This window comes from Cajanus cajan, chromosome 7 (assembly GCF_000230855.2).
Source record: "Cajanus cajan strain Asha chromosome 7, NIPB_CcT2T_4, whole genome shotgun sequence".
NCBI lineage: Eukaryota > Viridiplantae > Streptophyta > Magnoliopsida > Fabales > Fabaceae > Cajanus > Cajanus cajan.
Genome location: NC_138523.1, coordinates 31,847,469 through 31,919,557, shown reverse-complemented (window position 1 = coordinate 31,919,557; position 72,089 = coordinate 31,847,469). Strand labels below are relative to the sequence as shown.

Here is a 72,089-nt window from a genome sequence, read left to right as displayed (position 1 = left end):
ACATAGTTTGAACCCTCTCCTTGAGTATTCTGGGGTTTTTGAGCAGTGTTCTGCCCTAGAAATCACTCGGAGAGTTGATCCGACGAAGTTCTTGAGCCCCGAGCCATTTTGCTTGAGGATCGAACCTAGTCGAGGGGAAATCTCTTTGATTCCCTTAGTTAAAATTTTGTTCTAGGAGAGCGAGGAGCGGGCTTGTAGAGCGAGGGAACGCCAAAACGCTTCCCAGTTCATTTTTTATAAAAAGCACGCTTCAAGAGGTTTCCCTTCAATCCTTCCTTTTACTGCTTTCTGTGTGCATATTTAAACTGTCATCATGTAGATAGTCAATTCATAATTGTTTAGAATAAATAGGGGTAATTTAGTAATTTTACGCTGTTATTTTAGAAAATAATCTGTCATAGGGAACCCGAAAGGGGCGCTGTGGGGTGCTAACACCTTCCCCACGCGTAACCGACTCCCTTACCCAACTCTGGTTGTAGTGGCCAAAGTTGATTTTTAAATCAATTGCCTTATCCCTTTTTCCAATGTTTTGAGTAAAACATTGGTGGCGACTCCACGAACCCTCCTTTTATGAAAACCTCTAATCCATGGAGGGTCCCGCTTGGGATTAATATGGATTAGTGAGCCTTTTAATAAAATTGCTCGTTTGACGAGGTCTCAGTTTGAGAATAAGTCATTCTAGCAATCCACTATTTTTAAACAAATAAACGAGTCCAACCATCCTTCGCGAATGCCGAAAGCCCGTTTCGGGCCGGTGGCGACAGCCTCTGAGTAGGCGAATTATCTTGATGTTTGGTGTTCGGCTGAGTGCTGGATTCCGCTTGGGGAATGGTTATTTGTCTTTTGTGATTTTTCTTGAAGGGGTGCCTCTGAGTAGGCGAGTGGGGATTTAAAGTTTATATATCCCAGAGTATTATTTAGAAAGCCTCTTCAGGCTTAGCTTCACTCATCGCTTGAGTTGGAAAGCTATCCTCCACTGAGGAGGTCATAGTCCTTTCGACTCGGATATTCTGTTTAGACGATCAAACCCTCCTTGGGGAATCTTGCTGATCTTGGTTTGATAGCTTTCACTGGGGAATTTGGCCCGTGAGTGGAAGCTGAGATATCTCTGGGGAGTATTATTTCGGCAAGCCTCTCCAGGCTCAATTATTCTGAGAGAGTATTATTTCGGCGAGCCTCTCCAGGCTCAGTTATTCTGAGAGAGTATTATTTCAGCAAGCCTCTCCAGGCTCAGTTATTCTGTGGGAGTATTATTTCGGCAAGCCTCTCCAGGCTCAGTTATTCTGAGAGAGTATTATTTCGGCAAGCCTCTCCAGGCTCAGTTATTCTGAGAGAGTATTATTTCGGCAAGCCTCTCCAGGCTCAATTATTCTGTACAATTTGTTGGGTTTTCTGTATTTTGCCTTTTTTTGTTGATTTTTGGCTTTTTCTGTATTTTTGCCTTTTTTGTCGATTTTTCGGCTTTTTCTATTGGAGGGATCTCAAACACACTCACAGATGAAGTATGCAGAGGAATGAAGATGTTGTGATGAATGAGAATGGACCAATACGGGCCGTATTGAATTCAATACGCCCGTATTGGCGTGGATGTTATGGTTAATGCTGCCGTATTCATTTCGGTACGCCCGTATTGAGTTGAAAATTTGTTCATAACCCTGATTTTAGTACGGGTGTACTGAACATGATACGGGCGCATTTGTTTTTTCTGAAGTTTATATTTTTTGTTTTTTTGTTTTTTGTTTTTTTGTTTTTTTTTTTAAATAAACAGAGAATAAGTGATCTTCCATTACACCTATCATCTGTATGCATGTATGCGGTATGATGCACCTAATTCTATTTGATTTATTTTTCAAAAGAATTAACCGATGCGTTTTTGTTTGGATTCTGCCATTCCTCAAGACGGACTGTGCGCTGCCGTCTTCTATAACCGAGGAATGATGCGTATTATATTGAGATTTGGTGTTATCAACCAAGTGATTCTTCCCTTCCTTTAGAAGATATGTCAACCCTCCTATTGACCACTATATCTCCATGTTTCCACTAGATTATCCTAAAATCGTTTGGGACAAGAGAGAAAAGAAAGGAAAGGTATATTTTTCGAAAGTTTGTGTTTTAGAGGGGTTTTATTTTTATTTTGAAAAATGGTTTTTGTAAGAATGGCTGGCCAAGGTAGGCTTATGTGTTTAGGCTTGTTTGATTAAACACTTATGAAGTTAATAAAATCTTGTTTATTGACGTTGTGATTTTGACAACTTAGATAGCTCCCCTTGAACCTTTCTTTTTTGAATTCGGCTCATGGTACCATCATGGATTTCTTTTGTTTTTTGATTGTCCTTATTTTTGCCTAAAACACCCTTTTGTGGCGTTTTAGCGGACTTTTGTTTTTGTTCATTTTTGCAACCCTAACTTTTGCCTAGGTCACCCTTTCGTGGGATTCCTAGCGGGTCTTTTGCTCTTATTTTTGCGCAGCCCCCTTTTTGGGTTTCCTGCCGAGCTTCTTTTATTTTAAAGGATTTCTTTTTATCCATGATGGCACTTGTCGAGGCCAAGGGAACGTGCTCCAAGTTGTCACACATACTTCCACATAAAAATGATGCGGGTTTATTGTTAAGATGATTTTAACCTCATTCATGCTTATTCAAACAGGGTTAAAAATAATGTGGTTTAGAGATTTATTGTAAGCAAGAAGAGAAGCAGTAAGAAATAATAAAGAATGATTTTATTATAATCATAAAGGAAACATGTGCCCTATCGAGGCTCGGGGGTCGGGCTGTCCCCGAGGAGTAATCTCTAATAGTCATCGGGTCTATACATCCCTATCGGAAGGTGAAGAACATTTGATGACGACGACCGGCCTTGACGTTTGTGAACCGGCCTTCCTAAAGATCTGGCTTAAAGAACGTCGAGAAGGATCTTGGTTCCTCTTCGTCCTTTGATCTTTATTAGGGTTGTATCCTAACCCTTGTTTCCCCGGATTATCCTTGATAGTAGGTAGCTCGGGAATTCCTTGGGAATCCTTGCCAAGTCCTTGTCCTGGCAAGTATCCGTTCTTGGTGAGCATGGAGGCTACCTTCTTCATTTCTCGGGGAAACGTTTCAACATTGGCAATCTCCAATGCTTGGAAGGCGGTTTCTAAAGCTTCCTCCGCTGCATCCACATAAGGTATGGCGGATGGCTTGCTGATGAGTATGTCATCTTCAGCTTGTACGGTCACCAGTTTGTCACCCACTATGAATTTGACTTTCTGGTGGAGCGTAGAGGGAACAGCTTTCGCATCATGAATCCAAGGTCGGCCGAGGAGACAGCTGTATGCAGGAGTAATGTCCATCACTTGGAATTCGACATTAAAGATAGTGGGTCCAATTTGGATTGGAAGATTGATCTCTCCCACCACTTCTCTTTTAGAACCGTCGAAGGCTCGAACGATCATGTTGCTCGGGCGCATTTGGACTCCCTTGATTGCCACTTGATCAAGTGTTCTTTTTGGCATCACGTTCAAGGAAGATCCATTATCCACCAAGACTTTAGCGATGTGATACTCCTTGCACTTTACAGAGATGTGCAAGGGCTTGTTGTGATTCGGTCCCTCAGCGGGGATCTCTTCATCGGTGAAAGAGAGGTGATCACTAGCCGTGATGTGACTAACAATCCCCTCAAACTTGTCTTGGGAGATAGTGTGCGACACATATGCCTCGTTCAAGACTTTCAACAGAGCTTGCCGATGCGGTTCGGAGCATAGGATCAACGACAACAGAGTAATCTTTGCTGGCGTCTTATGAAGTTGATCCATGATGGAGTACTCGCTTTGTCGGATGTACTTTAACAGCTCGTCAGTCTCCTCCTCGGATTCTTTGTTTTCCTCGGTTTTCTCTTCTTTTTCTTTCCCTTTATTCTTGGGAGCTTTGTCATGAATATGCATGCATTGTGTTTATTGAACTAAGCATTATCATGTTTTCGGGATGTCCCTAAAATGATGCATGATATTGCTTGGTTTTGGGTAAATATCATTTTTCTTTATTTTTTCTTTGGGTATTTTGTTTTTTATATATATATTTTTTTTGGGTGAAAAGGGAAACTACCTATATGAATGTGATGAAGGTAGATGTTAACACCATGTAATGGAAGATTTTTATTCCCATTTATTCTTATTTTTTTAAAAAGGGAATGTTGTATGTTTAAAGAATGCAATGTATGCTCATACAATGTCACATAAACAATGCACACACAATTCACTCATCCACGAACAGTCACGAGCGAATCACGAGGTAGGGGTATCCTGCAGAAAAGTGCATATTCAAGGTGGTTCTAACTGTTCTCACCGGTCTGAGGCCCCCAAGGTGCCCCCATTATAGGGACCCAATTCCTCTCGTCGTAAGTCGATGGAAAGTTCCAACGCACTGTCGGACTCGAGTTCATGGTTATCACCTTGAGTGATGTTTTCCGACAACGGTCTACGGGCACCTATAGACCCATTCGACAACCGGCCGTACTAACATCCACTCCCTATGGCTTTCCACTCATGCCCCCGGGTATAGAGGGAACTGTTGTGTGCAAAGGTTCGTGTACAGTTTGTATTTCAAACAATTGCGGAAATTTAAACATACAGCAGTTATTAAAGCCAAATAGATAAAGCATGTTATCATACAAGTAAGGGGTAATAAAGTAATTTTAAACTATTATTTTGAAAATAATCCATCACTAAATGGGACTGACTCTCGAGGCTTCCCCAGCAGAGTCGCCATCTGTCGCCACCCGCCGAAACGGACCTTGGCAATCGCGACAATGGTTGGACTCTTTTTAATGTTTTGAAAGTGATGGATTGATAGAACGACTTATTCTCAAACTGAGACCTTGTCGAGCTACCAATTTTATTAAATGACTCACCAATCCATATTAATCCCAAGCGGGACCCTCTATGGATTAGTGGTTTTCGTAAAAAGAAGGGTTCTTGGAGTCGCCACCAATGTTTTACTCAAAACATTGGAAAAAGGGATAAGGCAATTGATTTTCGCAAATCAACCTTGGCCATTACAACCAGAGTTGGGTAAGGGAGTCGGTTACGTGTGGGGAAGGTGTTAGCACCCCACAACGCCCCTTTCGGGTTCCCTATGACGGATTATTTATTAAATAATAGCGTAAAATTACTAAATTACCCCTATTTATTATAAGCGATTATATATTAAATATCTACATGATGACGAATTTAAATATGCAACAATCAGAAAGCGGTAAAAGAAGGGATTTTTAGAGAAGAAACCTCTTGAAGCGTGCTTTTTATATATCAATGAAGTTTAGGAGGCTTTTTGGCGCTCTCTCCCTCTACAAGCTCGCTCGCTCCTTCCTAAAAATAATTTTTACTATGGAAATCAAAAAAGATTTCCCTTCGACTAGTTCGAATTCTCAAGCTAAATGCTTAGAACTCAAGAACTTCGTCGGATCGGCTCTCGGAGAGATTCCTAGGGCAGAACACTGCTCAAAAACCCCAGAATACTCAAGGAGAAAGTCCAAGAAGTGTGGAAAAGTGTGGAATGACGTCCAAATGACGTCCTATTTATAGGGATGAGGCGCAGTACGACCCCTGGGTTCAATACGGCCCGTATTGAGTTTTTGTACTTCAATACGGCCGTATTGAATTCAGTACGGCCGTATTGAAATACAGAAACTTCAATACGGCCGTATTGGTTTCAGTACGGCCGTATTGTAGTACAAAATGTGCAGTACGGCCGTACTGAACTCCAAGGAGGCCGTATTGAGCTCCAAACCTCCCACTTTCTTATTTTTGGCTACTCTAAGACCTCTAAACCTACAGATAGTCATCCTATGGTCTTCTAGGAGTCTTTCTGGCTGACTTTCCTTTGATCTTTGAGAGTCTTCGAGTCTTATTTCCGACCCGGACAATTTTAGGGGTCTACAGTCCCAAGTGCTTTGGAGAAGGATATCATATCTCAAAGAGTGCAAACACCAAAGGAGAGGACTAACTTTGTTTGTTCCTTGTGAAGGGGAGCCAAATTGGAGGAGTTGAAGACCTTTAATTTCTTTTCTTTCTTACTTGCTCATTTTGCTCAATTTTTGGCCACTTGTAATTGGGCCTTAGTTTCATTCTTTTGGTTTGTAATTTGGCCATTTCTAAACCTCTTCACTTTGGTTTTAGTTCGTGTAGTTGAAGGTGATTTGAAAACCTTCACCTAGGACTTCGACTAGAGTATGCTTTAAATGCTTTCCTTGTTGCATGTTTTAAAGCTTTTAGTAGAATAATTGCTTAGGTCCTTACTTTGCTTCCAATTACGTTTAGAAGGCTTGCTTTTGCCTACTAGGGGTAACGTGCACACACACACTTCATTGTTGTGCCAAATTGTTTTGTAAAAAAAGTTGAAAAGGCTTAGTGATTTTTACTTGATAAGGCTTGGTTATTAAGTGATTCTTTGTAGTCCACCTCCCTTTGAAAGTTCACTTTGTACACTTAGGCCTTTCCTACCTATCTTGCACTTTGAAATCCTTTTGTGAAAACCCTTTTATCACTCACTCTTTGTGAAAAACTTTTTCAACCTTTTTGAAAACAAATTTGTGAAAACCTTTTCTTGATCAAAGATGAGTGATCATTCTAGTGTTCATGGTCATAATTCTTGTAGTACTAGGTCTAGTGTTAGGGATGAACTTAGGCAACTAAAAGAGTACCTAAGAAAAAAAGAAGAGGAAAATATAAAAAGAGAGGAAGAGTTGAGAAGAAAAGAAAAAGAGTTTGAAAAAAATAATGAGAAAATAAAAAGATTGCTTGCTAGGCTAGTTATGGGAGGAGAGGCTAGTGGTTCAAAACCAAGAGTCACTTCTCCTCAACCCTCAAGAGGAAAGGGGCATATGCATTCAAGTGTTCATGAGGAGGAAGGGCATCATACCCAACCTCCAAGTGATACCTTCTATAGTAGTCATCACAATGATGATTACTATCAAAGACCCCCAAGGCATCATAGACATAGGGAGTCTTCCAATAGGGAACCCAACATCACTCTTCCCCCATTTCATGGCAAAGATAATGTTGAAAATTATCTAGATTGGGAAATGAAAGTGGAACAACTTTTCTCTTGCCATGGAGTGAGTGAAGATAGGAAGGTTTCTTTAGCAACCCTTAGCTTCCAGGGGCATGCTATGTATTAGTGGACCTCCTTAGAAAAAGAAAGGAGAATAAACCATGAGCCTCCAATTCAATATTGGAATGAGCTCCGTAGTGCCTTGAGAAGGAGGCATATTCCTCCATACTATGACCGAGAGCTTATGGATAAGCTTCAAAGATTGAAACAAGGGTCATCTAGTGTGGAAGAATATAGGCAATCTATGGAGTTGCTCATGATGAGGGCTGGGATTAGGGAGGAAGAGAGGACCACAATCTCTAGATTTCAAAGTGGTCTTAATCTTGAGATAAGAGACAAAGTTGAATTTCTACCTTATAGGGATTTGAATGAACTAGTTCAACTTTGTTTAAGAGTGGAGCATCAACTTACAAGAAAAACTTTTCGAAAAGACTCCCTCTTATTCCAAGAATTTTAAGAAGGAGGGCCACTTTTCCCTACCTTATCCCAAAGAAGAAAAAGAAAAAGAAAAATCATCTTTTAAAGCACCTTCCAAAGAGTCTAAGTCAAGTGAAATCAAGTGGTTCAAGTGTCTTGGAAGAGGACATATTGCTTCCCAATGTCCTACAAAGAAAACTATGGTTTTAAAAGCCCAAGACCACTATAGTAGCCTTGATGAAGCTACTTCTTATTCCTCTAGTAGTGAAGAAGAAGCCATAGATTCCGAGGAAGAAATTTTACCTTGTGAAGGAGATCTATTGTTGGTTAGAAGGCTCCTTAACAACCAACCTTGTAAAATTGACCAATCACAAAGAGAGAACTTGTTTCAAACAAAATGCAAGGTCTTAAAAAGCACTTGTTCTCTCATTGTCGATAGTGGGTCTACCTCTAATTGTTGTAGTACTAGATTGGTTGATAAGCTAGTCTTAACTACAAAACCTCATCCTAAACCTTACAAAATGCAATGGATCAATGAGGAAAGAGGTGTTGTAGTTAACCAACAAGCAAACATACCAATCTCTATTGGCAATTATAAAGAAGAAGTTTTGTATGACATAGTGCCATTAGAGGTTAGCCATGTCTTGCTTGGGAGGCCATGGCAATTTGACAAGCAAACAATCCATGATGGCCTCACAAATAAAATAAGTTTCCAACACTTAGGTAAGAAGTTTGTGTGGTGTCCTCTATCACCCTCTCAAGTGAATGAGGACCAACTCAAACTAAAGGCTAAGAAAGATGATGAAGAGAAAAGTAAAAACAAAAAGAAAAAGAAAAGAAAAGAAAAAAAGAATTTTTCCTTTGAAGAAAAAGGGCTAGGTTCAAGAGAACCTTAACCCTTGTGCCATCCTCATTCTTTTGGTCCCAAAGAAAGATGGCAATAGAGGATGTGCACCAATTTAGAAAGCCATCATTGCATAAAAGGCACCCAATCCCTAAGATAGATGATTTGGTGAATGAATTGCATAGGGCCAATAATTTTTTTTTAAAATGGTGATGCCTTTTTGGCTCTCTCCTTTCCCTAGCACTTTCATTTCAACAAATTGTGTACTTAAGGATTGCATAGCTAAGTTTTAGTATTTTTACTTCCCTAATTATGGTTTCACATCTTTTGAAGGATCAATGGAATGGAAGAGCTTAAAGATTTGAGGTCAAATCTTTCTCAAGAAGGAGGGGATGATGGAAGACCATCCTTGGTACTTCACTTCATGTGAGACTCATCACATGGTTCATGGCTAGGAGTATGGAGAGATACCATGTATGGATCCATCTCCTAGACCCAATTTGAGTAGTATAGAATTTATTGCTTTATTCCAATTTTACCCTTGTACTTTGGGGTATTTTAGTCATAGGATTTATTTTACTTGTATTTCCAATTTTACCCTTGTATTTTGGGGTGTTTAGGACTTAAAATTTATTTTTCCATGTATTTCCTATTTTACCCTTGTATTATGGGGTGATCTAGATGATTAGGGTTTTAATTTTGGGTTAGGGTGTTAATTAGAGGGTGACGCATGTTTTTGGTGTTTTTGGGTCTATTTTTGGTGTTAGAAAGGCTTAGGCCCAAGTGGAGGGCAAAGGTTGCATGGTCTTATCATGCACCTAGACATAGCCAATCTAAACCCAAAGATTCCATCCTTGGCCACCAAGTTGCATCTAGGGTTCATTTGCATTTCATTTGAAATGCATTTGCCTACTCCAAATGCAACCCTAGATGCCTCCCCTCCTATAAATACCCAACACCCCACACCTTGTAAATACTTTGGAATATATGAATTTGAGTGAGCCTTTTGTGCCTCAAATCCTCTCCTTAGTCACTAGGTCTACACGGCCTACCCCTCCTATCTCCTCCCTTGAGTGAGTTTAGGGTTCCTTGAGTGGCCTTCACCTCCACTTAGTGAAGAGAGCCAACATAGAAGCACCCAAAACACCATCCTCCCTCCATCTCTCATATTCGCCTAAATCAACCCATTTACGCCCACCTTCCTTTTACCTCACCCTTGAAGGAACATCCACCCTTAAGGTCATCATTTTGGCCTTAGCAAGGAGATTCTTCCCGCCTTGGACGTCCATGATCAACCCCTTGGTGGAAGGAGTCCATCACCTATTCCATAAACTAAATCCATGATAGGATTATAACAATGTTTAGCATGTGTTTATGGTTTTTAATCATGGAAGTTTTGTCTAGAGTCATGTTTAGTCCTTTACATGTCATTAATTCCTAGACTAGCTTGTTTAATCTTTGTTGTTTTCTTGTTTTGGTCAATTCAGTTTGTGCAATTTATATACTTTTTGTGCCTGACCTATATGTGCTTTTGTTTTAAATATTTCAGTTCTTGATTTGCTATTAGTTCTAGCAAATTTCTTAGAGTTAGGTTTCCTTAATGTTTTGCTAAAAAGTTATGTCAAAAAAAGATTGTAAACACTACTTGATTCCTTAGGTTTCCTTGAATCTCTTGTGTGGTTGAAACTTGTGCTTATTTTTGAAGCTTTCTGATGTGATTCCACTTGGAAATCACAAGAATTCTTCAAGCCTTCACAAAAATCCTTGGAAGAGCTTCAAGGATGGAGACTCCACAAGGCTCAATGTGACCTAAGCTTGCATGAAGCTAAGTCCGGAGAAAACTAAAGTTCCTAGCTCTACAAAGAGAAGCACTCAAGGAGGGTAGAGTTTAGGAATCAAGATGACTTTGGAGGAGATGAATTCAAAGAGAGTAAACTCATCAATATGTTCCAAAGTGTTCATACAAGTCTCGACCATAGTGATTTATAGGAGAAAATTAGGTTAAGGTGACCTTGGGTTAGCCTAAGGTTAAGTGGAACCAAGGTAAGGTTCACTTAACCTTAGTCGCCCAAAATTTGAATTCAAAATTCAAATTTTGGTGCCTAAATCCGGATCACCCATGTGCAAGCTCATTTGGAATGTCATTAGAATTCCATTTGAGTTGCATTTCGGATCACACCATGTGCATGTGTTGCACATGGCCGAAATGCACACCAAATGTGATTCTAATTACATTCTAATGCAACTACACATGTAACCTAAATAACCCTAAATTCAAATGACCTCTAAATGAAAACCTAAGCTACATGGCAGGAAATACAAGGCCCAAAAGAAATACAAGGCACTAAGGCCCAATCCTACACTAACCCTAATCTACTTGGGCTTGAGTCAAAGCCCAACAAAATAAAGTGATGGGCTTCCCTTGGGCTTGGGCCCACTCCTCATGCATCCTTCTTGCCATAGCCCTAGTAGTTGGGCCCTTGGCCCATGGGCTTCCTCCATTACTTTCAAAACAGAGAAAATAGAGGTATTAATAGTGTGAGAAAAGTAAAGAAAAGCGTGCCTGAAAAATTACTCAAAATTTGTGCAAAGTTGTGAGCACTTCTAACACACACACTATTGAATACCTCTTGATGTTAAAAGGTTTGGCATCAATTTTCTTATTAAATCTGAGACCCTCTCATTGTATAAAAGGCATTAACTCCTGTTTGTGTGAAAGAAAAAGAAAAGGAAAAACATACAAAAGAAAGAATACAAGAAAAAGCCAAAGGAGTAGAAATTCTTGCTATATATTGCTCTCGGTTTTTGCTTATTGTTGCATATTTCTAAAACTATCCAGCCCTATACACTTGAGATTAGTGTCTTGTTTTATTTTCTTAATCTTAGATTTTAATTTTGTAATCCATTCTAGAGCCATTGATAGGAGTTCCTTTGAGTGCTTGCTTCATTTTTGTGCCTTATTTTTAGCTTGTATCTTTTGGAATTCTTTCTTGTTTATCTCATCCAATTCTACCATTTGGTGTAGCCTTTTTTGTTAATTGAGTTGTTTCAGTTTTGAGCAAATTAATCTAGCCACTACTTGCTATGTTGAGTGCTTCTTTGAAGGTTTGGAAGGCCAAGCTACAAGGGTAGCATCTTGAAAGGTTTGTGGAGGCCTAAGAGTTTGATTTTCTCCTTGGAGGAAATTTCTTGGAAGTGACCGACACCTTGGTGATGAAGTATTTCTTGGAGAAAACTTCATGGATGCTTCATAGAACTTCTTCTCGGATCCTTGGAAGAGTTGTAAGGACTTGAAGCAATGAGAAGAAGCAAGTGTAACCAAGGTTCACCTCACTATTTCGGATAAAAGGTAAGGAATCCTAACTCTACAAAGAGAGGAGCTCAAGTAGGGTAGAAGAAAAGATTCTAGGGAGAGACTTTCGGAGGGAGAATTGAGCACAAAGGTGAATTCTTATATATGATCGAAAAGTAGCTACAATGGCTGGCCAAAGTGAATTTATAGGGAGTGTAGTGTGATGAGCACGTCTAGCTTGACCTAAGGTTAAGTTAAACCATGGTATGGTTTAACTTAACCTTAGGCGCCAAAATTTGAATGTTCAAATTCAAATTTTGGTGTCAACTGGTCACCACCCATGTGCACTCTCATTTGGATGTAATTTGGTATCCATTTGAGTAGCATTTCGGACACACCATGTGCATATGTGCACATGGCCGAAATGCATACTAAATGCCACAATAATTACATGCAAATGAACATTCACATGCTAACCTAAATTAACCCTAAATTCACATTGCCATGAAATGGAAATCCTAATCTAGGTGGCCGAAATACAAGGCCCAAAATGCAATACAAGCCCAAAGGCCCAAACCTATATTACTCCTAATCTACTTGGGCTTGAGTCAAAGCCCAACTGAAAAGTACTATGGGCTTCTCTCGAGCATGGGTCCATTCTTCCTGTATCCTCTTGGCCATAGCCCTAGTAGTTGGGCCTTTGGCCCATGGGCCTCTTCCATCACTTGGAGTAATCACCACCAAGATTACTTCAAAAACAAGAGTGAAACACTTGAGAGGGTGGCTAAACAACTTGCTGGACAGGAATTGAAGGGACAAAAAGTTTGAAGAAAAATTTTTGTGAAGGAAATTAGGAACCAAATTAGAGATGGAATTTTTGGCTGTCACAAAATTTTCTAAATAAATTCATCTCTAAATTAGTTTCTAATTTTGTGGCTGATTTTTGTTTTCAATTTTGGTGCAGCCACTACATTTCATTTGTTGTAAATTTGCATTTCATTACTTGTAAATTTTCATTTCATTTGTACAAGGCCATTAGGAGTGTCTCGGAGTGCCTTTGGTGCCTTTCCATCTCTCCTTAGTGTTTTCATTAGGTAATTCGTTTAGTACACTTGGTGAGAGTGGTCCTTGGAAGCCTTTGGTGTTTTCCAAGCTCTCGCCTAGGTTTAAAGCTTTGCACACCTAGTTTATGTTTTCAAGTCATTTATATTTTCTTTTGAAAAGATCTTTGTGAAAACATTTTATGCAAGGCAAGGTATAAGGGGGTTTAGAAATTTCTACTTGAAGAGGCTTGGTTATTAAGTGGCTCCTTGTAGCTCACCTCCCTCCAAAGTTTAATTTATATTGTTAGACCTCTAAGTGTCAAGTCTAAGCACTTCCAAAAATATTATTTTTCTTAAAAACTATTTTTGTGTGAAGAGAAAAAAAAAATTTGTTTAAAATGTCTCAACAATCCGACTATAGTGGAAATGATAGCTCTCCTAAAATCATTTCTTACTTAACAAAAGAGCTAAAATCACTTAAACTATGGAGGAAGATAGAGGCCATCCAAAAAGAGAAGGATAAAATTGAAAGGGAGGCCCAACTTGCTATCCTTGAGGAAGACTCGAGACTTCTTAAACAAGAAGAGGAAAAATTGAAAGAAGACATGAGAAAACAAAAGAGGAGAAGTAAGAGCTCACATTCCCAATACTCTTCTCCCAATGAGAGCCTAAACATAGGTGACTATTATCAACCTACACCTAGAAGAACCACTAGGCTAAGGGAAGTCAAAGTTAATCTCCCTCAATTCTTTAGAAAGGATGATGTAGAAGCTTACTTAGATGAAAAATGAACAACTCTTTGCTTGCCACAAGGTAAGTGAAGAGAGGAAAGTCCCTCTAGCTACCCTTAGCTTTCAAGGGCATGCTATGTATTGGTGGTTAGCCTTAGAAAGAGAAAGGCGTCTCCACAATGACCCTTCTATCCAATATTGGAATGATCTTAAGAGTGCATTGAGGAGAAGACATATTCCCACCTACTATGGAAAGGAGCTTATGAATAAGCTCCAAAGGCTCCAACAAAAAGATATGATTGTTGAGCAATATAGGCAACAAATGAAGCTATACATGATGAGGGCATGTATTAGAGAGAGGAAGTCATCACTGTAGCTAGATTCCTAACTGGTCTTGACTTAGAGATTAGAGACCAAGTGGAGCTATTACCCTACAGGGACTTAAATGATTTGGTCCAACTTTGTGTAAGGGTAGAACAACAAATGTTGAGAAAATCTTCTTCTGAAAAAGAAAGCTTCCACTCTAAATCTCATAAGAAAGACTACAAGGAGGAGGAAAATTCTTTTGAAAAGAAAAATATTTTAGAACCCTCCAAGGAATTAGCTAAGAGTAAAGAAAAGAATAGAGATAAGGGTAAAGGTACCATCACTCCACACACTAGCACAAAGACTAGTGATATTAAATGTTTCAAGTGTCTAGGGAGATACCACATTGCCTCTCAATGTTCTACAAAGAAAGTTATGATTTTAAGGGGGCATGACACTTATAGTTGTCATGACGAGACTACTACCTCCTCTTCAAGTGAGAGTGAGGATGAAACAATGCAACAAGTGTCCAATGTGGAGTTCATGTATACTTACGAAGGAGAACTCTTAATGCTTAAGAGACACCTTAATAGTTAACCTAGTGGTACTTTATCTCAAAGAGAGAACATTTTTCATACTATATATGATGGAAGAGCATGGGCTAAAGGCCCAACCACTAGAGCTATGGCCAGGAGATTACTTGAAGACTTGTCAGCTTCAGAGCTTAGTGGGCCCAATGGACTTGGTGGGCCTAGGGTGCTTCTCACTTGGACTTTAATTGATTAAACACCATGTTTTATAGCACATTCTTAGAATAGGAAGTTACTTTGTTTTGGTCTTGTATTTTGACCATAGATTAGGGTTTATGAATTTTGGGCTTGTATTTGGGCTTCTTGGGCTTTGGGCTTTTGATACCCAATATTGGGCTCATTTTCTTTCTTGTAATTTTTCCTATTTCATTGTATTACTTTGACCATTGTATTTAGGTCATTAGTCTAGGAATTAGGAGGAAAACTTGTTAAATAGGATTAGGTTAAATTAGGTTTAATTTAACTTGCATTTAAGTTACATTTGGAGTCACATGGATGGCGCCACCTTGGCTGCACATGTGTGACCAAAATGCAACCCTAAATTCAAGTTAAATCAAACCTTAATGCACTTAAGCACCTATGTGGCCGGTGAAATACATGTGGTGAGAGATTTGAATTCAAATTTTCAAATTTGAATTCAAATCTTGGCGCCACATGTGAACCCTTCACATTGGCGCCAAGTAGCCTTCAAATCCGGTCCTATTTAGAGCTTCCCTCCAAACCTTTGTAAACACTTTTGAGATATATGAAATTTGAGAGCTTCTTCAGCCAAATTTCTCTTGAGAGTCACCGTGAGAGAGAGCTTCACTTTTAGGAACCCTACTAGGTTTTTCCTCCTCTTTAAAGTGAGCTTTCCCTTGAACCTTAAGCTTGGATGCTTCCATCCAAGGCTTAGGCCTTAATTCCTCCGAGATTCATCCATTCTAAACTCCATTCCATTCGATTCCAAGCTCCTTGAAGAAGATCCGTGCCTAGGAGAAGCTAAGGAGAAGAACTACATTCACTCCTCCTACTTTCTCCATCAATATGTAATGTTTTAAATAAAGCATGTTCTCTCATTATAGATAATGGTTTATGGTGCAACTGTTGTAGCACTAGGTTGGTTAAAAAGTTGAGTTTAATTACTATGCCATATCCTCAACCTTATCATTTACAATGGCTCAATAAGGATGAAGACATAGTAGTTAGCCAACAAGTGAAGGTCAAGTTTTCCATTGGGAAGTATAAAGACCAAGTTTTATGTGATATAGTACCAATGGAAGTTTGTCATATTTTGTTAGGAAGACCATGACAATTTGAAAAGAAAACTATGCACAATGGTCTTACTATTGAAATCACTTTCACTCATAAGGAAAAGAAATTTGTGCTTTATCCTGTCTCACCTCGACAAGTGGTTGAGGATCAAGCACAAATGAAAAATCAAAAGAAAAGAAGAAAAAGAAAAAAAGAAATCATTTTGTTTAGAGAAGAGTAAAGAGGAAAATGTTTCCTCTAAGGGAGTTGTGATTAAAGAGAATTGTTTTATTACTAAAAATCCTACGAAAAATATTCTCTTCATTCATAAGGACCTTAACTCTTTCCTTCGTGCTGCCACTAGTCTTGAAGAGGAGATTCACAAGTCAATTATTAAATAAAAAAAAAGAATCTCAAATTCAAGATTTAGTGAAAAAAAAAGTGGACTTCACTTAGTCCTACTTCTTGTGCTACTTCCTTAGTGGTGCCTAAGGTAGATAACCCTCCTTTGTTTAGCACTCCTTCCACTTTAGTTGTTCTAATAAAGCACCCAATTCTTGGATTATATTATTTGATGGAAGGCATCAGACTGAAAGGCCAAAACAAGATCATAGACGAAGCTAAACCAAACACAAGAAGAAAAATGTCCAATAAAGTCCAATATCAGATAAAGGACTGTCAAGGACAACCTCCAGTGCAACATAAGGAATTAGACGAAGCATGAGACAAAGAATAGACTGAAAGACACTTCAGACAAAAACAAAGTCTATCCATTCACAATGATGACCAGATCAAAAGAAAAGTCAAAGCATTAAACTCAAATGCTCAAATGGAGGTCAAGATTGAGATGCACAGGACTAATAAACGCAGACGAAGAGTGCCACACAAGCAATTAAAGAATCAAGTCTTAAAAGACGAATCAAGGCATCGTCTACAATCACTAAATGCTCTCAACATAAACGAGTGATCAAAGAGAAGAGAAGATGAAGAAGAAAAGCACGCAAAAGCAAAAGCATGCATGTGTTGGAAAAAGTACATCACTTTTTTAGATAAAGATAACACTCTACAACTATGTGACCAGAAAAGGACAAAAAGGTTCCTAGGTCTCTGCTAAAATTAGACACAACTGCTAAAAAGGCAACGAAAAATTCACGTAAGGTCTATAAACAGGAAACAACATTTAATGCAAGATCTTGAGCATTAAATGAAGGATCAAACCATTCATGAACAACTATATCTGCTTCAACGGACTCTTGCAACGGGCAAATTCTACAAGACAATATATATATCACTATCTCAAACCTTAAGAGGCTAGCTTTTTGCTTTTCTCTTTTAACAATAGAGATATTAAGCCCACAAAGCAATGATTCCAAAGATAGAGCATATAGAGTCAAATGTACCATAATCTATTCATCTCTGTAAACTAAGAAGTTCCAAGCATGTGCATCTTAGGAACGAAGACCTTAGTGAGTGTACAAATTTATGTATCCTCTTTGTGAGAGTAGATCAAACACTCAATCGGTGTAACAACTAAGGTTTCACACCTTAGTGAGTGTGTATTTTTAAGTATCCTCTCTATAAGAGTAACCCAAACACTCAAACCAAATTAGTTTAGCTATCATATGTAAAGCCTGAAGAGGCTAAGGAAAGAATACTTATAAAGCTTGGAGAGGCTTGTCAAAGAATACTCACTATGAGGCAGAAGTGGCTGAGTAAAGAATACTAGCGTTGATGAGTGAAGTCAACGGGCCAGGAGTTGGTCGATAATACTCACTAGGAGCCAGAAGTGGCTGAGTAAAGAATACTAGCGTTGATGAGTGAAGTCAATTGGCCAGGAGTTGGTCGATAATACTCATTGAGAGCCAGAAGTGGTTGATCAAAGAATACTAGTGCTAATGAGTGAAGCTGGCGGGCCAAGAGTTGGTCGATAATACTCACTAAGAGGCAGAAGTGACTAAGTAAAGAATACTAGCGTCTACAAGTGAAGCTGACGAGCCATAAGTGGTTGAGAATACTTGGGACCAGGAGTGGTCGTGACCTAGGTGGTCTTTAATACTCACTGCGAGCCTGAAGAGGCTGAACAAATAATACTTGTACTTTATTGATTATCTAGTGGAACCCTTCATTTGAAGGAGATTGGACGTAGCTCAATTTGAGTGAACTAGTATAAAAATATTTGCTCTACGCTTTAAGGTTTTAGATGCACTTTAAATTGATTGATTTTATATATTGAAAACTTCATCTAATGCTTATCGTCTATCAAAGCCTTCTTTAGACGAAAAACTATATTTGCTTAACTGACTATCCTAAAAGAATAATTTTCATTTATGAAGTATTTTTCTCTTAGCAGACAATGAAACTCCCAGATGCAAAACGATTTTGTTAAACCAATCCTGGGTAGTTCCTGTTCTAAGTTCACTAATATTATTTTACTAGACGAAAAAGAGCCTTATTGCAAATTCTTTTTAAAATTCCTTTGTTCACACACACACATATTCAATCCCCCCTTCTATGTGTTTTTCATCTAACTTCAATTGGTACCAGAGCTTAATCCCTTGGGTTGAACATCTAACAATGCATGGGTGGAATACGATCCATGGGTGAACGAAGGACAAATTGAAATTGAAGAGCAAGGAAGACGATGACTGGTATAGGTAAATCTAGTATCAATTCATTCACTTCAATGATGCACATGATATATAAGTACATTACTTCTGATACATTAGGGCATTATATGTGTTTATGTAACTTCATCTGAAACACAATTGGGCAACAAACGTAGAAAGTCATTACGTTTAAATATTCCTCAGAGTGCAGTAAGAAATTACTGCGTCTGAAAAATCTTTATCTAATGAAGCATCTAGGAAGGTTTCCTTGCGTCTGAACACTCTACTCTCGCGTCTAAGAAATTCTATCCAGTATATTCCTAATAAATGATCTTCTTCATTAAAATAATGTGCATTCGGAGACAAACATTCTCCGTATTTAAAGGTTAAAACATTTGAATTAATAAATGACAAAACCGTCGTTTGGGATTTCCCTTTGAAAAGAAAAATCCTTTATTCTAAAATTAATGCATGTTGTACGACATTCTACATGAGGAAGGCAAAAGGGCACCACGTCATGCAAATAACAAGGACAATAAAAACAGGAAATATTTTTCTGTTTCGAAAACCTTATATTTTCCCTCACATTCAATAACTTACTCCCTATGCTTTATACTTTTGAAACCTAAAACTCTCCATCTCTGTCTCTAAACTCGAAACCCTAACTTTTCCTCTCTCAGAAACCCTTCTGTTCCACTACAATGGCCGCACAAGCCAGAAATGTCGCAGATGTGAACATTCCCGCAGAAATGCGCAAAGCTATTGACTGTGCTCATACCTTCTCCACAAAGGTAAAGCCAGTTATGTACTTAGAGCATCACTTTGACATTAACAAAATGCAGGAATGGGGAATACCTATCTATGAGGATTTGGCTAACTGCAGAATCCTTGGGTATTTCAACATTAAGGAAGTTGTCTACCCTGGGCTGATAAAGATGTTTTATGAATCCTTGAGGATCCATCAAGGATCCTTCAAAGGAAAGGTGCTCGAGATAAGAGTCAAGGTCTCCCCTTCCACCATCGCTCAAGCCGTTGGGTGCGAGAGAGCCGGAAACATCTACTACAAACAATGGATGTCTGATGCTGGTGGGCTGACCAAGGTCACCAAAGTTCTTCACAAGGAGGGTGAAGGAGGACCAATAGCCTACATCAAGCTTGATGCCAAAGCCAAGGTCTATCAACAAATCCTAAAGAAATCAATCCTTCATAAGAAAAGCGGCAAGGATAGCATATCAGACATGCACAAGTTCTGTCTGTTCTAAATGATGACTGGAACCGCCTTCAACCTACCTCATATAATATTTCAGCATTGGAAAGGATGCTTGAAAGACTGCTAGGACTTTGTGGTTCACACCATGCTTCTAAATAAAATCCTCTAGGATCAAAACGTCTATCACATATTCCACACGCTTGAAAAAGAAAAGGAGAAGCAAAAGATCATGGATATGGGATTAAACAAACGACTTCACCCCATTGTCTTTGGAAAGGCTAATCTGGGGAAGATGCCTATAAACTACACCATTCTTGATCCCATGGAAACAATAAAAATAAAGAAGAAGATTGGAGAAGAGCAACTTGTGGCACGTTCAACAGGTAAGCGCCAAACATCCCCATCTCCCATGAAGGTTGAACCATTGGCTACTGCAACACCAACAATTAAGCGAAGAAACGTTCTTCAATTAGACAAAGACTCAGCGTTTGATGCTGAGGACAGCCAACCCATCGGGAAGGCTCTAAAAAGAAAAACTTCGCTGCCTCCTCCTGCACCATCTCAACCCACAAAGAAAAGGGTCATAAAGCTTACATCAAAGGTGGTGGCCGAACCTACAGCTGAAGTCATTGCTCTTTCAACTCAAACAAAACTTCATGTGAATGTTCCCTCCCCTTTCGTAAGTGACATTTCTATACCTTTCTTTCTTTTAACCTCTTGTAAACCTGATCTGATCTAAAACCTCCTTATAGGTTGTTTCTGTAAATACTGTGGCCTTAAGGAAAAGAAAGACGACAATTAGGGCCGATCGCATGATCTTGCCTCCAAGGTCTATTCCTTCTACTCTAACATGGTAGCCAATAAACTCGCTGATTCTAGAAAGTATAAATCCTAAGACGGATCTATACTCCATCATCTTTCCTAAAGTTGTTGACCCAAAAAGAAAAGCAGAGTTATTTCAGGAGGTCCAACTTACCACGAACAAGGACGCAATGAAGAGAAACAAAGTTGGTCTGCGTCCAAAGCCTTGAACGTACATTATCGACAGGATGATAAGTGTGCTTTGTGGACTTTACCCCATCAACTAGGCTAGACACTATGTATTTCAAAAGTCCACTACACATGCCCTGGGGTACTACAAACCAATGTACTCTTGGCTTGAAGAAGGCTCAATCATACTATGCGCTAAAGGAAACCCTCTACGCGACTCGCAAGGGAACACCCACAAGTATGAAGCCATTCTCCCAAATAAGCCTACGTATGGACCAAAGTACTACTACATGAGGCAACCTCCTCCTCTTGCTCCCTTATCCATCCTTGTATATTCGCCTGGCTTTGGACTCAAGGAGAAGTCTCCTCCATCCTCTCCACAAAAGGCTGAAGATCAACCCAGACGTGTTACGTTGGCATATTACCTTCTGAAACACTTCCCTAGCCTCACCATCATTGACCCTCACAAGAAATTGAATGAAGAAGAAGCCTCTATGCCTAACAGAGAGGAACTTCTTGTGCTGGTATACGAATACGAGGAAGGACAATATATGTGCACTCTCTATTGTCCAGACATTCCCTTCTCCCTATCGGAGGCCTATCTGGCTCTCCCACCAGGTACAATCAATGCTCTTCCTCCACCTACCTTCAAGAGGAAAATCTATCGAGGAGGGGTGATCAAGTCCAAAATTGCATGGATTCTACCACGGGGAACTCCTTAACTCATACTTCCTCCCCATCAACAACCATCCTCCTCATCTCCCAAACGTAAAAAAAAACCTCATCCACCTCAACCATCCGTCTGGGAAAACCTCTATCATCTCCACCAAAGGTAGAGTTCATCCAACTGCAAAACAAATTTACTCCTATATATAGGTCTTTACCGCTCTCTCTTTGTGTCTGACTTTGCTACATTTAGACATCTGCATCTCTGCATAGATACACCAATACAGCTATACTTACCTCCTTCCTTATACACCAACCAAAATACTCCAATTTTTGTCTATCTTGATCATGTTTGCGCCCCCGTCTTCCTCTGATCAATCTGAATAAAATGAAGGACCCTGCACTACATCTAGGACCAATGCCCAAACCATCAAGGGTTGAGGTTCGCTACTATAAAGGAGTAAAATTGGACAAGCAACAGGACTCTGCCAGAGCACTACAATACACTAAAGATGATGCTGAAAAGTTCTATCAGAACTTCATGTACAAGTGCAATCAAGAAGCAAGTTCATCTGGTCTCTCAGACGAAGAAAAGGCTATGACACTCATGCTACGTGGGTATCGTTGGGTGACCCCATGCAAACTGATGCACTTTAGTGACACATCTGTCACCTTTCTTTGAAGACGACGTGGGCCAGATCTTGATGCTCTCAGCAAAAGATACTTCATTCATTCTGCACTCTTCAACTTGGATCTCTACAAGGATGAATGGAAGGCTGTCACAAACACATGGTATAAAGTTTCGTATGAATGGTGCAAGGACATTCCACCATGGAAACCAGGGATGCCTAAGCCTTGGATAATACCTCTGAAATCGCACATTTTGAATCATTTAAGCCTATCTCTACTAAGCCAATTTCAGCATCTGCCCCTCTCGAGGGACTTCCAGCTGCATCTGAACTTGAACAGCAATATGTCTCCATTGAGACATTTAACAAGTTTAAAGCAGATCTAGACAACAAGTTTGATCGCTTGTTCGACTTGATGGCCTCCAAGCTATCCAAGGAACTACCTCCATCTTCGTGATCATTCAGGAAATTAGTGTAGGAATAACTAAGTCAAGAGAACAATCGATGTACTTTTATTTCCATTATTTAAAGACTCTTCTGATTGTATTCAATTCTTATTTGCATTAAAAAGATATGTCATTTTCCCTCACAATTACTATTGTGATTCTTTTTGATGATTACAAAGGGAGAGAAATCGAATAGAATTAATCAAATAAGGTAATAAGATATCTAAATAAAAAACGGCTAAGAGAGTTGCAAATACTCACTAAGGGGGAGAGCATACACTAAGGGGGAGAGTTGCAAATACGTAGACTCGCTATGACATAGGCACAACACTGATTTTGTTACTCTGTCTATTTGCTTATCTGAAACTATTTGATCAATTATATTTGTCATCATTAAAAAGGGGGAGATTGTTAAGTTAGACGAAGACGAAGCAATTCCAAGTGAGGTTTTGAATATGACAAATATAATACATATTGTTATTTCTAACAAGTGTGTCAGTATTTCAGAAAAACATAAGCACAGGCAAGCTGAAGAATGAAATAAGAGCCACTTCATACACCGAAAAAGAAGACATCAAACTAAAAGGCCAAAACAAGATCATAGACGAAGCTAAACCAAGCACAAGAAGAAAAATGTTCCCAAGAAAGTCCAATATCAGATGAAAGAGTATCAAGAACAACCTCTAGTGCAACATAAGGAATTAGACAGCATGAGACAAAGAACAGACTGAAAGACACTTCAGACAAAAACAAAGTCTATCCATTCACAATGATGACCAGAGCAAAAGAAAAGTCAAAGCATTAAACTCAGATGCTCAAACAGAGGTCAAGATTGAGATGCACAGGACTAATAGACGTAGAAGAAGACTGTCACGCAAGCAATTAGAGAATCAAGTCTTCAAAGACAAATCAAGGCATCGTCAACAATCACTAAATGCTCTCAACATAAACGAGTGATCAAAGAGAAGAGAAGATGAAGAAGAAAAGCACGCAAAAGTAAAAGCATGCATGTGTTAGAAAAAGTACATCACTTTTTCATATAAGGACAACACTCTACAACTATGTGACTAGAAAAGGACAAAAAGGTTCCTAGGTCTCTGCTAAAATCAGACACAACTGTTAACAAGGCAAAGAAAAATTCATGCAAGGTCTATAAACGGGAAGTAACATTTAATGCAAGATCTTGAGCATTAAATGAAAGATCAAACCAGTCATGAACGACTATATCTACTTCAACGGACACTTGCAACGGGCAAATTCTATAAGACAATATATATATATATATATATATATATATATATATATATATATATATCACTATCTCAAACCTTAAGAGGCTAGCTTTTTTGCTTTGCTCTTTTAACAATATTGATATTAAGCCCACAAAGCAACGATTCCAAAGATAGAGCGTATAAAGTCAAATGTACCATAGTGCATTCATCTCTGTAAACTAAGGAGTTCCAAGCATGTGCATCTTAGGAACGAAGACCTTAGCGAGTGTACAAATTTATGTATCCTCTCTGTGAAAGTAGACCAAACACTCAATCGTTGTAACAACTAAGGTTGCATACCTTAGTGAGTGTGTATTTTTATGTATCCTCTCTATGAGAGTAACCCAAGCACTCAAACCAAACTAGTTCAGCTATCATATGTAAAGCCTGAAGAGGCTAAGGAAAGAATACTTGTAAAGCCTGGAGAAACTTGTCAAAGAATACTCACTACGAGACAGAAGTGGCTGAGTAAAGAATACTAGCGTTAATGAATGAAGTCAACGGGTCAGGAGTTGGTCGATAATACTCACTGAGAGCCAAGTGTATATGTAAATATCCTTATTCTTAGTATGTAAATAACTTCTCTTTTCGGTGCCTATCCTTAATGTATATGTGCAAAGATAATAGTCAAGTGTAATGTTTGGGTTTATTCATTACTACAAATATTGAGAAGATTATAAAGACTTACACAAAGATACAACACTTAAAAGCCATTCTCACTTTTACTTATGAATCTTAGGTAAGGTACAATTTATGTGCTTCTATAGTTAAGTTTTATGTTGTACGAGTAAAAGTAATCAATATGAATTTTCTTACATTTGTTTGTAAAAGAATTCATATTTATATTTAAGTTTATTTTTTTTTCTGTTTTATGATAATAATATATTTTTAATAATCACAAAAAATTTAACCTTATTTTCATAATAATAATAATAATAAATAAGTAATTAATTATTAGGGATCGTGTATAATGTAACACAACAAAATATATATAATAATGAAACATTAAATAATTTTTAATCAATGTAAAATTTATATGATGTGATTTTTAAATCAAATTGTATTTTTTTTTTTGAAAAAAAATTATTATTTAACAATATGAGGTTGATTTAAATTTATAATAATATAAGTTAATTATCTTTCATGTAAAAGTATCTCTTTAAAGTAATATTTCCTAAATGTTTAATATTTTTTTGGGCAAATATCTATATTTATTTATAACGTATAAAGCTATAAAAAAATACATACATATTACTTAATTTGTTTAAAATTTGTATATTTTAATGTAGTCATTTATATTTAATTATATTAAAAAATAAATAGTGCGATTTTAGTTTCTTAAATTTTAATTAAGTAATTTTAGTCTCTTTAACACAGATGTATAATTTTGATCTCTCCGTTTTTAGTTGAGCAATTTTAATCTTTCACGTACCACAATTATATGATTTTAATCTTTTAAGTATCGAAAGATACAAATGTTTGCCTATTTTAGTTACAAATATTAATAATTTTAATAATAATAAATATATATCATTTAATACATGAATGAAAATTAAAATATATGTAACTTAAATAAATAAAAATATTATAGTTATGATAGTTAAGAAACTAAAATCATATAATTATGATACTTGAAAGACTAAAATTACTTAATTAAAATTTAGAAGACAAAAATTATATAATTGTCATACTTGAAAGATTAAAATTACTTAATTCGAACCTTAAAGATAAAATATACAAAATTGTAATACTAGAGGAATAAAAATACATTTAAGCCTAAATTATATTTAAAATTTGTATAAATAAAATTTTTAAACATATAAATTATATTTTTGGTTTAAGATAAATAATATTTTTGGTAACCTTAAAATAAATAATTTATATTGTATCACAAGATTATTTCTAGTTATTAATAATTTATTTTAAAATATTAAAATTTAATTTATAAATTAATATAATAAATAAAAATTTGAATTAGATAAGAAATTATTAAAATCTTTAAAAACATTCTTGTAAATAAATAGACACTAAAACTTTTTTTGTCGAGAAAATTATTTATGTTTAATATATAAGATTGATTGAGTAACATAATTTTAAATATTTAAAAATAAATTTTACTATTGAATCGTTCCAAACAAATAATTTAAAATTATATTTAAATAAAATATAATCATTATTCTAAAATAATAATATTAACTCAAATATGTAAAGGATAATATTTTCTTAAATTTAAATAGAAAATAATTTTTTTAAAGATAAAAAGAATCAATCTTTACAATAAATTACAAGACTAAAATATATTAACTAATTACGAAATAAAATATCATTTTATGAAAACACAACTTTGAAACCATGATTGTTTTTGTTTATTTTAAAACGTAGTTTTGAATAGTTTTTATTTATTTATTAATTTAAGATGTGAAAATATCTCTATAAATTTACTTAAATAAAAAATACAAAACATAATTGATATATATATATATATATATTTTATAAAGATAGATAAGATTATAAAAATAGTCACAAAATTGAACCTAAATCTTCATATTTCTAATTACTCCAATCTTTTTTCAACTACTAGGTTAATTCTAGTAATTTTATTGATATCTAAATCAAAAGGGTCAAGTATTTGGTAAAAAAAATTATTTAAAACTTTGAAAAAGCTGATGTTAAATTATTTTTTATTATTTAAGAGATTTATTTTTCATAAAGATTTTTATTATAAATATTATTATTATTATTATTTAATTTAAACATTAATTAAATTTCATAATTTTTCACATCGAAACGAATTCCACTATTTAATCAGTAATTTGTTTTTGAATCATGTTTAAATAAAAATCAATATTAACTCAAATACGTAAAAGATAATAAAGTTATCTCAAATAAAAAATTCAAATATCGTAATAAATCTTTTCAAAGATATTAAGATCAATCTTTACCATAAAATTCAAGATTAAAAGAATACGTCAGCTAATTACGCAATAAAATATCATTTTATTTAAAAAGCAAAACATGACGAACCGGGCCGGACCTGGCCGGTTCGGGTCGGGTCAATATGATGTAAATTCCATGGGTATTCTTAAACCTCTCAAAAACCTACTTTGTGTGCGTCTCCTTTCTCTCACCAACATTAAACCCTTCTCTTCTCTTCAAACCTCTTCTTCTTCTTCTTCGTTAAGCCTTCGACTCGTTTTGGCCTTGCTTTCGCAGCATCAACATGGTGCTCACAATCGAGGTAACAATCAACACTCGCTACCACTGAACTGAATCTCTCTTATTTTTCTTGCTCCCTGAAATCTAACGCCGTCGTGACCTCGCAGGGCGCGACGAATTCCGTCGAGGCGGTGGCGTTCAGTTTTCTAACGGACGACGAGTTGCGGAGGAGCAGTCGCGTGAAGATAACGAATCCTGTTTTGCTCGATAGTTTGCTCCACCCTGTGCCTGCTGGATTATACGACGCCGCTTTTGGCCCGCTCGATGAGAAGTCTACGTGCGTTGTTCTCGTCAATTTTCACTCACTCTTTGATTGCTTCCGTGTTTGGGGCGCCTTAAATTTCACGGGGAGATTGTTTTGTTTTTATCAGGACGGAATAAGTTAACCCAAACAAGCCGTTGCTATTGATATTTAGGGTGGACCACTTTGGGGAGTGCTATTACTTTAGGCTTTTTTAGAGTCTGTTTGGGTATGAGCTTAGAAGAGTATTTGAGAGGTTCTTTACTGAAAATAAAGAGCTTTTTTTTTTTTGGTAGAGAAGTTTGTATCCAAACAGACTCTTATGTCGTATTGAGTTTGTTTTTAGTGATAGTGTTGTGAAATCTTGAGTTTATAGCTGTTATGGAAGAGGGAATTGAAAGATGTTATTTAGTATTTAGAGTTTGTTTGGATAAATTTTTATGCATGAGAAAGAAAATAAAATGAATTAGACTTGGGTCTGGTTTGAATAAACTTCTCTATAAGCTTATAGGGCAGAAGGAAGAGAAAAAGAATGTAAAAGGAATTGAGCTTTTCTCTTGAGATGAAATTAACTTCTATTATACATAACTTTTTATAGAAGCTCTTTCATTTCACTTCTTTAAAAGGTGAGGTGGATAAATTGATTTTAACTTATAAAAGATGTTCATAGTTGATTTGTGAGTTAGGAATCAAATACTTGTATCAATTAAGAATCTCTCATAAAAGGCCTTTGTTGTTTTTAATGAGGAGGATGTTTTGTCTTTTGGAGTGAGATTTTATGTCTTATAAATCCCCGGTTCTAGAAGTTTGTTTTTGACTTGGTTGGGTGCAGATGGATTGTGTGGAGTAGTAATGGATTGTTTTCTTATACCTGAAGATGTTTATTTTAGGTTGTATTTAATTTACATGGCTTGAAGTTAAGATGGGTGACTGAGGCATATCTTATGTTTGTTGCAGTTGTAAGTCATGTGGTCAAACTTCTAAAAATTGCCCGGGTCATTTCGGTCATATTGAGCTTGTTTCCCCTGTTTACAACCCTTTGATGTTCAATATTCTTAGCAATATCATACAAAGAACTTGTTTCTCTTGCCATCATTTTCAGGCTAGCAGACAAGAGGTAAACTTATGTTAATGTGGTAATTTTATGTGTTTGTTCTCCATACTACTGCTTTTTTGTAAGATATTTATGAATTTCCTGGCCTTTGTTTGTATGGTCTTATGTTGATTCAAGGTGGATCTGCGTACGTCCCAATTGGAGCTCATAATGAAGGGGGATATTGTTAAGGCGAAAAGTTTGGATTCTATTAATCAAGATGAATCCATACATCCAGGTGATGGTGATGAGAGCCACTCTTGTGCTGAGCAACTGGGAGATAATTGGACCTCCCTTCAATTCAGCGAGGCAATGTCTGTTTTAAGGAAATTTCTGCTTAGGAAATATAGGAAGTGTCAAAATTGTGGAGTCATCAATCCTAGAATCAGCAAACCAACCTTTGGATGGTTTCATATGGTAATTTCATTTTTTTTTTCTTGTTACATTGTTTATTTTCAGAAATTAAATTATAGCAATAATATAAAAAATATTTTGTTTTCTTCACTAGGTTCAAGTAGCATGCTTTGACATCTTTATATTCTTTAGATAAGATATTACTTTATAATATTCTTTGATGATATTATAAATATATAATATAAATATATGTTTATATATATATATATATATGTATGTATGTATGCTTTTATAATATGTAATATGTATACACACATATTTATGTATATAGAAGGGATGGGTTGAGTTGGCTGTGTGCCTCTAACCTTTGTGGACATATATTAATATATTATGTATGCTCTGTCCTCCTTACCTCAATATATCATTCCACAACTACCATGCTACCTCAAAGTTCAGTACATGACTATTTGTTTCTGTTGGAGATCTCACATCAATTAGAGATGAGGTCATAATAATATATATAATTGGGGAGCAATTTTCACCTTAAAAACTAGTTTTGTAAGGTTGAGTTAGGCGCTTAACCCATTTTCTTAAGGTTTCCAAGCATCGTTATTAATAGCAAGCTACATCCTTGCAATTAGATTTGCTATTCCTGTAATGTACCAAAGCTGCTGTGCCTTGCTGCTCTATAACTGCGTAATGACTTGGTAAAGTTTGAAATCTGAATACCATAAAGTTCATATCATCTACTGTGCATATTGCATTTTTCATATGAAGTATTTATGTTGATCAAACGGATTTTCATGTCCATAGGTTCATGTTTGTAGTATTTCTAGCAGTACTGTCTAATTCTTACTTTTTGTTTCATTTCCGGTCCCTTCTCCCTTTTGGGTTTCTGGTTGTTGGCTCTAGAATGTTCTCTCAGCTGATCAAGCTAGAGCAAATACTGTTAGAGCTGTGGCAAGTGAAACAGCCAATGATGATATATCTTTAGGTGGTGGGGATACTACAGATGAAGAAGATATTACCTCTGCTGAGACTGCAAAAAGAGATAATAGAAAAAGCAGGAAATTGTCTTACAAGCTTGCTGCACAAAGTAAACTTTCTGGGTCTTTGTTACCATCCCAGGTTAGTTTCTGGTTCTACTTCAATAAAAATTGTCTTTGTTAATGACTTGTTTAATATGATATTGAAAAAATTCTATAAAATGTGTTGGATCATTTCATTTATTCTGTGCAAATTACAGGTTAAAGATATTTTGGAGCTTTTGTGGGAAAACGAGGCTCGACTCTGTTCTTATATAAGTGATATTCAAGATCAGGGGTTTGGAAAGAAAGCTGGTCACTCAATGTTCTTTCTAGAGAATATTTTTGTGCCACCAATCAAATTCCGTCCCCCAACTAAAGGAGGTGATAATGTAAGTATGATCAAGAGATATTGTTGACATGAATTTATAGATTTCTTTTTAACATCAGACGGTTATGTAACAATGTTGTTAAATAAACTTCATTATGTGATCATGGACTCGGATTATTATCTCATGAGGAAAAATACAACACATGTAGACTCTTTTCTATTTGTGGAGATGGACTTTTATGGATATTTCTTTATTTAGAATGTTTATATATTGTTTTAAGGTAGTTTTTTTTTTTTTTCTTCTCTGGCGGGTGGCCTATGGTGACATGAATTCAGACAGGAGGTTTATGGTTTGGAAAGTTTTCAGTTTTTGAAAAAAAACATTTAAATTTTTAACATTCTATTCCTTTACATCCTCAATAATTTACTATGGTCACTACTCTGAAGTTTTTTCTTTTTCTAAATCATCTTCATAGTTGATACTATTGGGCTTTGGTGAAAAACCACTGCAGCATCTTACCCAACAGAATAACCAACTTTAATTGAAGAAGAAATGATTATAGATCCTATAATTTGCTTGGATTGCTTAATGGTATAGTTGAGTGCAGTGAAGAAAAGATAGGATGAAAAATAGTGTAGTGAAGATGAAATGTAGCTGAGAATTAGTGGGCATACAGGGAAGGATATGATTATGGATGATTACAAATATATCTATGAGAAATTTAGGCTAACACCTATTTAATAAAAGATGACAGAAACTCACCTAGGGTGGTTTGTCTTGTCACAAGAAGGCCTGTGAAGGCCCCAATGAAAAAAGAGGATAAAATGGAAGATAGTATGATTAAAAGGGGTAGAGGAAGCATTAGGAAATTTTAAGCAATACTATTTTTAAAGTTGTTATTATAAATGGGTTTGTTGAGAAGTTGGCTTCCCCCAATCTGCCAATTTATCCATGTAGTTGAACCCATCGAAGCATGGTTGTTGAAGAAATTAGAACTGTGGCTATTGTTTTATATTTTATTTATTGTTTTGTGAAAGTTTGGCCATTATTTGATCCTACATGTTTTGAGTAGTCAATGCTTTTGTAGGTGATGGAACATCCTCAAACTGTTTTGTTGATTAAGGTTTTACAATGCAACATATCCTTAGGAGATGCCCACCTAAATAAGTCAGATCCGTCAAAGGTTCTAAGCCGGTGGATGGATCTTCAGCAATCTGTAAACGTGCTATTTGACAATAAAACTGCTTCTGGTAAGAGTTTCTTCTGGTTTCATTTTCTTTACCCTGTTGAAATGGTAATGTGGAACTGAGTGCATTTGGGACTTTGGGTTGGTTGTAATTTGTCAATAAAAGAATTGACCAATATCAATAGATAATAAAGCAAATGAAAATGAAATTAATCTTATGTTTTTAATTGTGATAAAATGTTTGTAAGAGGATCTTTTTTTCTTTTTTCTGTTATGATGGAAGAAGTATGATAATAACAGAGGAAGAAATCATTACAAAAATAAAATGAAAGAAGAAATCGTTACAAAAATAAAATGTAAGAAGAAATCATTACAAAAATAAAATGTAAGAAGAAATCATTACAAAAATAATATGTAAGGTAATCCTCAAGGAAGTTTAAAGGCAACAATATGTTATTGAAATGAAGATTCTAATTAGGAGAGTTTGTTGATCACTTTATATATATGATAACATGTACATAGACTTATCTTTTCTTCTTGCTTGGTCTAGGCCAGAGAGATGTGGCTACTGGAATTTGTCAATTGCTGGAGAAGAAGGAAGGCATCTTTCGCCAGAAAATGATGGGAAAGAGGGTTAATTTTGCATGCCGCTCTGTCATATCACCAGATCCTTATTTAGCAGTCAATGAAATTGGGATTCCCCCATATTTTGCATTAAGATTATCGTATCCTGAGGTGAGAGTTGTAACTAGGTATCACTTACTGTTCATATTTGTTATTTTCTTTGTTTCTGTTATGAATTTCTTATGTCTATTCAGTTTAGCAATTTGTATGGTATCATGTTTATACATTTATGAATAGTTCTTGTTGAATTTGGAGGGAGATAGGATGAAATAGCTTGAGTGTGTAGTTCTTAGATTATGCAGAGCATCTCTATGTATAGATTCTTAATAGACTAAGTAATGACAGTTTCCTTGATAAAAGAGTAAATGGGTTTTACTTCGTAAATGCTAACTCCTATAAATACTAAATGCATTTAAGAGTGGGAGAGGAAAATGGGCCCAAAGACAATTTGGGCTTGACTATAGCAGCTGAGGTGGAATTTTGAAAAGGGAAAGGAAGAGTTGTAATTGAATGTACATATAGTAAGCAAAGAGAGGGGGAAGGAGGTGTGGAAATGATGGGAAGTGAAGGGGGGAGTGTCATACAAAATATTTGGGGGGGGGGGGGAGGGTTGGAATTTACAAGGAGGAAGGGGGTAATGGTTATGGGTGCTTGGAGGAGCTGAGGGGCATAACTCTTGGTCTCAACGTTATTTGGGTTTTTCCTTTAAACTCTTAATTTGAGTTAATGTTGACCTTCAAAAATAGTGATCATTACTTACATGAGAACAATGAAATCCAACTAATGTTTGAACAAAGAGTCGGATAATGAAAATCAGTGTGTTCAACACTGATTTGTATATTTCTCTCTCTCTCTCTCTCTCTATATATATATATATATATATATATAGGGTGAGGTGTTTCCAGAAAATACAGAAAGCTAAAAAGCCTAAGCTACTATCACACAAAAATTCAATCAAAATAGTACGACAAAAGATTTAAATATTAAGAAGCTTTCTTAACAAGCTATTCTAACACTTCCCCTCAAGCTAGTGCATACAAATTGTATGCACCAAGCTTGGAACTTAAAAATTGAACTTAATGACTTAGTCATAACATTTGCAAGTTGTTCATTGGAATTGACAAATTCAACAATATTTCTTAGACGACAACTTCTCTCTCATAAAAAGATAGTCAACCTTTATGTGCTTGGTTCTTTTGTGAAATACTGAATTGGAAGCATTGTGAAGTGCAACTTGATTATCACAATACAATTTCATTGGATGAACTTTGTATAATTGTAACACTAGAAAAAGTTGCTTAATCCATACAAGTTCACAAGTAATCAAGGCCATAGCTCGATATTCAACTTTAGCATTGGATTGAGCAACAACATTTTATTTCTTGCTCTTCCAAGAAATGAGATTTCCATTAAGGAATACATCACATCCAATAGTAGAATGTCGATCTATAGGACAACATGCCCAATCATCATTGCAATATCCTAAAATTTGGCTATCTCCTTTGACCTCATATAGTAATCCTTGTCCTGCAGCCTTTTTAATATATCTAAGGATACACAAAACAAGATTTCAATGATCAATATGAGGAGCCTGTACGAATTGACTAACAACCCCTATTGCAAAAGACAGATCAAGTCTTGTGATTGTAAGATAAATAAGTTTCCTAACAAATGTACCATACCTCTCTAGATTTGTGAATGGTTCACCTTGATCGGACATTAACTTCTAGTTAGGATCCATAGGACTATCAACAGGCATGCAATCAACCATGTTTGTTTCCTCCAAGATGTCTAAAGCATACTTCTTTATCACATCACAATGCCTTCCTTTAATTGGGTGACCTCGATACCAAGAAAATGGCTATACAAATGTTTTTCAATCAAGAGATTGTAGCTGCATCGTTCCTTGTAATCACTATATCATCCACGTAAACAATCAGATAAGCACACCTAGGAGAATTATGACAATAGAAATTTGAGTGGTTTGCTTCATTTCTTTTACGCCCAAAGTCAAGCACAGAATGACTAAGTTTTCCAAACCAAGCCCGGGGAGATTGTTTGAGGCATAGTAGTCAATCTCGGATAGCGGCGCGGAGCGGCCGACCCTAAAACTGGGATAGCGGGATGACGCGGAGTGGGATAACCGCTATTTAAATATTAATTTATATATATTAAATAATTAATAATATATATATAAAAGCTAAAAAAACAAAAATAATTAATAATATATATATATATAGAATCAGAAATTAAAAAAAATATGCTGCTGAAATAGAAATAGAATTTTCTGAAATTAAAAATAAAATTTTCTGAATTAAATTTAATCAGAAATTAAAAATAAAATTTGCTGAATTAAATTTAATCAGAAATTAAAAATAAAATTTTCTGAATTAATTTTAATCAGAAATTAAAAATAAATTTTTCTGAATTAAATTTAATTAGAAATTAAAAATTAAATTTGCTGAATTAAATTTAATCAGAATTTAAAAATAAAATTTGTTGAATAAAATTTAATCAGAATTTAAAAATAAATTTTGTTCAATTAAATTAAATCAGAAATTAAAAAAAAATCAGTTGAAATAATTTAATAAATAATTAAAAAAAATATGTTGCATGTTGCATAAAAGGCATCCTCGAAGGAGAATAGAAGGAGAATAGAAGACAAACGCGCGTCGGAGCTTTCGGCCAAGTCGGAGCTGCGTCGGACCTGGAGGCGCGTCGGAGTCCGAGGTGCGTCGGAGCTGGAGGCGCGTCGGCGATGGAGGTGCGTCGGAGCCGGAGTTCGTCGGAGCTGCACGCTGCACGCACGATAGCCAGAGAAGAAGAAAGGGAGAGACGAAAGGAGGGGTTTGGTTTGGATGAGTCTGAAATCGCGAGAGGGAAAGGGAAGATTAGGGCAAAAAAACCCCATTGAAAAGACTGACTTACCCTTAATGAAGGGTAAGTCTGAAATCGCGCCGCGATTCCGCGATTTGGGCCGCTCCGCTCCGCCTCCGACGCGGCCGCTCCAGCCGCTACACAAATCCGCTCCGCTCCAGCAGCCAGATTGCGGGGTGAGGCCGCTCTGCTCCGGAGCGCCGCGATAGCGGCCGCTCCAGCCGCTATTGACTACTATGGTTTGAGGCCATAAAGACACCTTTGCAATTTGCAAACTAAACTAGACTCCCCTTGAGCAACAAACCAAGAGATTGCTCCATGTAAATCTCCTCCAGATCACCATGAAGAAAGACGTTTTTAATGTTTAATTGGTGTAGAGGCCAATGGTGAATAGTTGGCATAGAAAGAAAGAGATAAACTGTAGGAATCTTGGCCACAAGAGAGGTGTCACCATAATCTAGACCATAAATCTGAGTATATCACTTGGCCACCAATTTAGCTTTGAGTCGATCAACTGTACCATCAGGGCCAACTTTAATAGCATAGACCCATCTGCATCCAATTGATTGTTTCCTAGGAGGAACCGAGGAAGTGGAACTAGCTCTCATGTACCACTATGCTCAAGAGCTTGCATTTTTTGAGACCAAGAACTATAAGTTACAATTTGGAACGACTTGGATGACCCAAACGATCATGTCAACACAAGGTACAGGCAGTTGCATTCCAAAATAGTAGGGACCATTGGATTCATGTTCACCAATCTTCCAACCTGTACCACATTCATGAATAACAAAAGATTCAACATTAAAGATTATTGAACAATTTAAGGATTCGGTTAACTAACATAAAGAAATTAAATTGAAAAGGACAATTAAGGTTAGATTTGTTGTCTTCTCTTGGAAACCATGAAGAGAATAATAGTTCTCTTGGGTATGACCCATCCTCTTGCTGGATGAACATTGAGAACGACCACTTTTGCCTCCTTTTTCTCCTCAATTTCCATGACCACCTCTACCCTAACTAGAAACCATTGTAGAAGCTTCAACAATTTCAACAAAATTTTCATTCTTCACTTCAGTAGGAACATATAGATGTTTGGTTATTAGGTCGTTCATTGAGGAATCTCATGGCCAGGTAGAATTTGGTCACGAACCTGATTGAAATCTGAATGCAATGTTTTCAACATCAACACCATTTATAGCCTATCAACTTTTTTTTATTTATCCTTCTAATGAATCATCAGTGAGGAACATTTTAGTTCTTCTACAATAGCTTGGGCTTCAACAATGTGATGTCATATCATGATTTGTTTGTTTCAAGGAAGCTATTTTTTGATCAGCATCATACAACCACTGAAAATCATTTGCATAGTCTTTTTCCAAAAAGAGCAACAGGTTTTGACAGCTCCGAGGGTTCCCAAAATGTTTGGTTCAGTAGTTTGCCACAACACAACACAATTAAAAATCAAGGTTCTTCCATTTACCCCGACTTTCATCTGAACCCTCAATGTCTTCCTTTTCTAAGTGATTGTGGTGCCCTTGACCAAGGAACCATGGTTCTACATGGGCAGCCCATGATAAATAATTTTTACTATTGAGCTTCTTCATTATTATGGTGGGGGTACCAAAAATAGGCAAAATAGGGTCTGGAGATGCCATAAGAAAAAAGAGCGTGCAATAGAGATTAAAGAGAGAAGAACATAACCATGACCCAAACAATGGTCAAATCCAGAAACTAAATCCAGGAATAGATTTAGAAGGCTTCAATGAGCAAGGCGGTGGCAGAATGAGGAAGTTCTAACAAGTAGAAGGTTGCGCGTGAACAGTATGTGCTTGACAAAACATGATAAAGCAATGGTGCCATTTTGAGCATGTTAATGATCCTGTTTGGTTTGAGCATTATGTTAAGTTTAATGTATTTTATAGGTGTAGTTATTACCTTCTTTCTTTTGAGACAGCCTTTCACTGATGTTGGTGGCTGTATCAGGGATCAGACTGCTGTCTCCCCTTTTCTGTCTTATCTTGTACTTTCTAAACACACAGACACACACAGACACACACACACACACACACACACATATATATATATATATATATATATAAATGTTTTGGAGCTAATTGTATAACACACACTTTAGCTTTTCTCTCATATTTCTTCAGTTTTCTCAACTCATTAGTAGTAGAATCCCATAGTTTTCATATAGGTAAAATTAATGGGACAAGTTTCATGTCTTGAATCAATCTAAAAAGGGTTCAAAATTGTGTCATAAAATTGAAAATGAATCTTTTTAAAGATAAAGGAATGAAACGAATTTTAGTGAAAAGACAAGGGACCTAAAGTAAATTTTAGCCTATTTTTCTGCTTATAATATGGGAATCTGTTGATCTTAGACAGGAAAAACATCTTTTCCTTTGTGTGGCTATATAATTCGAAGATAAAAAATTGAAACTTAAAAGTAAGCATTCTGCTATATCTGGATGATAATTTGTCTGATGCAATCCTGTAACCAAATTTTGGCCTCATTATTCTTACCAGAGCATGAGAAACATAGAATGATAAATTGCTCTAGAATGATGTGAAATGTTTAGTGTTTATTAGCTACTCCAACCAATGTGTATGGTAATAAATTGTAACATGCTGATAACAGATTATTATACTGGGCATTGCAATGTTTTTATTGGACTCTGCATGGACTAGCTTATTACTTGTTATGGAAAAACCTTCATATCTCATTTTGTTTCTTGCTATTGGCCTTTTTTTGTTAATTTCTTTCAGAGAGTGACTCCTTGGAATACAGTCAAGTTAAGGAATGCTATCCTTAATGGTCCTGAATCTCATCCTGGTGCTACTCACTATGAAGATAAAGTATCAACAGTCAGGCTTCCACCAAAAGGGAAGTTGCTTTCTTTGACAGCAAGGAAATTACCATCCTCAAGAGGGGTTATTTTGCAACATGGGAAGATAGCTGACCATGAATTTGAAGGGAAAGTTGTGTATCGTCACTTGAAGGATGGTGACGTTGTGCTTGTCAATCGACAGGTAATGCATTGTCTAATCATATGTATTTTAGCAAAATGCAATATACTCATTGTGGTACTGTCTTTCATTCCTTTAGGATATTTTTGGGTAATGAAGAAACAAAGTATCTATTTATGACATTAGAATCCTGGATTTATGCTGTTTGATTTGATGACAATTTTGTGAATATATTCTGTTGCAGCCAACACTCCATAAACCTAGCATAATGGCACATATAGTTCGCGTTCTAAAGGGGGAGAAAACTGTACGCATGCACTATGCAAACTGTAGGTAATATATATATGCTCTTAGTTTCTGAGCTTGTTGTGGTTGTGGTACAAATTATGTATTAATGCATTTGATTATTTGTGACATCTCACATTGATTAGCTATCATGAAAAACTCATTTTGATGCATTCATATGCATTATATCTCTGCTTTATAGGTTTGGTAAAGTCAATAACTTTTTGTTAATTGTTTTTTCCCATGATCTCAGTACTTACAATGCTGATTTTGATGGTGATGAGATTAATGTTCATTTTCCACAAGATGAAATTTCTCGGGCTGAAGCTTACAATATAGTAAATGCTAACAATCAATATGTGAAACCTACTAGTGGCGATCCAATCAGAGCTTTGATTCAGGTATTTGCATGGATTATATATTTTAAAAGGGGCTCAGTGCTGCAGGGCATAAGGATGCCTTCATTGTTGAGCCTCATCTTCTGTTTGCTTAATTAGTTGATGTACTTTACTTACAAAGGTTTTTCTTTTGGGTGATTTCCTGACATTTTTTTTTCTTCCATTTTGAACTATTTTTCCAGGATCATATTGTAAGTGCTGCTCTTCTTACCAAAAAGGATACATTTCTAAGTTATGAAGAGTTCAATCAACTGCTCTACAGTTCTGGTGTATCCATGGCTGGGCTAGGTTCATTCTATGGAAAACATGGGCAGAAGGTTTTCGTGTCAAATTCTGAAAGTGAAATGTTTCTGTTTCCTCCGGCAATATGGAGGCCTGAACCCCTATGGACTGGAAAACAGGTTGCTATCTGTTAGTATTAAATTTGATACTTTCTTGCTTATCTAAATAAACAAGCAGAGCGATTTTCCCTCTCTTGTATTATCTCATATAATTTATTAAACTATGGAATCAGTATGTCTTTTGTCTTAAATCCTGTTTCCTATTTTTCTTATTGGGTATGATCTTCATTTTGAATGAAACAATGGTTTTATTAAGTAAAATTGGTCTCTTTTGTTTTTCTAGGTTATCAGTGCATTGCTCTGCTATATCACCAGAGGTTCACCACCATTCACAGTTGAGAAGAATACAAAAATCCCCCCTAATTTTTTCAAGACTCAAATCAGAGAGGGAAAACGATACAATCTAGATACATCAAGAAAGAAGGATGAGCCTGATGAGGATAAGTTATTGATATATAAAAATGATTTGGTTCGGGGTGTAGTTGATAAGGCTCAATTTGGTGACTATGGTATAATACATACAGTGCAAGAACTTTATGGATCTAATGTTGCTGGAAACCTACTTTCAGCATTAAGTCGGTTGTTCACTACCTTTTTGCAGGTTAACTACCATTTCATTAGTTTTGCAATTGTGACATGCTTTTTAGTATTTACTTAGCCCATATTCTTTCATGGTTCTGAATTGTTGTGTCTTTCAGATGCATGGGTTCACATGTGGAGTAGATGATCTTATGATAACAGAAGGAAAGGATATTGAAAGAATGAATCAACTCAAAAGTTGTGAGGAAATTGGTGACATTGTTCATCGAGAATTTACTGGAGTGATGGATAATGATAATATAGGTAACTGATAATATTAATTTATGCAAATCACATGTTTCTAATATAATATCCTATTTCCTGATATGATAACATTTTAATATTCCATTTCCAGATATGATAACATTTATGGATTGCTTTTAATTGGTGAATTGCTATTTTTATATTTTATATTTAATAGATTTTTCCCTGAATTTAACACTTTGTAGTTTATTGAATGCCTTAACTTCTTGATGTCAGAAAACAGAAATTACCACCGTGACTCTTTACTATCCTAGTATAGTACAATTCCTTATATACAAGTAGCTTCTGAATTATTGTTCTTCCCTTTACTGTGTTGCATTTACTTCTTCATGCCATTAGTTTCTTCAGTGACGCAGAATATAATCAATTAATCAATATATATCTGAACCGAAACAAACTGAATTGGACTGGTGTTAACTGAAGTGTATACTGAGGGGTTGCAGTCTTGCCGATGCTTGAGTTTTCAAAATATCATCGTCTGTTAAGGATGCTACTGAGAAATATCTTCTAACATTTTTATTCATAAACAATATTTTGACCTGTTTAATTTGTGCACTTTTAAAAGAGCAACCCAGTGGGCTCCAACCTAGTGGTTTTCTTCTCTTTTTTTTTTTAGTTGGGGGTGGGGGTGGGGGGGGGGGGGGGGGAGGAGGTTGTTGATGTACATTGCCTAGATCCCACCACCACCAGTGGGGAGATTTGTGAACTGTTTTAAGTCAGCAACCTTGCTGTCACTCCAATGCTTAACCTCTTAATCTGTGCACTTTTTAACCCTTAAGAATTCCCAATCAGGGCTTATTCATGTTTTATTGGTTATTGACAATTTCTAAAAGAATCAGCAAGTTAAAAAAGATGCGGGTGAATGTTCCATTCTTCTGCTCTGAATGTCATGATGAATTTAATGCACCTTCATGAACAGGTTGGACATTTTGGTTTGTACTAGTGGCCTATATATGATACTACTTTAGGTGACTTTTTTGTGTTCCATCGAGTATATTCTCTAATTGAATGCCAATATCTTTTGAAATAATTATTTCCAGATACTACAGTTTTAAATTAAGAAATTTTTTAACTGATTAAGAAGGAAGTTGCTAAGAAAAATATACATCTTTAATATGGAATTTACTTTTTTGAATTAAGTTATAAAGCTTCAAATCATTTTCACTCTGTAAAATTGGCCCCAATGTGTTTGTTTTACCTATTGTTCCAAGACCAAAAGTAACTATTGGGTTAACTCATCTGACCAAAATAATGTGTGAAGAGAAGATGGTGAGTACATTGCATAAGCATGTCTTCGAAATATGCCCCTAGTAAACCATCATTGGTAGGGGTTGTTTTATTCTCTTGACATTCTAATCAGCCGTGACAAGACTCATTTCATGTTTAGATTAGTCTTTGTCCTTGTTATGTAAACTATTAGGATGTTTGTTTAACATGTTATGGCAGGTTGGCAGACATACATGCCCATACAGACTTTGTGAAAAACCATGGTTTATAGTTTGAAATATTCTAGATAAGTTTTGCATTCATTTCTCCTGCATTATCTTACCATTAGTCATGCACCCAATTCATAGTTATCTTTTTTGGGATACTTGACATTTCCTTACTACCATTTGTTTTGTTTTATTTTTTTTTTTTTTTTGTGTAAAACTGTGATATTTTAGAACATTTTCTTTTCAGATCCAATCACGTTGCAGTTGAATATTGAGAAAAAAATACGCTGTAATGGAGAAGCAGCCTTAACATACTTGGATAGGAAGATGATAAGCAATCTTAACTCAAGAACAAGCTCAGGGGTATTAAAGGAGCTACTATCTGAAGGAATATTGAAACCTTCGGGAAAAAATTGGATTTCTCTTATGACTACATCTGGAGCTAAGGGTAGTATGGTAAGTCTACTGCATGTGCTGTATTAGGAAAACAAATAGTTTCCTGTGAATGTTATAAGTGGCAGTGTCTAGTACTACACACGTTTTTAAAGTTCTTAAATTCTGTGCATATGATCATAGTGAAATCCATTATCACGTGCTTGATATTATAAAATATCCTATTGAAGAGTAAGCAGATGATGTGCAAAATTATATAAAAAGCATAATGTGTCGTCTGTTTTTATTATTAGTATTTTATTGTTGTGATTCAGGAATTGTGTATATTGTTGTACACATACCAATCTTATTTATAGAGTGAATACAATAAATGATAGAGATACTAATTTCTAATATTATGGAAACTAATCTAATCATATCCCTAATTGATAGTGAGGATAATAGCCATAATATATGTATCCACAATATCTGTAATATATTCACAATATCTGTAACACTCCCCCTCAAGCTGGAGCATATATATCATATGCACCAAGCTTGTTACAAATGTAATCAATCCGAGGTCCTTTAAACGATTTTGTGAACATATTTGCTAACTGGTCACTGGAGGCAGCGGTCAGAGGCAGCGATCGGAGGCAGCGACCGGAAGCGGCGATCGGAGGCGATGGCCACCTGAAGCGACGGTCGGAGTCAGCGACTGGAAGCGGTTGTAGGTGGCGACCGGAAGCGGCGGTCGGAGTTGGCGACCAGAAGCAGCGACCGGAAGCAGCGGTCGGAGTCGGCGATCGGAAGCGACAGTCGGAGTCGGCGACCGGAGGCGATGACCGGAGCGGCGGTCGGAGTTGGCGACCGGAAGTGGTAGTTAGAGGTGGCAATCGGAAGCGGCAGTTGGAGGCGGCGACAGGAAGCGACCAGTGGCGGCAGTGTGACGACCCAAGGTGGCGGTCGGAGGCGACAACTGAAGGCAGCGACCAGAGGTGACGGTCGGCGGTGCGGAAACTGGGGGCACGACGACCGGAGGCTGCAGTCAGAGGTAGCCACCGGAGGTGGCGGTTGGCGGTGCGACGACCCGAGGCGGTAGCCGCCGGCGCGGCGGCCGGCGGCAGCCGAAGGTGGCAGCAAGGGCCTTTGCAAGAAGAGAGAAAAATATATTCTAAAAGAAAAACCTAAGCTTTGATACCATGTTGTGATTCAGGAATTGTGTATATTGTTGTACACATACCAATCTTATTTATAGAGTGAATACAATAAATGATAGAGATACTAATCTCTAATATTATGGAAACTAATCTAATCATATCCCTAATTGATAGTGAGGATAATAGCCATAATATATGTATCCACAATATCTGTAATATATTCACAATATCTGTAACATTTATCTTTCATTTACTTTCATTGATAAATAATGTACAGAATTGTAAATTTAGTTTAATATTTTACTCTGCTTAATACAAATCATTTATGTATTTTGTTTATGGCCTGTAGTGACTTCAAGTTGACTTCATACGCTTTTAAACAGGTGAATTTTCAGCAGATATCTTCTCATTTAGGCCAGCAAGAGTTGGAAGGAAAACGAGTTCCACGCATGGTTTCTGGAAAGACCTTACCATGCTTTTCTCCCTGGGATTGTTCCCCCAGAGCAGGAGGATTCATTATTGATCGGTTTCTTACAGCCCTTCACCCACAGGAATATTACTTTCATTGCATGGCTGGTCGTGAAGGGTATAAATATTCTTTTGTTAAATGGAAAATGTTCATACATTTTTGTTGTTAAATGATTATGGCCATTAGAGTTGTGAGTTTGCTATAATTTTATTCCATTGTCCGTGTCTGTATCTTTTCAATTCAATCTGGTAGATATAATGGCAGTTAATACCAACATGCATGTACATGTGACAGATATTGGCAGTACCTATCAAAATATTTGTTATTTTAGCATTATTAGGAAAGATTATCTCAGAAGATAAACTCAAAAGAATTACTTAATACAGAGTCTGATTTTCTACCTGGCTGGCATCACTTACATGTAAGTAGGTCATATAGGGTCAGTTTGTTTAAACTTATAAACTCAATTATAAAATAGCCTTTAAGAAGTATATAGGGTCAGTTTGTTTAAACTTATAAAATGAAATATAAAATAGCCTTTAAGAAGTATATAGAAGTTGCTTTTAAAAAAAACAAAGCAGAAAACGATTTATTTTTAAAATAGACAAGCACATTAAAAAAGTAGAAAACTTTCATTTATTAAAAAATGGCACTTTTTCTTAAAAGTTTATACAAATGGCCCATGTGAATATATCTAGATCATATAATTCACATGGCTGCGTATGAATGTATGATGTATACTTTACGGTGCTTGCATGCAGGGTGTTGCATGTGAAGAAGTAAAACATAATTGATGTGTTTTATTTGTTTTGTTAGAAATTATTGAAATATTTATTTCATTTGTTTGTTTGGTTTTTTAATCTGTAATATCTATTATACTCATAACTTGTTTATTGCATATTCAAAATTGAAACATTCTCAACATTTCTCTATTTAATATCAGCAAATAATTGAGTGTTCTTACTCGATTTTGTGCCTTCTCCTATGCCTCTTCACAACTGAAGATTAGATCACCAAATTATGCTATTGTCATTTGTGTTTTTAAATTCAATAATTAACAAACGAGTAATAATACCTGGACAGACTTGAAAAACTACTCATAGGCTCCTTAAGGCCATGGATATTACTCTGGTTTTACTATAACTTTTTCTTAATAATCCAGTTTATGCACGCACCTTGCATTAAGCGTATCTTTCCCTTTATATAAGTAGCTGCTTTGTTTTATTTATCTTTTTGGTTATGGCAGACTTGTTTTAGCCTTCTGAACAAGTTTTGCAGTTTTTTAACATTTTTGTTTACGTTGCTATGTTAAACTATCACATGTGAAGGACAATGGGAAGAATAGCCAGCAGTTTAAAACTTCATAGTCTATGAAATTGAGTTGCATAATTTGATTTTATTAGTTTCTAGTTTTTTTTCTTGATTTCAATTGTTTAAAAGGGGTAGAGGTATACTAGCAGAGCATCAATTAAGAAAAGTTGATCACATAGGAGAGAGTTTATTAAAGGAGTGGAAAAGGCCCAAGAAAATTTCAGTAGAAACCATTAAAAAGACCATCTACCAAAAAATTTGGTTTTTGGTAGAGCCCAATAGTGTCTATTGATCCTTGTGGTGATTCCTACCTAGTTGGATAACACTTGGTTATTGTTTATTGACTGTCTGTTTTTATTTGTTGCATTCATATTTGCATTTTTATAATGTTAGAACCATGTCCAAAGTTTAGCCTTGAATGGTTACACCACTCTGCCTCCTGCCCTCGCCACTGGATGCATTCTTGTTTATTTTGTCTTCTCTTTATGATGTTTACTCCCCTTTATGCAAACTTCATCAATTCTTTGAATATATTTTAATCTTTATGCCAGTCATAATGTATTATTGGTAATCATGTTCTAGATTGTAACAAATGACATCTTTGCTCCACAGATTGGTTGATACTGCTGTCAAAACATCTCGGAGTGGTTACCTGCAAAGATGCTTAATGAAGAGCCTTGAGTGTCTTAAAGTTTGTTACGATCATACTGTCCGTGATGCTGATGGTTCTATTATTCAGTTCCACTATGGAGAAGATGGTGTTGATGTCCATCAAACTAGCTTTATCACCAAATTTGAAGCATTATCAACTGTATGAACATGTTTATTATTTTGATTATTTCACATACAACTTGTAACTTGTTTATATATTTCTCTACTATTATTTTCAGAATAAAGAATTGTTCTATAGCAACTGTTGCCGTCAGATAGACAGATCCAGTCCATATATCAACAAATTGCCTGATGCTCTTAAAGCAAAAGCTGAAAATTTCATTCGTGATCTGTCTTCAAAAGGGAAAAATCTTGGTTCTATGAAGCGAAGAGAATTCTTAAAGTTGATGGAGCATAAGTATGTCTCATGTCTCGCTCAACCAGGTGAACCAGTTGGTGTATTAGCTTCTCAATCTGTTGGAGAGCCAGCAACGCAGATGACGTAAGATATTTTACATTGTCATGGATATTTTGCCTTATTTTTTGCATGAGCCTGTTGCATTCTTTGGTTGTTTTCATATGTGGAAAGTAAATTTTATGGATAACTTTTGACAATTTGGAAGTAGCAAAAAGAAAGAAGTTAAAAAATGATTGTTAATTGTGTGGTTGGAAGTGGATGAAAGCTTTGGGCATGGAGGGATGAAATTCTGATGTGAGCACTATGCTGAAGCTGAATACTGGCTCACCCACACTGTTTTTATTTAAAGAAAAGTAGGATAGGTGGATTACTGTTTGACAGAACATGTCACGTGTGAAGTCAGCTCCTTTATTTAATGAGTTTATGGAATAACTTGCCCATGGGGTAAACTACATCTTAGTTAACAGGTATGGCAATATATAGTAGTAGAGAAGCTGCAGCGCTTTCTGATGATGTCATGGAAAATTATCATTTTAATTTTCATAGAAAAATATTGAAATGTGGAATTGTGGACAACTTTTCTTATATATTCCTGGTGAAAACCTAAAGAAAACTAATAGGAACAATGACATTATTTGCATCTGCTATATTATTGTATATATATAAAATCTAAAGCTTTCTCTTAATGGTATGCTAGAATATAAGAAGTATTTATACTTTAATATGATGTGATACCAATATTCTTGGATACTTCACCTATACATATCGGTGAATGATCAATGCCTTAAATATTTTTATAGAAGTCTAATACAACTATATGAGTGATACAAAAATGTATCTTATAGAAACACAGAAGCATTGTCCTATGATGAACCTAAAATGGAAATTGTCCTCTTAAAGAATGATTTCAATAAAGGAATGAGATTGATACTGTAGTATTATTTCTATTTGTAAATTATAGGAAGTAATATATGATGACAATGATTTATAAGTTCTTTGTTCTAGTGATGTTCAGGTCCAGAAGTATGTTTTTAATTAGGATATCCAAAACTGCAATTATATATTTATTATGTTTTATGAATTTTGATATACATATCTTAATATGTATCTTACTTGCATTGCATCCTATATATTTTTAGAATAATCATATTGCGTTGTCATATTTGCACATTATAGGCTAGAACTTATTTCAGGGAAGTAGGTGATTTTGTGGCAGCTATGAAATTGTCAATAATGATAAAAACTTGAATTGTATATATGTGTGGTTAATTAATTTTATGTGCATATTTTTGTCTTCTTTTTTCCAGTTTGAATACTTTCCACCTTGCTGGTCGAGGTGAAATGAATGTGACCCTTGGAATTCCACGTTTGCAAGAAATCGTGATGGCTGCTGCACGTGATATCAAAACTCCATTTATGACATGCCCCTTGAGACCCAATAAATCTATGTGAGATATTGACATTGTTATCTGTTCTCTATTGTGTTTGTGTGTGCGTTATTATTGTTTCAGAAAACCTATTGCTTTTTCTGCACACACTTGTATAGGTGTTTGATGCAGTTTTGATTACAGGGAAGATGCCATTTGTCTTGCCGATAAGTTGAAGAAGATCACTGTAGCTGACATAATTAAGAGTATGAAAGTTTCTGTTATACCAGTAACCGTTCTTGGTGGTCAGGTTTGCAGTATATATAAACTTGTCATGAAGCTATATAAACCTAAACAGTATCCGAAGTACACTGATATTACCCTTGAAGACTGGGAGGATACTCTAAGAGTTGTCTTTGTGAGAGAGTTGGAGGATGCCATTGAAAATCACATGACATTGCTTTCTAAAATTAGTGGCATAAAGAAATTCAAGACACCACAATCACATCATTCAAACAGCTCAGAAAGTGCTCACAGCAATGAATCAGAATTTGAGAAAAAAGGTCAAAATAATGATGATGATGATGGTGTTGTTGAAGATACCGAAGGGTATGAAGATCTTGGTTCAGATGCACAAAAGAGAAAACAGCAAGGTACTGATGAGGTTGATTATGAGGATGGTCCCGAAGAGGAAACACGTGATGGTGAGCTATCAGAGGAAATTGATGGTGATGAGGAAGGCAGTGATACTGATGTCAATGAGAATGATAATAATGTCACACTTGATGCTAATAATTCTGAAGGACTACAAAAACCCTCCAAGTCAAAGTCTATTGGTGAAAAAGATAACAAACAGAAGAGAAAATCTGAACCAGCTTCAAAAAAATATGATAGGGCAGTTTTTGTGAAAGCTAAAGGGATGCATTTTGAGATCCACTTTAAATTTACTGGAGAACCTGACATTTTGTTAACTCAGGTACTTTTAGTTGCAGCTCATTTCTGTTAATATACTGTAAATTTTGGGGGTGATGTCTTTACTGCTGATATCAAAGTTTAAGTTGTGTTAGTGTCTATAAGATGGATCATTCGACACTATAGATGGTTTATTTTTATATTTTAGGACATTATATATGCCTAGAAGCCCAGTGCCTTTTACGTACACTGTGTTGGCTCCATTTAAATGCATATGGGGGTGTCAAAGTTTTTTTTTTTCTATTACAGTGTAGGTGTGTTTCGACACTGACCAGGAGTCAATCATACGAGTAACCTAATATTTTTTAAACTGTGGTTTAGCAAAGTTAGTGTCAGTTACTTTCATATCTGGAAAACTTTGCTATGTTAAAAATGGGCTTGCATTGTTTTTTTTTTTTTTAAAAGATGGAGATATCATAGTTGTATCTTTTTCTTTTTATGCTCTTTGTTTTTACTTTTTGAATTTCTCAAGTGAAACACAGGAATTTTTCCTGTTGTCGTTTGGGCAGTATTGACCTAGTGCATGGATAGTAAAGTGTTGATACACAATTTGATCTTTGAAAATGACAACTTGTGTGTTGGTTTGGTCCTTAAAGATTCCCCCTCAACACACACCCAAATGATGAAGGCTTCATAAAAATTTAATGCTTCTGTTAGTTGGTGGTAGTGACACATAACCATAGTGATAGATAGGTATGTTAAGTGCACACGAGTAACATTTCTTGTCAATTAGATTTGTTAAAATTCTTAAATGATTTTTGTTTTGAGAAATTTTGGGATTTACACAGATTATAGACATTTATATGGGAGAGAATGAGTCGGAAAATTTCATTTCCAATATTTTAGAGATGATGAATCAGGCAATCTAGTTGGCAAAAAAACATTACACATATATTTAATGTTCCTCATCAGCATCTCTGTACATCTCTCTAATACCGACTCATTGAAGGATTGGCTTGTTGTGAAGTTTGTCACTTCTAGGGACTTCGTTGTATATGAACTTGATTGCAAACTATCAAATCCAATGTTGAGATAGGGTTGTGGATGTGAAATAGTAACATGAGATCAATGGAAATTGTGAAGTGAAATATGATCGGTAAAAAGATAAGCTTGCTGTTGCCTGTTGGGTATATATATGCCTGTTTGGTATGTGGATGTGAAATAGTAACATGAGATCAATGGAATTTGGGAAGTGAAATATGCTATTTTTCTATGTTGCTTATGAAACTCACTGTTTCCAAATCAACTATATGCAGATTGCTCAGAGAACAGCCAAGAAGGTTTGCATCCAAAATTTTGGAAAAGTTGGTGAATGTAAAGCTATTACTTGTAAAGAAAGTGGAGTTGTCTACTATGGTGAAGATGGCAGAAAAAGAGATGATATTCCAGCCTCAGTTAAAGAAAAAATACCAGCACTTCAGACATCAGGGGTACATTTTAAAACATTTTGGGAGTTGGAAGATAGTCTTGATGTTAGGTACATTTATTCAAACAACGTGTATGCTATGCTAAACGCATATGGGGTGGAAGCCGCGAGGGAGACCATCATCAGGGAAATACAGAATGTTTTCAAGTCTTATGGTATATCTGTAAATATCCGGCACTTGACACTCATTGCCGACTTCATGATGCACTCCGGTGACTATCGCCCGATGAACAGAACAGGGAGCATAGCAGACTCTACTTCTCCTTTCATCAAAATGTGCTTTGAGACAGCTTCCAAATTCATTGTTGAAGCAGCTTATCATGGGCAGGTGGACAACTTGGAAACACCATCTTCTAGAATTTGTCTTGGTTTGCCAGTGAAGATGGGAACTGGGTGCCATGACTTGATACAGAAATTGGAGATTTGATATTGTTGCCTTGTTCTTCAGCTTTAGACCTTTGGCCCCCAAATGCTTGGAGGTCATGGCAATTTTGATACCATAATTGTACACTATCAAATGCCAAATTTTCATGGCCATTGTTATGCGGCTTCAATGTAGTTTGTTTGGAAGTAGTAGTAGCATAGCCTGAAATGCCATTCCTTGTCCAATGTCTATACATAGGTGAGTTTTCCTCGGGCCTTGATTTTCCCGCTTGGTCTTGAGTGTAACGTTTTCACATAATTTAAATATTTTTCTCCAAAAACAATAACCTTACTCCATTGATCACATGATGTTAGGTTGGTTTAGCTATTTACTTTGTTTAGTAAATTTACATGGACTTTTGATGATCTTTAATTTTAGATGTGTATTATAATTGGAATTGAGAATGGATTGAGTTGAATTCGACTTTAGTCAAAGGAGATCGTATTGTTCATAGTTATTTTAAACAGTACATTGGTCATGCAGATGTGCGCTGCTATTTGCTAACATGTCTTCCTAGTGTTTAGGATTGAACATGTGGAATGAGGCCCAACTTATTTCCAAAAGTTGTTGAGGATTATTCTTGAAATTTTAAGTTATAGTACATTGGCCATATAATCATTTTATTCGGGATCTTAAAAAGGGTACTGGGTGTAATAAACATTGGCTCGTGACAAATCAGTGTAATTTACCCTAATAAAATAACTCTGATGCCATTTAGCGTGTATTTCAATTTTCAAAATGTAAAGGGAATAATTTGGAATCCGTTATTTGAACATGATATCCAAATAGAGTATATCAGTGATTCCACTGCATTTCAAAAGTTTGGTTTATTGGTAGGTCCATTCGTGATAAATGATAACAGTCCTTAACGGACTTGGATCTTTTGATTAATTAATTACAAGAAAGTTCAACAATAACAAGCTTTTTCTCATCCAGCGAAATCAACAGTGTGAATCATACAATTTCCTTTGACTCAGTTAAAATCCAAGGTTTGCACATGTTATTTATCATAAAATTATTCTTGACCACTAACTGTATTATTCTTCTTGGTCTTATATTTTCTTCACAGTACTTAAAATCACACATTCTATTCTTTACTCATGTCTCCCGGAGTCAATTGTGTACATATCCAAACCAAACCACCTTGATCGATGTACTGTTTATCTTACATGTTTTTTTAATAAACGCTACTATCTTTTTACTTAATCAAAATTTCTTAAAAGAAAGTAAATATTAAATATTTTGCTTTTTATTATAAATATTAATTTTCAATATTTATATCTACTGAAAAATTGTCTGAGAAAAAGTGCGTATGGTATTGCAGCTCCCAAAAAACATTTGGAAAACTCAACACAAAGTGACAACTTAGCAATCATGGTCTCAACAGTTTTAACTGTGGTCTGCCCAGAGCCACCGAATGAAAATGACACTAGTTTTGGATTGTTGAGAGAGAGCAGTAATGTCACTCGAAGCTGTTGTTCCTTTATTAATTGTTTTTTCTGTTAATTTCTCATCATATCAGTGAGTGAAACTGAAGGAAATTGACTTGAAAAGCAAAGGATAAAATGCATCAAACTACTTCGTCCCAACTCACAAGCCTTCTCTTAAATTTTGACGGTGATTGTTTATCCAACCTTTTTACACCCTTTAATTTGTTCACCATGTTGGAATCTTTTGTTGTTTTTAATATGACAAAAAAATGAATTAGGTAAGAGAATGTTTCTATTTTATACTTACTACTAACATTTTCTTCAGATGAATTTGTGACCCGTGACCAACTAAAATTCTGTCTACAGCAATTGGATAAACAAATGTTAGTATTCTGAACAAAAATCATCCATGAAGTGATTATGATTGTAAAAGTTTTTTTTCTTCTTTTAATTGATTTCCTAAAGTCTTATTATAATAATGTGGGGAGCCAAAATAATGTACAAATCAATTAATAGGATTTTCATTCTTCACCAGAACATTAATTAGTTTAAGTATTATTCTAGGAAAAGAATTAAAATTCTTTTTTAGTGTACAATGATGAAAATGTTGAACTTAGGACTTCATGAATACTACAAAGACCTCTCCCTAGTGCAGTAGGTTGAATTCTTTCAAGGTAGTACATATGTCAAGGCATTAATAGAGACATTACATTTTGTATTTAAAAACTTCCATTTATTTCTAATTCTTTCTCTTGATAATTAGTATTCAACCTAATCTGCATGAAATACCTTCTATTATGTAATAGGTCTTTTAAGCATGTTAATCAATACACGCGCCGTGTATTTTGGCTTGTTTAGTGTGGTGATAATATATAGGTAAGCCCTGAAATGATGCATGATGCATGCATGCGTGGTGAAGTGCATGTCTCTCTCATTAATAGTAATTTCATTTTCAAGTGTACAGATAGAGAAATAATGTGATGTCACAACTATGTGTCAACAGTGCCTCTCAATCATATATAGCCATTGAAATTATACAATCTCTCTTAAAACATTAAGTGCCACCAATGGTCCTAATCTATACCTACCACAAAATATAATTAGTATCAATTCCAGTGTCTTACCTTTACTTATTCTTTCGTTCGATCAGCATGAAGGGTCCAATTTTTAATGCCAAAATACTTTTGAACATCAATGTTTTTTTTTTAGTGTTTTGACATCAATGTGAGACAACAAAAGTTATTCCTTTTAATTAATTTTGGAGTTTGAGATGCTTATTATGTACGAGAAGGATAAAACATATAAGAGTGATAAAAATATATAACAAAATACAATATTTAGACATGGTTTCGACTTTTTTATATTCAAATAATAAATTGTCCCCCATAGTAATAGTTCAATGGTGAGAGCTTGCAAGATAAATATCCCTCATGTGAACAAGATTTGGAAGACTATAAAGAGAAGAGAGAATAAAGAGACGAATGGATGTGAGATCTTAATTTATTTGAAAGAAAGATGAAAATGGACGAGACATTTTTTAAGAAAAACATATGTAATTATTTTTAATCAGATAATGAAGAGATTGAAGAAACAAATAAGAAAGAAGTATTTTCTCGCGAGGAGAGAAAAAGTGATAATAGGATGAAAGTACTATTTTAATAGAAGTATTTTGTTAGGCATACTTAGTTGGTCGTCCTCTAGTTTATTATATTATATTTTCAGTTTAAAAGTTAGTTAGGGGTTGATATATCATTTATATTTATATTTTAATCTTGGCCTTCCTATATATATATAATATATATGGTTCAGATTTATCCTTCACTCGCACACACATGGATGGCAATATAGTTGAAATTTATCATTCTCTATCTCTCGCATACAAGGAATGATAAATTTCAACTATATTGCCATCCATGTGTGTGTGAATAAATCTAAACCATATATATATATATATATATATATATATATATATATATATATATATATATATATATATATGAGAATGTTAATATATTCCCACTTATTTTTGAGTGAGAGTATGTTAGTAACTACATCAAAATTTTAGGATAAAAAAGTCACTCATTTCTTTTGATTTGGTTAATTTGTATAAAGGATATTATAGTAATTTAATTTAATTTTAAATAAAAATAAAATATTTTTTTTCTCTTATTAATTTCATTATTTAAATTATTTCTCTCTCTTATTAAATTCTTTCTCCAACTCATTTCTCTTTCCTATTAAATTCTTTCTCTAACTTATTTATCTCTCTCCTATTAAATTTCTTCTTTAACTCATTTATCTCTCATCTCTCATGATGTCTCCTTTCTCTCTCATCTCTCATGATGTCTCCCCCCCTCTCTCTGAACAAATAAATATTAATTAATAGAGAAAATAAATATTAATTAATATAAAAAATAAATGAATTGGAGAATAAAATTAATAAGAGAGAGAAAATATTTTATTTTTATTTAAAATTAAATTAAATTACCATAATATCCTTTGTACAAATTAATCAAATCAAATGAAATGAGTAATTTTTTTGTCATAAAATTTGGGTGTAGGTTGCTAACATACTCCCACTAAAAAATAGGTAGGAGTATATTAGCATTCCCTATATATATATATATGTAACAAATTAAAAAATTATTAAATTTTATTGTCTTAATTAATACTATCTAATCTACTTAAAAATTGTTTGGTGTAAAAGTCTATCATATCCTTTTCTTATATCTTATTTTATTTTATTCATTAATTTTTTTTCAATAAAAGATTTAAAATATTAAACATCCACTTCTTAAAAAGTGTCATTTTCCTACGAATTTTCCTGCAAAAAAATATTCGCAGAAATTTTTCGCGAATTTTCCTGCAAAAAAATATTGGCAGGAATTTTTTGCGAATTTTCCTGCAAAAAAATATTCGTAGAAATATTTTGCGAATTTATTTGCGAAAAATAATTTACAGATATTTCTTACAAATTTTGCTACAATTTTAATGATCATAGAAATTTTTTTCCATGGTAAAAATTTGTAGAAAATATTGTAAGAATTTTATTTTGTTTCTTGCATATTTTCTTGCAAAAATAAATTCGCAAGTAATGTTTACTAAATGGTAGAAAAATTTTGCAGGTAACTTTTCCTGCGAATTTTCCTGCAAATTTTAATCCGCATGACAAATAAAAAAAAATATTTAAATTTATAAGTTTAATATTTTAAAAATAGTTCAAGTCCCATATCGATTGAAAATAAAACAGTTAAAGAGTATATAAGTTAGAGCAACACTTATCTTACAAGTTGATTTGTATGGTTGAGTGTTAGGCTTATAATCTACAATTTTAGAATTTAAAATATTATGTATCACATGTTGGAGGCATGGAAACAAATGCTTCAGATGAATTCATTGTATGAGCATTTGAAAGTTGAAGAATTATTGATAGAATTTATAGTAATTTTTTAAATTTTTTGGTAAAAAATATTCCTGTAGAATTTCTTGCGAAAAAATTCGTAGGAAAGTTTCTTGCAAATTTTTTTTGTAAGAAACTTTCCTGCAAATTTTTTCGCAAGAAATTTTGTAGGAAAATTTCCTGCGAATTTTAAAATTCGCAAAAATATATTATCTACAAAAGTATTACCTGCAGATAAAATTTCGCAAAAAAATTTGTAGGAACAATGTTTCCTGCGAATTTTTCATAAAAATTCGCAGGAAAAGTCGTATATAATAAGAGAACTTCTAGTAGTGATCACTATAGAACTAAGGCATTCCAATAAGATTGACACTTCAAAGTCTATCAATCATCTGTAATACACTAAAAATATATATATATAAAAAGAGAGAAAATAGTAACAATAACATGGGGGTCTCTACCAAAAATCCATGAAGGAATCAAGAAAAATGAAAAAGAGGTAAATCACAACTATCGCCAAAAAAACCTCCCAAACAAAAGAAGGTAGAACAAGTCATCACTTATAAAAAATCCTATGCATGCTTTAAATCAAAATCAACTATTTTTTTTATACACATTGATTTCCCTCCCTATAAATATGAGAATGAAAAAAAAAATGCATATGCAAACAAAGTGAAAGACAATGTCACCATCTGCCACGGATGTCCCAAGGAATAATCTGTGTGTTTTCTGTTAGAAAAGAATGGCTCAATCCAATAGGGGGGTGAATTGGATTCTATGACACTTTAAAAATTTTCAGAGTTTTTAGGATCTTTATTTCAATTCAAACTTTTCTAAAATGAATTTTCAAAGAAGTTTCTTAAAGACTTGTTAATGAAGAATGAATCCTATATGCTTTCTTGATTAACCAATAATGAGATTCAAAGTTAAGAACAATATGTAATACTTTGATTCAGTTCAAACCAATGTTGCTCATGCAAACATGTTAATCAAGAACAATCTTTTCAATATACAACCAAGATATTACACAAAGTAAGAGATAAAGGTAAGAGAAGATTGCACAAGTCTTTTATCCTGGTTCAGCCACTCCACATGTGACCTACATCCAGTCCTTAATCATAACCTGATCAAGATTTGTTCCACTATCTTAATGAAGAAGTTTTACAAGCATACCACACATGCATATACTCCTACATTCAAGATAACCACTTTCTTGACCTCAAGAAAGCACCCCTTGTAGAAACCCACTACAAGAATTCCTTACCACTTGAGAAACCTACTCAAGATTTTACAAATATTCACAAAGAATTAATGAAGAGGTCCTTCTTGAAGAAACCTCAAGGAAATCTTCAATTCTTCTCGGATCCTTGGAAGAAGTGCAAGGATGTGAAGCTCCAAGAAGAACAAGAGTAGCCAAGCCTTGACCTAGCTAAGTCCGGATAGAAGTAAGGTAACCTAACTCTACAAGGAGAGGAGCTTAAGTAGGGTAGAGTGAGGTTATAGGAAACTTTCGGAGGGAGAGAGTTCAAGTGAAGAAATCTCATTCAATTAATTCCAAAAGTGTTTACAAACTCGGCCAAAGAGAATTTATAGGGAAAATTAGGTTAAAGGTGTAACCTGGGTTAGCCTAAGGTTAAGTAGAACCATGGTATGGTTTACTTAACCTTAGGCGCCAAAATTTGAATTCAAAAATTCAAATTTTGGTGCCAACCGGTCACCATCCCATGTGCACTCATTTGTGATGTAATTTGGCATTCATTTGAGTTTCATTTCGGTCACACCATATGGCCGAAATGCATACCAAATGCTATGCTAATTACATGCAAATGACTAAGCACATGTAACCCTAAATTAACCCTAAATTCAAATGACCATGAAATGAAATTCCTAGTCTAAGTGGCCGAAATACAAGGCCTAAAATGCAATACAAGCCCAAAGGCCCAAACCTACACTACTCCTAATCTACTTGGGCTTGAGTGAAAGCCCAACTAAAAAGTGTGATGGGCTTTCCTTGAGCTTGGGCCCACTCCTTTTGAATCCTCTTTGCCATAGCCCTAGTAGTTGGGCCCTTGGCCCATGGGCCTCCTCCATCAATTAAGGAACGAATTCACCTGGAATTCAGAAGCAAATCTTAATCTTTTTCCTTTCATGAATGTGATGATGATGATGATAATGATATTTTCTCAAAGTATTTCAAAAACGTTTTTCTTCTTGGTTTCACAAAGAAAACTCCCCAAGATTGTCACAAAGACTTCACAAACACGTTTTTCTAATTTTGATTCTCAATTCTAACTCTATTCTGAATTTTCAGAATGGTCAAACTATTTATAAGTTTTTCAGAACCAGATAATCGATTATTTTAAAGAATAATCGATTATTTTGTTCTTCATGATTTCTGGAAATCAACAAAGAACAATTTAATCGATTATTTTGTTGGATAATCGATTATTCCAGAGAGTCATTTCTGATATAATCGATTATTTCACAAACAATCGATTATTGCAACAAGGTATCCTTTTTACCTGTTGCTGGAATAATCGATTATATTTAATGATAATCGATTATTTTGAGTTAGTTTTCAAAACTCTATTTTAAGTCTCAAAATAACTTTTTAACCTTTTGGCCATTTTTGAAATCTTGAATAACACTCAAGAACCTCGCTCTAGATACCAATTGTTAGAAAAGAATGACTCAATCCAAAAGGGGGGTGAATTGGATTCTATGACACCTTAAAAATTTTCAGAGTTTTTAGGATCTTTATTTCAATTCAAACTTTTCTAAAATGAATTTTCAAAGAAGTTTCTTAAAGACTTGTTAATGAAGAATGAGTCCTATATGCTTTCTTGATTAACCAATAATGAGATTCAAAGTTAAGAACAATATGTAATACTTTGAGTCAGTTCAAACTAATGTTGCTCACGCAAACATGTTAATCAAGAAAAATCTTTTCAATATACAACCAAGATATTACACAAAGTAAGAGATAAGAGTAAGAGAAGATTGAACATGTCTTTTATCCTGGTTCAACCACTCCACATGTGACCTACATCCAGTCCTCAATCATAACCTGATCAAGATTTGTTCCTCTATCTTAATGAAGAAGTTTTACAAGCATACCACACATGCATATACTCCTACATTCAAGATAACCACTTTCTTGACCTCAAGAAAGCACCCCTTGTAGAAACCCACTACAAGAATTCCTTACCACTTGAGAAACCTACTCAAGATTTTACAAATATTCACAAAGAATTAAGGAACGAATTCACCTGGAATTCAGAAGCAAATGTTAATCTTTTTCCTTTCAAGAATGTGATGATGATGATGATCTTTTCTCAAAGTATTTCAAAAACGTTTTTCTTCTTGGTTTCACAAAGAAAACCCCCATGATTGTCACAAAGACTTCACAAACACGTTTTTCTAATTTTGATTCTCAATTCTAACTCCGTTTTGAAGTTTCAAAATGGTCAAACTATTTATAAGTTTTTCAGAACCAGATAATCGATTATTTTGTTCTTCATGATTTATGAAAATCAACCAAGAAAAATTTAATGATTATTTTGCTGAATAATCGATTATTCCAGAGAGTCATTTCTGGAATAATCGATTATATTTAATGATAATCGATTATTTTGAGTTAGTTTTCAAAACTCTATTTTAAGTCTCAAAATAACTTTTTAACCTTTTAAACTCATCATCATACACTCCCTTAATCAGATTAGACAAAGATTAGCTCATGCACAAAGTACACACAAAAGATAAACTCAATCAAAGCAATCTATAAGCTACTCCTATTACATAACATTTTTCTTTGACTTTGTTTTTGACTTCTAAGTTGTTGATGTCCTTGGTCAGCTTTGTTCCACACATTTGTTATCATCAAAACCTTTAATCTCCAGAGGTGATCTCAACAATCTCCCCCAATCTCAACATTTTCAAGTGTTGGAACGAAAAAGGCTCTATTGTTAAAGCGAAATAGTTTCTCCCTAGATCCAAAAGACATGCACCACCTTAAAAGCCAAAATATCCATAACTTGACTACTCCAACTTCTTTGTAGGAAACTAAAAAGCGAGATGTTGGATGACAAATTAATCAATGGTAGATTGTATCATGTCATGTAGCGAAGATCATAAAGCTTTCATTGAAGAAACAAATGATGCATACTCTCATTTGAAGACTCATAATAACTATATATAGAAACCATGATAATACCCCAAGATTTGATATTCTCATCAGTTGATAGTTTTCTGTGCACCAACTCCCATAAAATGTTAGATCGTGAGGAGGGGATGACATTAGACCAAACGAATTGAGTCCAAAAAACTTGTTGCTCAATTGACCTAACATGGTGAAAAGTAGACTTCAAAGAAAGGACTCCATCAATAGTAGTATGCCATCGATTGATCTTTCCCATGTCCACAAGGGATACAAAGATGCAAAAGGCATAACTCAAAATAGGAAGTCTAATAAGGATTGATTGTGGAATAATCCAAGCAAAGTGCAAAACAAAACAAGAAATCGATGCACGTAGATCACACTGTAACCCAACAAGAATGCCTAGAGCATTAGCAATAAATGTGTCTAGGCACCATGAATCAATCCAAAAATTGACATCCTTCCCGATATCAATAACTCATCTAGTATTGTCATTGATAGACAACCAATGACATGATAGGGAAGGTCGAATAGAAGAAGATTTATATCTTAACATAAGAGTACGTTGCTTCAAAAATCTATCACACATGAGCAAAACCCACTGATCATTAGAATGCAAAAAACCCCAAGCAAACTTTCAAGTAACCGCTTCATTTAAGGAATTGATAGATCTTATGCCCAACCCCTCACTGATGGAGGACCACCCTTAGAGTCTCATATTGGACCCATTACTAGGTCCATGGTTAGGAGAATGGAGGAAGATGAAGGAGACACCATACCTAGATCCATACTTATCATGAGTGTGGAGTATTGACCCATCTCCTAGGCCCATTTTGAGTAGTATAGGACTTTATTCCTTTATTTCCTTTTTTACCCTTGTATTTTAGGGTACTTTAGATAATAGGATTTTATTATGTATTTTCATTTAGCCTTTGTATTATGGGGAAAATTTGTTTAGGATTTATTTTTGGGCTTAAACCTTGACTTGTGAGGTCAAAAGTCCACTTTTTCTATTTTTAGGTCAAAGGGTATTTTGATCTTTTGGTAGGAAGGAACCCACACATCATCTAGGGTTCATTTAGGTTGCATTTGGGCTACATTTGGGCTGCATTACACATCCATGTAACCCTAAATGCAACCCTAGATGCCTTCCCACTCCTATAAGTACCCTTAGCCTAGCACTTTGTACAGACTTTGGATTATATGAATTTGAGAGAGCATTTTGCCTCAAATCCTTTCCTTAGTCACTTGGTCTCCACGACCTCCCTCTCCTATCTCCTCCCTAGAGTGATTTTAGGGTTACCTTGAGTGGACTTCACCTCCACTTGGTGAAGAGAGCCAACTAGAACATCCAAAAACACCATCCTCCTTTCATTTCTCCTATTCGCCCAAAACCTACATCATCACGCCCACCTTCCTTATTTCCCCTCCCTTGAAGAAAAATCCACCATTAAGGTCACCATCTTGGCCTTGGCAAGGAAATCCTCTTCACCATTGATGTGTTGATCATCCCCTTGGTGGAAGGAGTCCATCATTTAGTATCAAGAGCTTAGGTTATCTTCAAGGGTAACTAGATTCCTTTCCATTTTCTTTGAGTCTTTATTTCTTGAGTCTTGATTTATGTCATCTTTGTGTCTCCTTGTCATCCATGAAAGTTTTGCCATAAGGTTTCATCATATTATTCTATGGTTCATTCATTGTTCATGAGCCTTGTAGACCCCTAAAATTGTCCGGGTCGGAAATAAGACTCGAAGACTCTCGAAGACCGAAGGAAAGTCAGCCAGAAGGACTCCTGGAAGACCCTAGGATGATTATCTGTAGGTTTAGAGGTCTTAGAGTAGCTTAAAATAAGGATGTGGGAGGATTGAAGCTCAATACGGCCTCCTAGAAGTTCAGTACGGCCGTACTGAACAATTTGAACTTCAGTACGGCCGTACTGAATTCAATACGGCCGTACTGTAGTTCAAATCTTCAGTACGGGCCGTATTGATGTCAGAGGCCGTACTGCGCCTCACTCCTATATATAGGACGTCATTTGGACGTCATTCCACACTTTTCCACACTTCTTGGACCCTCTGGCTGAGTATTCTAGGGTTTTTGAGCAGTGTTCTGCCCTAGAAGTCTCTCCGAGAGCCGATCTGACGAAGTTCTTGAGTTCTGAGCATTTTGCTTGAGGATTCGAACTAGTCGAAGGGAAATCTTTCTGATTTCCATAGTAAAAATTAATTTTTAGGAAAGGAGCGAGCGAGTGTGTAGTGGGAAGGAGCGCCAAAAAGCCTCCTAACGTCTGTTTAAATATATAAAAGCACGCTTCAAAGGTTTCTTTTCCAAATCCCTTCTTTTACCGCTTTCTGATTGTTGCATTGCATATTTAGAATTTTCATCATGTAAATATTCCGCTTATAATCGTTTCTAATAAATAGGGGTAATTTAGTAATTTTACACTGTTATTTATGAAATAATCCGTCATAGGGAACCCGAAAGGGGCGTTGTGGGGTGCTAACACCTTCCCCGCACGTAACCGACTCCCTTACCCAACTCTGGTTGTAATGGCCAAGGTTGATTTGCGAAAATCAATTGCCTTATCCCTTTTTCCAATGTTTTGAGTAAAACATTGGTGGCGACTCCAAGAACCCTTCTTTTTGCGAAAACCACTAATCCATGGAGGGTCCCGCTTGGGATTAACATGGATTGGTGAATCATTTAATAAAATTGTTAGTTCGATGAGGTTTCAGTTTGAGAATAAGTCGTTCTAACAATCCATCATCTTTCAAAACTATAAAAACGAGTCCAACCATCGTCGCGAATGCCAAGGTCCGTTTCGGCGGGGTGGCGACAGATGGCGACTCCACTGGGGAAGCCTCGAGAGTCAATCCCATTTAGTGATGGATTCTTTTCAAAATAATAGTTTAAAATTACTTTATTACCCCTTACTTGTATGATAACATGCTTTATCTATTTGGCTTTAATAACTGTTGTATTTTTAAATTCTCGCAATTGTTTGAAATACAAACTGCACACGAACCTTTGCACACAACAGTTCCCTCTATACCCGGGGGCATGAGTGGTAAGCCATAGGGAGTGGATGTTAGTACGGCCGGTTGTCGAATGGGCCTAGGTGCCCGTAGACCGTTGTCGAAAAGCATCACTCAAGGTGATAACCATGAACTCGAGTCCGACAGTGCGTTGGAACTTTCCATCGTCTTACGACGAGAGGGATTGGGTCCCTATAATGGGGGCACCTTGGGGGCCTCAGACCAGTGAGAACAGTTAGAACCTCCTTGAATATGCACTTTTCTGCAGGATACCCCTACCTCGTGATTCGCTCGTGACTGTTCGTGGATGAGTGAATTGTTTGTGCATTGTTTATGTGACATTGTTTGAGCATACATTGCATTCTTTAAACATACAACATTCCCTTTTAAAATAAAAATAAATAGGAATAAGAATCTTCCATTACATGGTGTTAACATCTACCTTCATCACATCCATATAGGTAGTTTCCCTTTTCACCCAAAAAATACAAAAAACAAAATACTCAAAGAAAAATATCCAAAAAAAGATATTTATCCAAACCAAGCAATATCATACATCATCTTAGGAGCATCCCGAAAACATGATAATGCTTAGTTGAATAAACACAATGCATGCATATTCAACGTCATCATCTCATATCATGCATTCTTATCAAAGATCATGGAGGGATCTAGGTTTGCATTTCATACATCCCTCCTAGTAATTCATTAATAAACATAAAAAGAAAGGATTAAATCGATGCGTATGTTCAGAATGGATCGCACGCCATTTGTTATTAAGTGTAAGCCAACAACCGCGCCAAGCGAACGCACATCAACTCCGTTGTTGGTAATCAAGACGAATAAAGGGGAAGGTCCGACACCGTTAAGGATCACTGCTCCAAGACCTTTCCCCTACGAATCGAATAAGGCTGTGCCATGGATATACGACATCCATTCTTCTGCCGACAGCGATATCTCTAACATCGCTGGACTTGGGGGCATGACTAGGAGTGGCAGGATCTACACTCCCGAAGATCTTCATGACAAAGCTCCCAAGAATAAAGGGAAAGAAAAAGAAGAGAAAACCGAGGAAAATAAAGAATCCAAGGAGGAGACTAATGAGCTGTTAAAGTATATTCGACAGAGCGAGTACTCCATCATGGATCAACTTCATAGGACGCCAGCAAAGATCACTCTGTTGTCGTTGATCCTAAGCTCCGAACCGCATCGGCAAGCTCTGTTGAAAGTCTTGAACGAGGCATATGTGTCGCACACTATCTCCCAAGACAAATTTGAGGGGATTGTTAGTCACATCATGGCTAATGATCACCTCACTTTCACCGATGAAGAAATCCCCGCTGGGGGACCAAATCATAACAAGCCCTTGCACATCTCTGTAAAGTGCAAGGAGTATCACATCGCTAAAGTCTTGGTAGATAATGGATCTTCCTTGAACGTAATGCCAAAAAGAACGCTCGATCAAGTGGCAATCAAGGGAATCCAAATGCGCCCGAGCAACATGATCGTCCGAGCTTTCGACGGTTCTAAAAGAGAAGTGGTGGGAGAGATCAATCCTCCAATCCAAATTGGACCCACCATCTTTAATGTCGAATTCCAAGTGATGGACATTACTCCTGCATACAGCTGTCTCCTCGGCCGACCTTGGATTCATGATGCGAAAGTTGTTCCCTCTACGCTCCACCAGAAAGTCAAAATCATAGTGGGTGACAAGCTGGTGACCATACAAGCTGAAGATGACATACTCATCAACAAGTCATCCGCCATACGTGGATGCAACAGAGGAAGCTCTAGAGACCGCCTTCCAAGCATTGGAGATTGCCAATGTTGAAACGTTTCCCCGAGAAATGAAGAAGGTAGCCCATATGCTCACCAAGAACGGATACTTGCCAGGACAAGGACTTGGCAAGGATTCCCAAGGAATTCCCGAGCTACTCATTATTAAGGATAATCCGGGGAAACAAGGGTTAGGATACAACCCTAATAAAGATCAAAGGACGAAGAGGAACCAAGATCCTTCTCGACGTTCTTTAAGCTAGATCTTTAGGAAGGCCGGTTCACAAGCGTCAAGGCCGGTCGTCGTCATCAAGTGCTCTTCTCCTTCCGATAAGGATGTATAGACCTGATGACTGTTAGAGATCACTCCTCGGGGACAGCCCGACCCCCGAGCCTCGATAGGGCACATGTTTCCGCTAGAATTATAATAAAATTGTTCTTTATTAATTCTTATTGCTTCTTTTCTTGCTTGCAATAAATTTCTAGACCACATTATTTTAACCCTGTTTGAATAAGCATGAATGAGGTTAAAATTGTCTTAATAACAATAAACCCGCATCATTTTTATGTGGAAGTGTGTGTGACAACTTGGAGCACCATTCCTTGGCCTCGACAAGTGCCATCATGGATAAAAAAGAAATCCTTTAAAAACAAAAATCATAAAAACAAAAAAAGCTCGGCAGGAAACCCAAAAAGGGGGCTGCGCAAAAATAAGAGCAAAAGAACCCGCTAGGAATCCCACAAAAGGGTGACCTAGGCAAAAATTAGGGTTGCAAAAATAAACAAAAACAAAGGTCCGCTGAGACGCCACAAAAGGGTGTTTTAGGCAAAAAATAAGGACAATCAAAAAAGCAAAAGAAATCCATGATGGTACCATGAGCCGAATTCAAAAAGAAAGGTTCAGGGGAAGCTATCTAAGTTGTCAAATCACAACGTCAATAACAAGACTTCCTTAACTTCATAAGTGTTTAATCAAACAAGCCTAAACACATAAGCCTACCTTGGCCAACCATTCTTACAAAAACCATTTTTGAAAAAAATAAATCCCCTCTAAAACACAAACTTTCGAATAAAAATATATTTCCTTTCTTTTCTCTCTTGTCCCAAACGATTTTAGAATAATCTAGTGGAAACATGGAGATATAGTGGTCAATAGGAGGGTTGACATGTCTTCTAAAGGAAGGGAAGAATCACTGGGTTGATGACGCCCATCTCGATATAACACGCATCATTCCTCGGTTATGTAAATCGGCAGCGCACAGCCCGTCTAGAGGAATGGCAAAATTCAAACAGAAAAAACGCATCGGTTAATTCTTTTGAAAAATGAATCAAATAGAATTAGGTGCATCATACCGCATACATGCATACAGATGATAGGTGTACTGGAAGATCACTTATTCTCTGTTTATTGAAAAAACAAACAAAAAAACAAAAAAACAAAAAAATAAAAAAACAAAAAAACAAAAAAACAAAAAAACAAAAAATATAAACTTCAGAAAAAACAATGCGCCCGTATCATGTTCAGTACACCCGTACTAAAATCAGGGTTATGAACAAATTTTCAACTCAATACGGGCGTACCGAAATGAATACGACAGCATTGGCCATAACGTCCACACCAATACGGGCGTATTGAATTCAATACGGCCCGTATTGGCCCATTCTCATTCATCACAACATCTTCATTCCTCTGCATACTTCATCTGTGAGTGTGTTTGAGATCCCTCCAACAGAAAAAGCCGAAAAAAACGACAAAAAAGGCAAAAATTCAGAAAATCCAACAAATGTACAGAATAACTGAGCCTGGAGAGGCTTGCCGAAATAATACTCCCCAAGAGACATCTCAGCTTGCATTCTTGGGCTGAACAGAAAATCAACAAATTATACAGAATAACTGAGCCTGGAGAGGCTTGCCGAAATAATACTCCCGCATCATACAGAATAACTGAGCCTGGAGAGGCTTGCCGAAATAATACTCCCAAGAAACATCTCAGCTTGCATTCTTTGGCTGAACAGAAAATCAACAAATTGTACAGAATAACTGAGCCTGGAGAGGCTTGTCGAAATAATACTCCCCAGAGACTTCTCAGCTCACTCTCGTAGATCAAATCCCCAGTAAGAGCTATCAAAGCAAGATCAGCAAGATTCCCCAATGGAAGCATGATCATCCGAACAGAATATCCGAGTCAAAGGACTTTGACTTCCTCAGTGGAAGATAGCTTTCCAACTCGAGCGACGAGTGAAGCTAAGCCTGAAGAGGCTTTCTAAATAATACTCTGGGATACATAAGATCTTCAATCCCCATTCGCCTACTCAGAGGCACCCCTTCAAAAAGCAAAAAATCAAAAACATCAATAACCATTCCCCAAGCGGAATCCGGCACTCAGCCGAACACCGAACATCAAGATCATTCGCCTACTCAGAGGCACCCCTTCAAAAAGCAAAAAATCAAAAACATCAATAACCATTCCCCAAGCGGAATCCGGCACTCAGCCGAACACTGAACATCAAGATCATTCGCCTACTCAGAGGCACCCCTTCAAAAAGAGAAAAATCGAAAAGATCAATAACCATTCCCCAAGCGGAATCCGGCACTCAGCCGAACACTGAACATCAAGATCATTCGCCTACTCAGAGGCACTCCTTCAAAAAGAGAAAATCCAAAAAGATCAATACCCATTCCCCAAGCGGAATTTGGTATTCAACCACATACCGAACGTCAAGATAATCCGCCTAACAGAAGAGGCCAGTCAAAATCAACGACAAAATCCCCCAGCGGATAACAGCCTACACAGAGGCAACAAAATCAGAAAATCAAAAAGAGTCACCCGAATAAGGATAACCGGGATACTCCACCACCGTCGAAAGGACGTCAGCCAACCATAAGGCACCGCTCACATCAGAAAGAGCATCTTTGTGTCTACATCCCCAAGGAATCAGAATTTCCCCAGTGGGCACCAACTACGCAATGGAAAGTTGGGACACAAGAACCTATGAGTAACTGCACATCCCCTAGACGGATCCCTGCGCTATCCAGCCCTCAGCGGCACCAAAATCAAAAACAACCGTCGAAGCAGCATTGTGGACTGTGGAGACAAAATCATCACAAATCCCTGGAGAGGGCAAACTCATGCTACCAAAGTGACTAGAAGCACGGAGGTACGCAACCCTGGGGAGGGCAAACCGCAGACCCTGGAGAGGGCAAACTCACGCTACCAAAGTGATCAGAAGCACGGAGGTATGCAACCCTGGGGAGGGCAAACCGCAGACCCTGGAGAGGGCAAACTCACGCTACCAAAGTGACTAGAAGCACGGAGGTACGCAACCCTGGGGAGGGCAAACCGCAGACCCTGGAGAGGGCAAACTCACGCTACCCCGTCGTCACAAACACGGAGGTATGCAGCTTCCGGCTCGGGTGTCGAGCGAAGCTAAGCCTGGAGAGGCGGGTACTCACGCTACCCCGTCGTCACAAACACGGAGGTATGCAGCTTCCAGCTCGAGTGTCGAGCGAAGCTAAGCCTGGAGAGGCAGTACTCACGCTACCCCCGTCGTCACAAACACGGAGGTATGCATGAGCCTGGAGAGGCGACGACTAATACTCAACCTGGAGAGGCTACTCAATAATTTTCCACCGGAAGACACTACAAGTCAGAAGGATGGTCTACTCCCCGGACAATTGGGTCAACTCCTTTACTTGTCAACCGGTACACCAAAAAGCCGTTTGACTAAGTAAAGGGGGGGCAGCTGTAGACCCCTAAAATTGTCCGGGTCGGAAATAAGACTCGAAGACTCTCGAAGACCGAAGGAAAGTCAGCCAGAAGGACTCCTGGAAGACCCTAGGATGATTATCTGTAGGTTTAGAGGTCTTAGAGTAGCTTAAAATAAGGATGTGGGAGGATTGAAGCTCAATACGGCCTCCTAGAAGTTCAGTACGGCCGTACTGAACAATTTGAACTTCAGTACGGCCGTACTGAATTCAATACGGCCGTACTGTAGTTCAAATCTTCAGTACGGGCCGTATTGATGTCAGAGGCCGTACTGCGCCTCACTCCTATATATAGGACGTCATTTGGACGTCATTCCACACTTTTCCACACTTCTTGGACCCTCTGGCTGAGTATTCTAGGGTTTTTGAGCAGTGTTCTGCCCTAGAAGTCTCTCCGAGAGCCGATCCGACGAAGTTCTTGAGTTCTGAGCATTTTGCTTGAGGATTCGAACTAGTCGAAAGGAAATCTTTCTGATTTCCATAGTAAAAATTAATTTTTAGGAAAGGAGCGAGCGAGTGTGTAGTGGGAAGGAGCGCCAAAAAGCCTCCTAACGTCTGTTTAAATATATAAAAGCACGCTTCAAAGGTTTCTTTTCCAAATCCCTTCTTTTACCGCTTTCTGATTGTTGCATTGCATATTTAGAATTTTCATCATGTAAATATTCCGCTTATAATCGTTTCTAATAAATAGGGGTAATTTAGTAATTTTACACTGTTATTTATGAAATAATCTGTCATAGGGAACCCGAAAGGGGCGTTGTGGGGTGCTAACACCTTCCCCGCACGTAACCGACTCCCTTACCCAACTCTGGTTGTAATGGCCAAGGTTGATTTGCTGAAAATCAATTGCCTTATCCCTTTTTCCAATGTTTTGAGTAAAACATTGGTGGCGACTCCAAGAACCCTTCTTTTTGCGAAAACCACTAATCCATGGAGGGTCCCGCTTGGGATTAACATGGATTGGTGAATCATTTAATAAAATTGTTAGTTCGATGAGGTCTCAGTTTGAGAATAAGTCGTTCTAACAATCCATCATCTTTCAAAACTATAAAAACGAGTCCAACCATCGTCGCGAATGCCAAGGTCCGTTTCGGCGGGTGGCGACAAGCCTCCTTTTGTGCTTTAGGGTTTTTCTTGAGTTTTAGGTTCTTGTGTGCCATTTTTGTTTTTACTCTTGTTGCTGGAAAAATATTTCAAGAACATGAAGAACATGTATTACATCTCTTTTTGATCTTTTTACCTTTCAAGTTTTGTCAAAAGTTGTGTTTCTCTCACCCATCTCAAAAAAACAAATATCTTGATGTATGATGCACCCATTTGATGTATTAAACCATGAAAATATGAAATGTGTGTGTTTTTCCATGAGGTGGCCGAAATTTTGCTGCACCATTTAGAGGTCATTCATGCATGTTAACTAGTTGTTGGCATGCTCCAAATTTGTGTTGAAATCTATGTGTTATTTGCTTCCTACACATACATGATTGGCCACCTTTCCATGATCATCATTACATGATTATTCCTTTGTCCTTTGTGACATGTGTGAGTGGTTAAATTTTTGTGTGAGTACTGGAATCATTGACAAAAATTTGCACAAAAAGAAAGAATTTGTACAAGACACACTCCACTCACAATATGTCTTATCACCCACTCATGTGTTGCCACTTGTCTCTCTAAATTTGACTCCTTTATGTGCTGCATTTTTATTCACCCACAAGTGTAAAAACCAAGCAACATTTTAAAAGAAAAATAGGTACAAAATCTAGACAGAAAATTGAAAAAATAAACGTGACCAAAAAGGCCCAAAAGAAAACAAAAGGAAAAAAAAGAAAATAAAAAGGACTTGTTGCTAGACTTGTGGACATTGACCTAATTACCCTTGCACATTAAAGTTGGACTTGAACTGAAGTTTTTGGACCTTATTGGACCTTTTTGAGACTCAAAACTAGGCATGGCAATAGGGCGGGGCGGGGACGGGTTTTACGTTCCCCGCCCCCGCCCCCGCAAATTTAAACCGCCCTCGCCCCCGCCCTTGATACCTGCCGGGGGTAAAATCTAGGTCCCCATCCCCGCCCCTGGCGGGGCCAGGGTTCGAGTTTCCCGGCCCCTGGCGGGGTTCGGGTTTCCCCAGCCCGCCCCCCGCCCCCACTCCTATTATTTTCTTCTTCTTTTTTCTTTTAAACAAATATGAACAATTTTAAAAAATAAAAGAAAAGATAAAAAAATTATAAATTTTTACATATAAATATTTCTAATTTTGGTTTATATATATATAAAAACTATTTTTTAATTATATTATTAAGTGGAGCGGGGGCGGGTATGGGGGTGGTGGCGGGGTGGGTATTAACATCCCTGTCCCGCCCCCGATTTTAACAATCGGGAAAAACCCGAACCCGAACCCGAACCCGATAAACACTAGTTTTCCCTGTCCAAATCCAGACGGGTTCGGGCGGGTACCCACGGGGACAGGTTAGATTACCATGCCTACTCAAAATCGTGGCTGGACTTTACCAAAAAGAACTTAAATTTACAATTGCAAAACATTTAAAGACTTACTCCATTCTAGTGCCATTATAGGATTTTTCTCTTCGAGTGCTAGCCTTATTAATGTGTCTTAATTTTTGCTTGTTTTCTTTGTAATTCTTATGTTTGTCTCATTAATCTGTCCTTGAGTTTAGCTTTTTAATTGAGCTTTTTCAATTTTTATTCCTTTGGCCTCCTTCTTGTTCTTGGTTGGTTTGTTATCTTTGAGTGTAGGTGAAGTACTATCTCCAAGAAACCCTTAGCAAAATTTCTTTGGGGGATTGAGTGGAGACTAAATCCATGAGGTCCCAAGTGCTTTGGAGAAGGATATCATATCTCAAAGAGTGAAAACACCAAAGGAGAGGACTAACTTAGTTTGTTCCTTGTGAAGGGGAGCCAAATTAGAGGAGTTGAAGAACTTTAACTTTTCTTTCTTTCTTACTTGTTCCTTTTGCTCAATTTTTGGCCTCTTGTATTTGGGCCTTTTTTCTTTATTTTGGGTTGTAATTGCCCATTATTAAACCTCTTCATTTTTGGTGGTAGTTTCGTGTAGATTGAAGGTGATTTGAAAACCTTCGCCTTGGAAACCGACTAGCATACGCTTTAAGTGCTTTCCTTTGCATGCTTTAAAGCTTTGGTAGTATATTTTCCTAGGACTTTACTTTGTTATTTGTTTCGTTTAGAAGGCTTCATTTGCCTACTAAGGGGACGTGCACACACACACACTTAACTTTTGTGCAAAAATTGTTTTGTGAGAAAAGTGTGAAAGGGCATAGTAATTTTTACTTGAAAATGCTTGGTTTTTAAGTGATTCCTAGTAGTCCACCTCCCTTGATAGTTCAATATGTATACTTAGGCCTTTTCATACCAATCTTGCTGATGGAATCATGCCTAGGAAGGCAAGAGGTGACATATTAAATGAGTCAAGAGGAATGGGCTAGACAGGAAGGTTTGGGCCAGTCAAGGCCTAATGGGCCCGATGGGCTTTAAAGGCCCAATATGAGTTTCACATGGGCCATATTGATGTATTCATTGTTTTTATATTAGTATAAGTTTCATATAATTTGGTCTTGTATTTTGGACCTATAGAGTAGTATTTTAGGCTATAGGCTTATTGGGCCTAGTTTTGGGCTTCATAGGCCTTTGGGCTTTTGTTACCCAATATTGGGCTCATTTTCATTCTTGTAATTTTTCCTTTCCATTGTATTTGATTGGCCATTGTATTTAGGCCATTAGAATAGGATTATACAAGAATTACTTAAATAGGCAATTTAGACTAAACTAGGTTTAATTTGGAAGTCATTTAAGTTACATTTGAGTCACATGTTTAGCACCATTGGTGGCTGAACATGTGCCACTCAAATTAACCCTAAATGATCCTCAAATTAAACTTAGATGCACCCTAGTACCTAAAATCACGACCAAGCACATGGGAACCAAAATTTGAATTCAAATTTCAAGTTTGAATTCAAATTTTAGGCGCCACATGTAAGGCTTGGATTTAGGCGCCAATGTGTGCATTTTAGGATGCCTACTTAAGTACATATCTCACACTTTGTACTCACTTTTGATATATTGAAATTCAGAACATTCATTCAACAAATTTCTTCAAGAGTCACCGTGAGAGAGAATGCCTTCAAACCCTAGGAACTTCACCTTAGTTTCCTACCTTTGAAGTGAGCATTCCTTTGAGCCTTCAAGCTAGGATACTTCCTTCTCTAGCCTAGGCCTTCTTGCTTCCCATTCTCAATCAATTAAGCTACATACCTTTAGTTCAAGTCTCCAAGAAGAAGATCCTAAGCTTGGTGAGGTCAAGGAGGAGTTCATTCATCACTTCTCCTAGCTTCTCCATCACTTGCGCCTTGAAAACCATTTGTGAAAACCTTTTTATCACTCACTTTTTGTGAAAACCTTTTTTACCAACCTTCTTGAAAAAAAATTTGTGAAAACCTTTTTGATCAAAGATGAGTGATCACTCTAGTATGCATGGTCATAACTCTTTTAGTACTAGGTCTAGTGTTAGGGAAGAACTTAGGGAATTGAAAGAGTACCTAAGAAGAAAATAAGAGGAAAATATAAAAAGAGAGGAAGATCTTAGAAAAAGAGAAAAATAATGAAGAAATAAAAAGGTTGCTTGCTAGGTTAGTTGTGGGAGGAGAGGCTAGTGGTTCAAGACCAAGAGTCTCTTCCCCTAAATCCTCAAAGGGTAAAAGGGTTAGAATACCCTCAAGTGTTCATGAGGAGGAAGGGCATCATACCCAACCTCCAAGTGATAACTTTTATAGTTGTCATCACAATGATGATTACTATCAAAGACCCCCAAGGCAACCAAGACATAGGGAGTCTTCCAATAGGGAACCCAACATCACTCTTCCCCCATTTCATGGCAAAGACAATGTTGAAAATTATTTCGATTGGGAAATGAAAGTGGAACAATTGTTCTCTTGCCATGGAGTAAGTGAAGAAAGAAAGGTTTCTTTGGCAACCCTTAGCTTCCAAGGGAATGCCATGTATTGGTGGACCTCCTTAGAAAAAGAGAGAAGAATAAACCATGAGCCCCCAATTCAATATTGGAATGAGCTTCGTAGTGCCTTGAGGAGGAGGCATATTCCTCCATACTATGACCGTGAGCTTATGGACAAGCTACAAAGATTGAAACAAGGGTCATCTAGTGTGGAAGAATATAGGCAATCTATGAAGTTACTAATGATGAGGGTTGGGATAAGGGAAAAAGAGAAGACCACCATCTCAAGGTTTCAAAGTGGTCTTAACCTTGAAATAAGAGACAAAGTTGAACTCTTACCATATAGAGATTTGAATAAGCTCGTTCAACTTTGTTCTAGAGTGGAACAT

The 72,089-nt window shown here is 36.4% G+C and overlaps 1 protein-coding gene across 1 annotated transcript; it reads left to right on the top strand.

Annotated features, from left to right (window-relative positions):
• The first annotated feature begins 26,465 nt into the window (after positions 1–26,465).
• On the top strand, positions 26,466–49,571 carry NRPA1 (nuclear RNA polymerase A1). The gene is made up of 21 exons (XM_020352079.3): positions 26,466–26,597; positions 26,683–26,852; positions 27,774–27,933; positions 28,048–28,326; positions 29,176–29,391; positions 29,510–29,680; positions 30,708–30,870; positions 31,357–31,541; positions 37,083–37,346; positions 37,528–37,616; positions 37,822–37,969; positions 38,149–38,367; positions 38,591–38,908; positions 39,006–39,150; positions 40,831–41,039; positions 42,499–42,701; positions 44,508–44,706; positions 44,786–45,048; positions 46,272–46,412; positions 46,536–47,307; positions 48,560–49,571. Exons 1-21 carry the CDS (start codon positions 26,580–26,582, stop codon positions 49,154–49,156), a joined length of 4,929 nt encoding a protein of 1,642 aa, XP_020207668.2. The 5' UTR covers positions 26,466–26,579; the 3' UTR covers positions 49,157–49,571.
• Positions 49,572–72,089: the final 22,518 nt, after the last annotated feature.

Bases quoted from the DNA above. Each gene is read 5' to 3' on its own strand.
- NRPA1 (XM_020352079.3), top strand. The intron at 44,707-44,785 runs GTATGAACATGT...TATTATTTTCAG, and splicing joins AATTTGAAGCATTATCAACT to AATAAAGAATTGTTCTATAG. The intron at 45,049-46,271 runs GTAAGATATTTT...TCTTTTTTCCAG, and splicing joins GAGCCAGCAACGCAGATGAC to TTTGAATACTTTCCACCTTG.